The sequence below is a fragment of the Nelumbo nucifera genome, chromosome 1 (genome assembly GCF_055504915.1).
Source record: "Nelumbo nucifera cultivar China Antique chromosome 1, China Antique-T2T, whole genome shotgun sequence".
In the NCBI taxonomy this organism is placed as follows: domain Eukaryota; kingdom Viridiplantae; phylum Streptophyta; class Magnoliopsida; order Proteales; family Nelumbonaceae; genus Nelumbo; species Nelumbo nucifera.
In genome coordinates this window covers 149,280,921-149,350,892 of record NC_142649.1, presented here as the reverse complement: position 1 = coordinate 149,350,892, position 69,972 = coordinate 149,280,921, and the positions used below count along the sequence as shown (strand labels likewise).

Sequence of the window (69,972 nt, the reverse complement as noted above, 5' to 3'; positions counted from 1 at the left end):
GGTCGGGTGTATACCCTACAATGTCCACCCACCTCGGCGTATAATAATGCGAAGTTACCCCTACTCAAAGTCCAACTCGTTACCTCGACAGATCGGGGTAACCAACACTTAGAAAAAAGTTTCTCCTATTTGGTCGAGTTCGCTAATTCGGGAGTTATTTACACTTGGAAAATTTCTTGCACAGAGAGCCAAAATATTTGTATTTCATTGATGTAAATATTTGAGTACAAAAAAAAGAAGAAAAAAGTGAAACTTCCACTATGAACCAAGCTTGGAGGCTTGGGATATACATCATTAAAGGGCAAAGAAGAGGCAACTAATCACTTTGGGGCCCCTCACCCTTGTCGGAGGCTTCGGCAAGAGGACCCGTCTCCATGTGGCTATCGCCAACACCAGTCTCCTCAACATCATCGAACAGGTCGCTGTCGCTTTCTGCTTTGGAGTCCGGATCTTAAGCAACTTCGGCGACCATTTCCTTTGTGATCCTCGAGGTAGTAATGACACTGAGGTCGAGCTAGGGGAACTCGCATTGGGTCATCCACCTGTTAAGTTTAAAACCCTTGCGGTACAAGCGTCAGTATATAAAAAGTGAAGTACAAGACAGATCGAAGAAGACAAGCCCAAAAACTTACCACCATGCAGTGAGTAGCCACTTAGGCTTCGAGTTGAGCAATCGGCAGTTCGACCCAGCTAGAAACCTTCTCAGCATACATTGCGCCTTTTCTCTTGAGGAGGCCATATTTCAGAATCAGGATGCTCTGATTTGCATCGTCGCTGCCTGAAGAAGCGGTAGCTGCCAGGGCGGGTTCCGAAGACATAGCCTCCTTGGGCGCACAGAGCAGGGAGAGCTTTCCTGATTCCTCCTCGACCAGGTCTATCACAGGAGGTTGCTCGACAGTTGATGGCTGCTCGGGCACTGGGACGGCAGCCAGTGGGGACTTAACGCGAGCTCTTTTTGAAGCTCGCTTGTTCTTCCCCTTCTTCATACTCCCGAAAAGTTTGGTCGCGGGGATGTCCATGATAGCTATAGCGAAAACGAATTGTCAAAAATAGTACCGAAATAAAACAAAGGAAATACAATAAACAGCGACCTACTAGGACTCAGACCGGCCTGCACGAGCTTCTCCTCGGTCACAAAGTCTACGAACTTCAAGCTGAGCTCCACCCAAGATCGGAGCGCCTCCCTTGTCTTCAGGTCCAACTGGACACCGGGGTCCTGGATGGCTGCCCTCCAATGGGTCGGGAAAGGCCACCCCTCAGTGTTGCGGACCATAAAATAATGCCTTTTCCAGGCTGGGACCTTGTTCGGGAGCTCGTGCAAGAGTTTGAAGCCGGGACGAGATGACAGGTAATAAGTTCACCTATGCTCGGGCAGAAAACAAGACGAGTTCTTTTTAATTGAAAGAATGGAGGAAAAGATGTCGAGGTCAAGAGGAAGGTTGTAGTCGTGGAAAAGGGAAATGGTTCCTACTACATTACGAATGGAGTTCGGGTGCAACTAGTCTATGGTGATGTTGAACAACTTTATGACTTCGACTATCAAAGGGTGAAGTGGAAGACGAAGACCAACTACGAGTTGTTCCTCGAAGATCACGATCTCGTCGTGATCGTGCTCCCAAGGGAAATTACCTAAGGGGATACTATACACGAGGTCATTAGGAAGTCTATACCAGGCTACTAGGGATAGGAGCTTGTCCGCCGTCATTGTCGATGGGCCAAAGTTATCTGGCTGCCGACCTCGATACGAAATGGAAGTCAGGTCACCAGAGGCATCTCGCCCCCCGGGGTGAGTTCACCTTGGGAGGATCGCAGACCACATCCTAACTCGAAGTAACCTCCTTAGTAGGACGAAGATCTACGGCCTGAGTCAAGGTACCCACCTCGGCTCCAGCGGATTCACCGCTCCCCTCTAAAAGGCTATCGAAACTAAAGCCAGACACAGTGGAAAGACACGGAATCGAAAAGGAGAGCTAGGGAAGACTCACCAAAAGAAAGATCAAAGAAAGGAAGACGACCTCGAAACAACACCGAATTGGAGGACTCGAGCGCGACCTCATATTGAAGATTAGCAGACTTGTGGCGAAGAAAATGAATCCCTTACCCCTATTTATAACTGGTGTGTCCGAGAATCAACAGTTGGGATCGTCATGATCCAACGGCTCCTAGGAAAACTGATTGCACGACCCCCAAGGTTGAAATCGATTCAGCGCATGTTTTGACATCCACAGAGTTTATAAAATGACTTGACGTTCGCGCGTACACTTGATGTGACCTGGGTTATTCCTGGTTGAGCCAAGCGGCCGAACTGGTCCAACCAATGATTCACCCATCAAACCGCCCAGACCTCATGCCAAATCCACCTGGACTCGTCATGATCTCCCCACACCGGGTTGAGACCCCTGGCTCGGGGAGTGGGGGCAATTGATGAAGGGTGATTTGGCCCGACCTAGCGAAAAGGGGACACGTGGACACGACCTGACCAAGAGATGACAGCTCAGCCTGGCAAGATTAGTTCGCAACAATTGAGATCAGGTATTCAGTCACCTCGACACAATGGCCACCTCAGCACAAGGCTCACCTCGGCAAAGGGTCACCTCGGTGCAGGATCACCTCGGCGTATAGTCACCTCAGCACTCAATCTAGTTCGGAACTAAAAAGACTGAAATAGCAACTCGAGACTACCAACTTGGACCATCACGTAACAATCCCAAAAGTCTCTCCAACAAACTCCGAACCTCACGAGATCACGCCGTGTAACGGCAAGCTTATCTTCTCCCCGCCCGGATCGGGCGAAATTGATAATCTTTATTAGTTGATAATGTTACTCCCCAATTAAAGAGGAAACGAATCCCAACAAGATCCCGTAATCGATCCGCAAAACCCGCGAGGGCTCAACTATATAAAGGCACCAACCCCAATGACACAAGGTACGCGTGATTTTTCTACTCTCTAGCTCTCTAGCTCTCTATCTCTCTAAGCTCTCAAAGCTTTTCAGCTCGCACCAGTTTACTGACTTAAGCATCGGAGCGACCTCGCCGGGTTAGCCACCTCGGGTTCTTTGATCCTTTCTTGTAGATTCACCTAGCTCGCTGCTCGACTGAAAGCCAAATCATCCTCCAGTAGGGAGTAGCCAGATCGCACTACATCAGGTACCATCATGAACAAAGATGGAGAGAGAAGGACTAGTAGTTGAATTTCGAAAACCCATGCTAAGAAGAATAGAGTAAAACCGAGAATACCAAGCTTGAGAGGCTTGGTACAGATCATAGAGAGCTTTTCGAAGTCGACAGACATAATCCTGATGAGAAGGATCTTCAAATCCCTTAGGTTGTCGTATGTAGATATTTTCATCAAGAAAACCATGGAGAAATGTGTTTTGATATCCAATGGTCGAATTGGACAAGAATGTTATAGACTACCAGAGCGACAATAGCTTGCATAGTAGCTAGTTTGACAACCTGACAAAAAGTATCAAAGAAGTCTAACCCAAGTATTTGATGAAAGCCTTGTGCATTTAACTTGGCTTTGTAACAGCCAAAAGAACCACCAAACTATATTATGTACACCCATTTCATTCTTACTGTATTCATAGTAGAACCAACTTCTAAGCTCCATTAGTAATTAATGTGTTGTACTCCTATTGCATAATCTCATGCTAATGTTTAGATTTTGTTGCTTCAATAAAGGAACATGGTTCATGCTCGTTACTAGGAAGAAGAGAAAAAGAGCAAACAGGAGAGGGTACCTTGTAGAATTGTGTGATCTATGTGTAAGTGTACCGTCCATTGATCTAGTTCTCATGGTATGACTGAGTTGCCAAAGGGAAACAATAGGAGTATTATCAAGGAGCTCTTGAATATTGCGATACCACATTAGTGGGTGAAAAGAAGCGTCAAGAGATGAAGGCAATGATACAGGTAGTAGATGATATTTATGGCTTCAAGAGGAGAAGCTGGTGTAGTATCAGTGAGAAAGGATTGATCCTATGTTGGAGAGATACCTTAGAAGGGCGCTGAAACATATATACCAATCAAAGGAGGCATAGTGCTAGATGAAGAAGGTGATGGAAGTCTAAGAAACAATTCTTCATCAAAAACCACATGTCTAGTAATAAATATTTTTTTGATAGGAACATGAAGGCACTTATAGCCTTTATGAGGGCTACTATAGCTAATGAACAAGCATCGAGATGATCAAAACATAAATTTATTCCTATTGTAAGGTCTCAACAAGGGATAACATGCACAACCGAATTAGTGTAGCACCGAGTAGTCTGGAGCTCTACTAAACAACTTCTCATAAGGGGACATATTATTCAATGAAGGAGTCGGAGGTCAATTAATCAAATAAACTACAATCTTAGGGGCATCCGAGGTGGCTAGTAGAGACAGAGTTGATTTAATGACATGTTTTTGCTTTTGTTCAATAGATCCATCTTGCTCATGGATATGTGGACAAGCCAATTGATTGATAATTCCATGTGAATCCAAATAACAAGAAAGGTTCCAATACTTCCCTCCCCAATCAGATTGAAAAAAATCAAATTTTAACATTAAAAATAAACTCCAACATGATGTTTAAATTTGAGAAAGATAGCAAACACTTCATATTTGCGATCCATAGGATAGATCTATGAAAATTTAGAAAATCATCCAAAAATAAAACATAATAAAAATGGTCATTGTTTGACTTAATTGGGGATGGATCCCAAACATCTGAGTAAATTAAATAAAAAAGACCCTTGGATTGATAATTAGAAGACTGTAAGGCCTCGTTCACTTTTCAATAAGTTATTTACCTGGGTAAAAGTAATTACTTGGGTAAGTTTTTCCTAGGAAACACTTACCCGGTAAGTGCATTTACCCATGTTCTTTTATTTCTCAGGTAAATAAGGTAATGACCATTTTATCCATAAAAATATATTGTTAAAAGGGGCATTTTTGTCTGATTCAAGTGTTGGCAACTTTCCACCCAAGTGGGAAACTTATTTACCCACATATGAGATGGGTATCACTTATATACCTAGGAAAATAAACTTTTCCTAGTCCCCACGTAAATCTGAAAAAAAAAAGAACATGGAATTCTTGGTCAATGGGAACCAAAGTCCCATTGACCAACTTTCCCCCCTTTTAAAATCCAAAAAAAGAACGCCCCCTTAAGATAATTTATGGCTCTTACCTATTTGACATGACTCACAAATTAACTAACTCAACTTATCATGACTATAAGGAAGACTATATTGTAAAATAACCTGTCATTCAATTCAAAGTGCTACATGACCAAGATGCAAGTGCCACCCATTGATTGAGGTTTATTCTCCAACAAGATCTTCTAGTGTCTGAGAGATTGTGGCTGATGATGGGGAAGCAATACAAGCCATCTCTACTAAATTTTCGTAGAGATATTTTTCCTAAATAATCCTTTACAAAACAATAATAATGATGAAATTCAAAGAATAAATCATGTCTCGAGTAAAATGACTAACTGGCAGCAAGTTCTTATAGATAAAAAGAACATGACAAATATTGTTCAAAGTAAAGGCATGCTGATTAAACAAGAGAGATGATGAACCAATATGATGTATACACAAACCTTGGCCATTCCCAACTTTCACCTAGTCTGTGCCCACATACTTAGATTGATTCTGTATGTTGTCCAACTTCGGGGTCATATGATAAGTAGCACCCCAAGTCAGGGTACCAAGTAGGATCAAACGAAGAACTCCCATTGCATGGAGTCTAAATTTAGGGCTGCTAATACCTCCATGGAAATTTATTGGCTCATTATAAGATTTATCATTTTGAAAACCAAAAACATGTTTTGCTCGGTAACATTGGAGACCACCATGACCGATCTTACTACTTGCATTAGGAGATCTAGAGAATTGTGCTTACTCTTCAAGCCAATTCTCATGATTGAGTAGAGATCCCAAAATATCCGAAATAGCAAGATCTATTGCATCGGGTCGATTGGTAATGGATGTCGCCACTAACTCATATTCACTTCCAAGGCTGATAAGGATATAAAATACTAGACCTGACTTTATTTTTTGCTCTAAAATAGTAGAGAGACTATATCTAATATTGATTTAGTATGTTGGGCATAGGCCAAAATTGATAATGAACCCTTCTTGAGGCTCTACAATTGCCTCCTTAGTTGGAGAATTCTGGAGCGTGAGTAGGTAAAGCGACTTTGAACTAAAGTTCCCCAAACTTCTGTTGCAATGGATGAACCCAATACATGGGTTATCACTCCTTGAATTAGTGAAGATCCATCCACTTATCATTTTCTAGATTATGAATATTTCTTGTATCCCTATGGGATTTGGGATTTCTCATGGTGGTGGCTTTTTCTTGCCTTCAACAAGTTCCATTAGATGATGGTTACAAAAGATGGGCAAGAACTGGGCATGCCATAGATGGGATGGAAAACTTACTTGCTTTCTCTTTTATTTCAACATTGTTTCTGCACGGATCATATTGGAATGGTTTTTTTGTTGGGAGGAGATCCAAACTTGAGGAGAGGTAAAGAGAGATGTAACAAGGAAATTGTTGTGAACTTGTTCATTGCCCTCCCCTCTCCCCCACTCCCCCTCTCATCCAAAACCTTAAATTTAACAATTCTTTTTTGTTAGTATGAATCACTCGTGGAATAAAGTATAAAACAAATAGACTAAACAATCTAAAAATAGTATAAAACAAATAGGCTCCAAACAATCTTTTCCTCCTCACAGAGTAGCACCTCACACCATCCTCACAGTGTATCGCAGTCGTATGTTGAGAACATCTTCTCATGAATGTTAACATCATGTACGGGAGATATTCTCAACGCATGAGAAGTTGAAGAATTGGGATCCTCCTCATGGAGCACGCCTCACACATATCTCACAACCACATCCTATCATGTATTGGGAACATCTCCCTACGAATAATAAATATAAATATGGGAGATGTTACCGGTGTACAATCAAGACATGCTGTGAGGTTGGTATGAGACGCGCTCTATGAGGAGCAGATCTGAGCATACAAAAGGTGACGCACAACACCATAATGTACCAAACACTCACAGGATTTTTTTTTTTTTTTTGTGAAAAACACCCACTGGATCGAACATTTAACTTTTATCCCTAAGCTGTGGGGAGGGGAACATGCTACAGCTACTTTGTACATAAACAAGAATTGGGCCCTATATCTCACATGCACATCTTACCATGCATTGAAAACATCTCCTATACTTATAAGTTATTATTCACGGAATCTGTTCCAATGCAGAGTGGATGTGCCTGTGAGGCGCCCCTGTGTGAGGAGCAGATCTCGTTCCACCTACTATTTTAAGCTACCACATCGTGGTAAGCGAGTCTTCATAAATAGTCCTTTACTTCTCTAGCTTATTTCTATCCATTGTGGGACTTCCTCATTATACACTGACGCGTACATCCCATACCAGTACCTTCACAATACAAACTTCCTTTCTTTGAGACTGTCAGGACCAAACCCACTCATGTTTACAGATTGAAAGACTTTTAAACCATATGAAATCTGACACTGCCACCTGTGGAAAGGATGAAAGGATTAAAGTCTGAGTAATTGACAGGAGACCCACCTGGTTTTGTTTACTCCTTGTCGTTAGGTCGTTTTCACGGTAGTTGAAACTCATCTCTAAGTAATTGACAGAAGACCCACCCACAAGAGCCCATAATGCTTTGGTAATCCAAGGATGAAGACCATTGAAACTCATCTGTGAGAGGGATCGATGTGAAAGTATGTATTTAGTTCTGTTTAGCTTTTTCATCGAAAGTTTGTATGTTTATTTGTTTACAAAATCGAGAAAAGTGATAATTACAATTATTTATGATATAACAAACAGGTGTCATTAGGCGCCACATCATTGTAACAGTAAAAAAATGTCTAATCGTACAAAAATCAAGTCCACTTTTGTCATTTTTTATAGGTATAAAAGAGTAAGAGAGGGGAACTGTTGAAATTACACCTGTGAGATAGCGTTTATTAAATAAATGACCACATAATCAAACACCCTGAAAACTACTTAAAAGAGTACGCGCGTACATGTACATTCTTTCTTCTTCTTCTTCCCTTGACAAGTGTAATCTTACTGTCTAAGAGGATTGCACTCAATTACCACTAAATTAATTAAGGTCCCTTTAATTGCATCAGAAATTTGGAGCATTTTCTCAATTTATTCATGCCATTCTTGCACACGGAAGAATGGATTCGAACATTTTTTATTATGCTAATCTTCTCTGTATTATACAGACTCCGTGTTGATGGACTAATATCAACCCTCCAAATTCAAAATTTTCATGATTCATTTGAAGTGGAAAGTACTTCAGGCCTAAAATAATGCCCAAATCCAGACGGAACTTGCATATATACGCGCATACTGTAGTCATTGAACTTACTGGACTTGGCCGTGGTTGTAGATGAGAGCTTAGAGGAAAGAATAGTCTCAGGGATGCAAAATACGGTTATCCTGGAAATGGGTATCCCAGGCCATGGCTAGGGGTGTAAATCGGGTAGATTGGACCAGGTTTAATTTTAATTCGAACTCAACCTAAGAATTAGGTCTTAGTAGGGGTGACAATGAGTCGAGCTTTTCATGAGTTGCTCGAGTTTGATTTGGTTCGGATTCAAACGAGCTCGAGCCCAATTCACTGGCTCAATTATTAAATGAGCCGAGATCGAGTATATATAATATAAACTTATAGAAAATAATATATATTAAAAATATTATAATTCTTAATTTTTTAAATATCAAATAAAAAATATTTTTATATATAATTTTTTATTTTTATAAAATATTTTTTCTCAAAATCAAGCTTATGAATTTTTTACTCAAACCGAGCTCGAGCTCAAGATTCTGGCTCGAGCCGAACTCGAGCCTCGTACTATTTGGCTCGGCTCGGTTCGAATCCACCCCTAGGTCTAAGGTCTGAATTTGAGGTCAAGCCCGAATTGTCCAGTCCAAGCCTAGCCTGTATTGAAATATGACACACTCGGGTTGGGCTCAGGCCCAGATCGGATTTAGATTAGTTAATCAGCCCACACCAACTTTAGGCCTACCAAAGTTGCACCCTTAGCAGTGGCGGATACCCAGGACATGGCGGATATCCAAAGAAAAGCTGCAGATATGCTTGTTGCCAGGGTTATGTACATGGAGATGGATAAAGAAGGTGCTTTGCCTATGCTGGGGAGGTTCCTGATGTAGAAACTGATTAGTAGGAGTGTCAATTGTACTGGATTTGATCCAATCCAATCCAGTCCAATGTGAGTCCATTACAAATGGACCAGGTCCAATCCAATCCAATGAATATTTTGGACCGGTCCAGTCTGTACAAATATGCCACATATTGGCTCAATCCAACCCAATCCAATATAAATACATTATAGATGGACTAAGTCCATCCAATCCAATAAATATGTTGGATCATAAAATCTGAACTAGTTTAATTCAATATATCTTATTGGTCTGTCCAATCCATCCAAATTGATTTTAATTTAAACAGGATCCAATCTAAAATGGATCCATTGACACCCTACTGACTAGTGCACTGGACACCCATGTATTTGTGCAGACTAGCAGCACTCTGTCTGGATTGCATACCCATATGAAATCCATAGAGTTGGTGTGGCCAGCAGAAGTGAGAATCGAAGAATACTTAAAAGGTGCATTTCCTGTTCGTGCTCAGAGCTGTTGATTGCTTTAATTTGCTATCATCCTTAGTAATTTCTATGGTTCTCTCTACTTGTTTCATCGTAGTTGGTCGCTGGTTTATTTGATCAAATTAAACAATTTGAATAATTTATGTATACCAATTCTTCTAAGGCCAACTGATCCATTTATCTACTTAAGAAATCAATCACCATGAAGACAGCAGATGATCATGGACTAACCAAGACTAGGGTTTTGACGATTTAACTGGGAGATCCGCTATAGCGATGTTGACTGATTAATTCGTTGTGGGTTTGTGATTTTCGAGTTGGATTTGATCGCTGGCAATGGCATGGTGGAATTTTCTATCTAGCTTGTTGGAGATGGCAACAAAGTGGTGCAGTGCAGGAGTTCTGTTATTGAGAGAAGAATAACGGATAGGTATTCCAGAGCCAGAGGGAGAGGGTCCCTCCGGGCTCCAGTCCTAGATATGCTCTGGAGCTCCAGGGTGAGACTCAGACCAGACCTCATTCGACCACAGCAGAGATCCTCCGGTGTCGTCAGAAACGGTAGGGTTGGGTGGGCTAAGGTGTTCTTATTTGTCTCGAACTAGATCTTATGGGGCCCAAACTAAGCCCCTTGGATTTGTTGGCTTGTAATTTCGATTTTGTTGCTATTTTGTTTAACAATTTGAATAAGCCATGGTTAAATTAGTTGAGTCTTTCTAGCTATTTTAATGGGATATTTTCATATAAATAGGAGTTTAGGTGGGTTTAGCCTATTATAAATAGGCCATTAGTTTACAGTTTTTTTTTTCTTTTGAGTCACTTGCAATCTGAAATAAAAGTTCTCCTCATATCCTCTCCTACTTTGCTCCTGTTATTCTTTGTTCCTACGTTTGATGCTATATCAGGATTGAGTAGTGTCCACTTATATACGTTATCCATGTTAGCTATTTTGGGCTGGGCTGGGTTACCTATCACGAATAAGGTAGCCCAAACCGGTGTACAAGTAAAGCAAAACTTGTATGTATACAAAGAATTGGTACAGTACTAGGTTAGAAAGCCCATAAACAATTTAAGGAGAAGAAAAAAACTTCTGTAATTGACAAATGGTGAGTTAAGAATCACCAACAGAAGAAATAGCAATCCTATCAACAATGGAACATGTTGGTGAACTATAACTGCCACCAAGAAACGCCAACCGCCACCAAAAACTGCAACCGGCGGTGAAAATAATTGGGAAACAACCATGGATGGCAAACCAAGGCAGCGATCGTGACCACCGCCCAAAAGCAAAAGAATGAAGAGTTCGCCCCTTGTACCAAAATCCCTGTACAACAGAAGCAAAGAAAAAAAAAAAAAAAAAAAAAAACAAAAAGAACAAAGAAGAATAACAAGTGAGAGGGAAAAACGACGAGGGATGGGAAAAGGGTGAAGAACTGAAACAATGGAACAGGAGGGAGAGAGAGGAGTGAGGAGAGGGGAGAAGGGAGAAGAAAAACTAAGAGACGAACTAAAGAGAATAAGAAGAAAGAAAAGGGGGGACTCCCCAAGGGGAGCCACCCCAATGAACCAATGGCAAAAGAGGAAACGATGAAAGGCAAATAAAGAGAAGAACCTCGAGGAAGCCTCGAGAGAAAGGCTCTCTCTAAACGGGCAGAGAAGAAACCTCTGGAAATCCCAAAGAAGAAACCTCCGGAAACCCCGAGAAGAAAAAGAAAGGCAGAGGGGGACTCCCATATGGGAGCCACCCCATTCCGGGTTCTCTTTGAAATGATGATAAATCCAAGCTTTTAATAATCCAGATCAACCCAACAGTAAAGTATTTGGATATAATCCTCAGAGAATTGGTCCTTGGACCGTCCTCACAATATTTCATCCGTACATGGGAAACATATGAATGAAAATATAAATATGGAGATATTTACTGCAATTGTAGTGAGGATGGTGTGAGGATGAATTTTGTGAGGACAAATTTCAATTCCCAACCTAAACCCAAGTAAAATGGAATTGGTTGAATGAGTGTTCGGTGTTTTTTTTCTTATAACGAAGGCAATGTCTGAGGCTGTTTGGTTGGTAAAATTGCACTTCTGGGGAATATTCGTTAGTACGTCCAGATGCATATAATGTATATGACGCATTTATATAAATTGTAGTCTCAATTTGAAACAGATGCAAATTTATAGAGTGCAAAATCTTATATTTTGAATTATTTTGCATGTATTTATATTGTATATATTTGCATTTGTACTCTTTCTAAACTGAGTCTAGGGCTCTGTTTGTTTGCGATACAAATGCCGAATCGGGGTATTTGAAACATAAAAAAGTAATGATTATTAGAGTAAAAATGTACTTTCTAATACTTTTGCACTCTGAAAAAGAGCATTACTGTACCTATTTTTTGGATACAATTTTGTGTTATAGTGATAATTAATTTTTTGACCAAAGTTAGCATAAGATAGTTGGAGCATTTAATGATAGGCCCATACTTTTGCACTGATTTCAACTAAATAAGATGAATGCAAAAACGGTTTAAAATGTGAACCATGTTTATTCATGAACCGAAAAATGGGTAAATATGTAGCGTACATATTTACATTTGCATTGCAACCAAACGCAGATTAGGGGAAAAGTGTTCGGTGTTTACTATTTACAGTGCGTACTCAGATTTTAAACTGCCCCTAGTACACTTCAATGCTAAACTTGGTCTGGAATGGATTTTTGAGCAAAAGATTGTAATGTTTTAAAAAACAACCCGGAATCGGAACCGTTTTGACCACTGGTTTTTGGGTTGATGGTTCGACCGTCCAATCTGAATGGATGGCTCATTCTGACAAAAAATTAAAAGAAAAAAATAGCCAAACCATTGAACGAGTTGAATGGGTCAAAGATTCGACCACTTGAGTCAATGAGTCATTGACTGATTCAACGGTTTTTAATCAGGGACCGAATTTAGAGTAAACAGAACTGGTTGCCTACATGATTCTCAAGTTGATAGGTTTGACTGTCCAGGTCAACGGAGACTCGAAAACATTGAATCATGAGGTATTGAGGTGTTTAAATCCAAACTAAGGAGGAACTATATCTCAATTTGTCACTAATGTAGGGTGATTTGGCCTGACCTAGTAATAGGTGGACACGTGGACACGACCTAACTACCAGGATGACAGCTCAGTCCGATGCACCAAGTCTGCAACGAATCGAGCTCGGATAACAAAACCACCTCGGGACAAGTTCACCTCGGGGCACGATCGCATCAGGACCACCTCGGTCCTAAGGCACTTCGACATTCATACCAGGTCGGATCCAAAGGGCACTAGCTCGGGTAATACTGACCGGCCACTACTTGGTGATGCGTATTTGCTTACACTAGCAAGTGCACTAGTCGCACAAGTAATAGAGTGATGAATTGAGTATCGTTCCCACGAGGACTTATGTAGCAACTACTAGTAGTACAGCAGCCAACTCTTATCTGATTAGCCGAAATTTAAATTTAATTCAAATCTAAAATCCTAACTACAAAACTAGCTCTAACAAATTTGATCAAACACCTTGCAAGCAAATTGAGAAGACAATCTAACTATGCGCAGAATTGATTCAACAATTAGATCTCTAGGTCATTCGATTAGATTAGGATTTAGCCTTGGTTTGGTGAAACCCCAAGGCAATGAACAACCTCTCTCAAGCGCATGTTCATTCTATGCATGAGTGATGATTCTTCTATCTCTAGCAAAAATCTAATCCCCATACATGCATTAAGATGTAGAAATTCTAGGGCATCATTTCAGATTTGAATGATCACCAACCGAATTGTGCAAGTTATCTCTAACCTTGCACTCAATTCGGTTCTTGATTAGTAGATTTCAAATCTTAGAGTCTTTCTCAAACACTCTAGGATTTCCAATGAACAAATCGGCCAAACTGAGTTAAAGTTACCTAAATTCTCTCTCAAGCAATTCAGATATTACAATTTCAAGATCTGTAATTACAAATCTGAAATTACAAAATAGCAATTCAGACCTTACAAGTTCATGATCTAAAATTACAGATCTGAGATTACAGAATAGTGGTTTGGATATCACAATTGCATGATCTGAAATTTCATATCTAAGATTACAAGATAGCAGCTTGGCTAACAGTTCTACAATTTAATTTCTAATCAAGAAACACCAAAATTGAATCTAATTCATTCGAATAACCCTAGAGAACTAATTATAGATCTAAATTTACATGAAACACCATTCAATTACAGCAAGAAAGAAATTACAAAATAGCAATTCAGACCTTACAAGTTCCTGATTTGAAATTACAGATCTGAGATTACAGAATAGTAGTTCGGATATCACAATTGCATGATCTGAAATTTCATATCTGAGATTACAACATAGCAGCTCGGCTAACAGTTCTACAATTGAATTTCTAATCAAGAAACATCAAAATTGAATCTAATTCATTCGAATAACCCTAAAGAACTAATTACATATCTGAATTTACATGAAACATCATTCAATTACAGCAAGAAAGATTGAATTAATGGAGAAAATAAACAAGAAAGCCCTAGCTGAATTCGATTACCACTTGTGCAGAAATCAAGGAAGAAGACAACCTAGATTGATCTTCTCCAATGGCTTCTTCTACAAATTCGAAATCAGCTTCTTCTTCTCTTGAATATTCTTGAATCTTCTCCTCTCTTGCACCTATTTTTCTCTTCTCCCCCAAAAGGAATTTCGCCCAAAAGGTTTTTGACCCCTTTTCCTTTAGCTCTCTTCTCCTTTTATAGCATTCTCTTTAGCCCCTTTCTCTCATCTAGAAAGTTCTCCCATCTAGAAAGTTTGGCGCCTTTAGCCTCTCTTAAACCTTTTAGAAATTGTTGCCCTTAGCTCTCTTGAACTTTCTAGAAGTTGCCGCCCCTAGCCTCTCTTGAAACTTCTAGAAGTTGTTGGTGTTAGCCTCTTTTGAATCCTCTAGAAGCTGTCGCCCTTAGCCTCCTTTGGTTGCACTTTGGGCTGCTCTTGAGCTGCAATTTGGGCTGCTCTTGAACTGCAAATGGGCCTCCTCCTTGCTGGGCCAAATAGGCTCCCTTGGAACCCTTGGAAGGTTGCGGCTGGGCTCTCTCTTTGGGTTCTCCCAAAGAGTGTTGCATGGGCTTTAAGGGCCGAATGGCCCTCCTTTGACCTTTCGGCTGGGCCTTGCTCCCAGCTGGGCTGTATTGCCTCCAATTTGTCATCTTTTAGCATGGTTTTATGTTCTTTTTCCCCTAGACTTGTCCCCTTTGATAATTTCCTGAAATCAAGCTAAATTGGGGTAATAATTCACACAAACTAGCATAAAAACCATGCATAAAGCCTCATAAAATATGTGTAATTTGTGCACTCATCACTTGGAAACCCCGAAGATCTCGCCACCAGATTCCACGCCTTACGGGATCACGGCTAGCAAACAACTAGCATTATCTCCTCCGTCCGATTCGGGTGGAAGTGATGAATCTTATTAGTTGGCAGCGTTATCCCCAATTAATGCGGAAACGGACCTCATTGTAACGAGGATCCCGGAACCGCTCCGTGAAACCCGCGAGGACTCCACTATATAAAGGCTTCACCCCCCGAGGGTGCAAGGTACGCGTAATCTCTACTCTCTAGCTCTCTTGCATTCTAAGCTATTATCAGCTCGCAACCAAATATTGACTTAAGCATCGGAGCAACCTCACCGGGTAAGCAACCCCGGGTTCTCTGATTCGCTTTTTGCAGATCAACTGAGTATGTTGTCTACTGGAAGCCAGATCACCTCCAGCTGGGAGCAGCCGGATTGCGCTACATCATTTGGCGTCGTCTGTGGGAAACGGTACAAGAAGCTTATTTCCTCAAAAAGCATCCATGGCATCCTTCAGTAACACCAGACAGAATGCTAAAATGAACATCTCCGGGGGGTAACCTCAGGTCCCAGCCATGTGTATCGGACAGTTCACTATGCCTCCCTCTGCAGATGGGGTTCCAACACTGAACGTGCCTCGAGTCATAGCACCAGGGAACGCCCCACTTCCTTCTATAGTGGGTGCGATGTTTGCTGAACCAATTGTGGTTCCCCCTAGAGTTGGACAAAATTAGCTCGACGACCTGGTACATTACGTGTGGACTATTCAGGCCCAAATGCAATAGGTCCAGCAATTCCAGCAGTACCAGCACCAGGTCCTGCATCACTTCTACCAATAGTAATACCAGTAGCAGTTCCCACCGCTGCAACAAAATCAACATCCAATTCCACATCGGCATCCGGTGACACACTAGAACAAATCTCACCTTTAGAACAATCGCCCTCCTCGCCGGGAGAGACTTCCCAGATCCAAAATCCTCTCGGAAGCCAGGTCTCGTCCCGCGGCAGGAGGGAAAGGCAAGTCACTCCTCCTGCCTCGCAACAAATGAATAGGTTAGGAGGCACTCAACCCACCTGAGCTGCTTCACCTCGGCCTTCATAGCTTGAAGGTTCGCTCACAGGGAACCGGTTCGGGGTTCTGGCCATGGACTCTAGACAAGGTCCCTTTGTCCACAGCAGCCAGCATCGGCAGCCCGAGCAGCTCCATGCCAGAACAGTGCCCGACAACACTGAAGTTAGCAGCACAAATGTTGAACCAGTCAAGAAGCAGCAGAAGCGGCGTCATAAGGCACGTCGAGCTACAGTCCCAAGCCAGCTCGTTGGACCAAGTCAGCCCGAACATAAAGAAGAGGCGAGCTCGGGAACTAGAAAGACCGCTCCCCTCCTCTCTGTGCCATCTCCTTTGTCCTCCGAGCTATTGGCCACCCCAATGCCGAAGGACTTCAAAGTACCTCCGCTAGACAAGTACGATGAGTCATTTGACCCGAATAATCATGTAGACTCTTTCTAGTCCCAGATGCACTTAGATGGGGCTGATGAATCTTGCATGTGTGTTGCCTTCTCCACAACTTTCAAAGGAGTAGCTCGCATGTGGTATAGGAACCTCGTGCCCGGGACGATTAAGAGTTGGGCGCAATTCGTGCAAATGTTCACCACGCACTTCATCACCAGCAAGAAGTGTCAAAGGTCACAGGAAAGCCTCCTCAGCATATTCCAAAAGGAAGGAAAGTCGATTCGAAGCTACATCAAACGCTTCAATGACACTTGTCTACAGATTCTTGACCTGGATCCCGCTGTAAGACTCACGGCAGCGAAGAGAGACATCACTCACAGAGAATTCAAGTGGCACGTGGTCGCCAACAAGCCCAATGATATCGCTGAGTTTCTCAAGCTCGTCGATTAGTTCATCGAGACAGAAGAAGAGATGAACCAGAAAAGTGAGAACCCAACGGAGAAAATAAAATGAGAAGGCGACACCTCGACCAACGAGGACAACAAGCGAAGAAAGGACGAACCAACTAGGGGAGGGAACAAGTCAGATCAATGTAGTTTGAAAGGACAAACTACACGCCCCTCAACGCGAAGCGGGGAGAGATTCTCATGGCGATCAAGGGCGCCTCTTATGTTAAGTGGCCACCCCGATTGAGAGGAGATCCTAACGCAAGAAACAAGAATGTATATTGTCATTTTCATAGAGATCATGCTCATAGTACCGAAAATTGTAGAAACCTCCGCAACGAGATTGAAGAACTCATCTATTATGGATACTTGAAAAACTTTGTACAGAAAGATAATAAAAATCAAACAGATCGGCAGGGGGAGCAAAGTAGAGATGTTCCTGAGTCCAGTAGCAGACAGAGTGAGCAGCCGCAGAGACAGCTGCCCGAAGAGAGACCCATCCACGGGGTAATCCATATCATTACTGGCGGGTCTATTATCGTGGGCTACACCCCGGTAGCAATGAAGACCTCGGTTCGCGAACTAGAAAGAGAATAACAGAATCCTTCGAAGTGGCCAAGGCTCGAAGATCCCATATTCTTTACGGAAGATGACACGGACGGGATTCAATACCCCCATGATGACGCGCTAGTCATAAAGATGAGGATCAATGACTTCGAGGTGAAGCGCGTCCTGGTCGATTCAGGCAGTTCGGCTGATATCTTATTCAAGGACGCCTTCGACAAGCTCCAGCTCCAAGAAAGCGACACCAAGCCCACGAATGCTCCTCTGGTATGCTTCAGCGGAGAAGAAGCCAGGCCCCTAGGGCGAATTTCAGTACCTGTGGAAGTTGGCATGTGGCCTAATATCACAAGATTCGAGCATACTTTCCTAGTGGTCGCGACTCCTTCCCTGTACTACGTCATTATAGGTTGGCCCGTCATCCACACACTTCGTGCAGTGGTGTCCACCTACTATTTGGCTATGAAGTTCCCCATGGACTTCGGAGTAGGGGTAGCGCGAGGCGACCAGCTTGAGTCTCGCAAATGCTATGTCGCCGCCCTCAAAGGGAAAGCCAAGGTAGTAGACGACCTCGAGCTAGAGCGACCTACGGAGTACACCGAGGAGCGAGCTACACCGACAGAAGAGACAGTCCATGTACCTGTTTCAACAGAAGATCCAGCTAGGACTCTCCAGATCGGTGCATTAGTCGAGGAACCTCTTCGTTCTCAGCCGGTAAGTTTTTTAATTAAAAATTTAGATATATTCGCATTGTCCGTGGCAGAGATGCCCGGTGTAGATGCAAAAATAATAACTCATAAGTTAAATACCGATCCTGTAGTCAGGCCTGTTAGACAGAAGAAACACAACCTCGCCCCAGAGCGTTAAAGGATAGTCGACGAGGAAGTCGGGAAGCTCCTCGCAGCCGATTTCATCAGGGAGGCCCATTACCCGAGCTGGGTAGCTAACTCTGTTCTGGTAAAAAAGGCCAATGGTAAATGGCGCATGTGCATCGATTATACCGACCTGATCGGGCTTGCCCGTAGGACTACTTCTCCTTCCCTAAGATCGACCGTCTAGTGAACGCAACCTCAGGGCACAAGTTGCTGAGTTTCTTGGACGCGTACTCGGGATATAATCATATCAAGATGGACACTACCGACGAGCAAAAAAATAGCTTTCATAACCGAACTTGGCTTGTACTGCTACAAGGTCATGCCCTTCGGACTAAAAAATGCCGGGTGACCTTCCAAAGACTTGTAAATAGAATCTTTGAGCCGTTGATCGGCAACAAGGTTGAATGTTATGTTGAAGACATGGTCATCAAAACCCAATTTTCAAATTGTTCAATAAAAGATTTGTATTGTGCTTTTGAAATTTTGCGCAAATATAACATGAAGTTAAACCCTAACAAGTGTGTCTTCGGTGTCACCTCAGGTAAATTCCTAGGTTACATAGTTAACCAACGTGGCATCGAAGCCAACCCTAAAAAAATAAAGGCCATCCTAGATATGAGGCCACCTCGTAAATTGAAGGAGGTTCAGAGGCTAAACGGTCGTATATCTGCTCTGAGCCACTTCATGTCCAAGTCGGCAAATCGTTGCCTACCTTTTTTCAAGGCAATTAAAAAAAGTAAGGACTTTGAGTGGACTGAAGAGTGTCAGCTCACCTTCGACGAGCTCAAAAAATACTTAACTAGTATCCCAGTTCTGACCCGACTCGAGGAGGGAGATGTTTTGAAGTCGTACCTCTCCGCGAGTGATGAGGTGGTCAGCTCGGTACTGATAAAGAAAGTAGATCGGGTTTAATGACCCATCTACTATGTCAGCAAAGTTTTGCAGGACGCAGAAACAAGGTACCCAAAGATTAAGAAACTGGCATACGCACTAGTCATAGCAGCTCGGAACCTTCGTCCGTACTTCCAAGCCCACACTATCATCTTCCTTACCAACAAACCTCTGAGGCAAATCTTACTCAAGCCTGAGGTATCCGACAGACTGACGAAGTGGGCCATCGAACTCAGCGAGTATGACATCCAGTACAAGCCTCGGACGATGATTAAGGCCCAAGCCTTGGCTGACTCCGTTGCAGAATGCACCTTCAGCACCGCAGTCCCCGAATTGAACGAGCTTGAGCATAGAAAGGAAGCTTCAACTAGTGCAGCACCAGTCTCGGTTAGAGGAAGGCCAACCTGGGACGAGGAGCCCTGGATCCTCCATGTAGACGACTCATCTAATCAGCAAGGAAGCGGAGCTGGAATCATTCTGTACAGGCCAAGCGAGGTGAAGTTGGATTATGCACCTCGGTTCGAGTTCGTAGCCTCCAATAACGAAGCGGAGTACAAAGCACTAATAGCCATGCTCGCTCTAGCGAATGAAGTACAAGCCAAACCTGTCGTCATCTGCAGCGACTCCTAACTCGTGGTCAACCAGGTCACCGGCGATTACGAATCTCACGACCCCACCATGGTTTCTTATCTAGCCTAGGTCAGGGAAGTTCTACGCAGCTTCCAATCATACTTCATCAGGCAAATTCCAAGGTCCGAGAACACTGAGGCCGATGCCTTGTCCTGGTTAGCCAGCACGAGCAACAACACCATGAGGACCGTGTATATAGAGAACCTGCATCGGCCCAGCATTCTCGAGGGGGCAGAAGAGGTCGCTCCTGTTGCACAAGTGGAGTTGAGTTGGATTGACCCACTTGTGAGCTACCTGCTTCACGGGACCCTCCTTGCAGATCGCAACGCGGCCAGAAGCGTAGAGCGACAGGCAGCCAAGTATGTCATAATAGATGGACGGTTATACCGGAGATCCTACATGCTCCCCTACTTGCGCTGCTTGCGACCCTCAAAGGTCGAGCTCATTCTCCGCGACACTCATGAAGGCCTGTGTGGCGGACACTTGGGGGTAAGGCCCTCGCTCAGAAAGCGCTACGACAGGGGTACTACAGGCCCACGATGAAGGCAGACGCACTCGAGCTTGTCAAGAAGTGCGATAAATGCCAAAGGCATGCCAACATACATCACCAACCTGCTGCCGACCTGAAGTACCTCACTAGCCCATGGCCCTTCACATAGTGGGGAATCGACATTCTTGGACCATTCCCGCCAACGACAGGACAGAGGAGATTCGTGGTGGTAGTAGTGGATTACTTAACAATGTGGGTGGAGGCAGAACCCCTAGCGACAATCACAGCACGAAGTGTACAAAACTTCTTTTGGAGGAGTATAGTATGCCGCTTTGGGCTACCTCGGGTGCTTATCTCTAACAACGGTAAGCAGTTCAAAGATATCAAGTTTCAGAACTGGTGTGCTGAGATGGGGATAAAGCAAAATTTCACTTCGGTTGCACACCCTCAAGCAAACGGGCAGGCGGAAGTCATGAACAGAGCAATAGTCTGTGGACTAAAAGCCCGCTTAGCCTGAGCTAAGGGACTATGGGTAGACGAGCTACCTAGTGTATTATGGGCTTACCGAACTACCGTGAAAACCGCTATGGGTGAAACTCCCTTCGATCTCACCTATGGCACGGAAGTGTTAGACAGCTTTGTATGCCCTTAGCTTCAATCTGATTTGATGTACTTTTGTTATTTAGTGGAAAAAAATAAAGTGCATGTTTGATTCATGTTGTTTGGTTTAATTCTATGTAAGACCCTAAAATTGGACATTTATAGAGACTCGTGTTAGTTTTAAATGTTCACAGCCATTGGATAAGTCTGGAGAGATTTATCCTGCCAAGGCTGATACTGGTGTGCCACCAAGTGTTGGGATGGCCTGTCTCGGCCACTAGAGTAAGACCCAAGGCACATGCAGTATGGGATTACTCGAATCCTTGAACCGGACCAGATTTCCAGTATTGCCCTGGACCTTGGAGATAGATGGGCAAAACTGGAAAGTTACACCTGACCCCTAGACTCGATTATGACACTTCACTAGGTGTCGGATCGGGCTGTCTTTGATATTCCAATCAGTGAGATCCTTAGATGGGGATCAAAACCTGGGTATGTTGGGACAATCTGAGAATTCATCTGAGTGGGTGATCATAGTGACAGGATCAGCCCCTTTGTCGGACAAGGGTAATGATCGGGAATGCACTCTCTCTGATGGAAACCAAACTGCCGGTAGTTGATTTCAATCATTGGAATTTTGTTTTGCAAAATTAATATATTTATATATATATATATATGTACGGTTTCAAAATGTTTGCAAATGGTTTTAATTCCCGGGATCCATGTGAGTGGAGAGTGCGACACTATTCCTTGCAGCCGAGGGAGAGGTCCTCTCTTGTCGGGCAGTGCTTGATCATTAAGGGCTGAGAGGTTAAGTGTAAGACCATTTTGGATAATACCTGATGGGCTAATCTTGCACCTGCCCACAGTCCCTGGGTTTTTATAAGATGGCTTGGCCCAGGGACCGCTTAATGTAAGTGTTGGGCCCATAGGGTCCATGTGATGGACTCAGGGGTTCACTGAGTTTTTCAATGAATTCGGCTGGGCCTTGTATTAAAGGCTAGGCCGAACCCATGTGGCTGGTGTGTAGATCAATGCTTGGGTCCCACGCCATACAAAGAAGCCCAACTGGGTAGCAGATTGGAAACTAGTTAAACACTGAACACTTAATGGGCCAAAAGCCCATTTCGAACTGGGTTGATATGATCACCCATCTATGGGGCGAATCTGAGATTAATGTTAGTGAAAGGATAGGGCCTTTAACCTTATCCACTCTGGGAGACCAAATTCAAAACAGATTTGAATCTGGTAACCTCCTGATAAGATTAGGAGTAAGCTAACTTAATCTGTAGATAGGATTAAGATAATCCCCTATCCAAATATAGATTTGGATTGGGATAACTCCTAATTAAGAGGTTTTTTAATCAAGAAGAAAGGAGGAGAAACCCAAGAGAAATATATCAGATTCGAACAAGGGGTTTTTGAGATAGCAAGAAAGCTTTCTACGAATTGAGATAAGATCTCATACAAAACTCTAGAGAGAAGAGAAGTAGTTCAGCCATCTTTGTCCTAGGAGTTCTCCTCTAGCCGCCACCTTTTCCCTCTTGCAAGATTTGATCTTTGCAGCAATAGGGAGTCAAGAAATCAGTTCTTGACATTAGTCTTGCGAAAATGACTAAGAAAGATTCAGTGTTCAGAGTTTCCAGAGGATTCTTACGAAGGATCCAGTGTGTAGGACGCACCCTACTGGTTCCGTTCCATCCATAGCTGTGTCATCTTCAGCAGGAGCGGATCTTGGTTTCTTCTTTGGGCGTGAGCACCAACTTTGGGAGATACTGCTTCTCCGGATCAGGTATATTCCTCCCTTTTACTTTTTGGTTTAGATCTAGTTCGATCATGGTTCAAGTAAGATCCTTGAATATAGTATTCTAAATTCAGGGAATATGATTCCCAGTTGGGAGAAGGTAGGAGAATTTTTGAAATTCGCCCACCCATTCTGCAACCTTTTAGCCTCCATTAGATGGATCCTACCTTTCTTTCAGGAAGCAGTAATCCCAGCCGAGATCGAGGTGCCTACATTATGCTTGGAGGCATATGACGAAGAAACCAACGATGACGAGCTTCGTACCAACCTCGACCTAGTGGAAGAAGTACGAGACCTTGCATATATCCGGACCGCAGCTTACCAGCAAAGAGTGGCTCGGTACTATAACGCCAGGGTCAAGAAGCAGCACTTCCGGCGTCGGTAAGCTCGGACCAAACTGGGAAGCTCCCTACCGAGTAAAGCGGGTACTCGGGGAAGGTACATACGAGCTCGAAACCTTAGAAGGAAGATAGGTACCTCGAGCGTTGAACGTCAGCAATTTAAGGCGATACTACCTGTGATCGTCGAACTGGAGAGCGGACTGCGAGTCACTCCCAAAAGTCCAAGGACTAGAAGTGCCGAGTAGATAAAAGACCTCGGCATCATATAAGTCTCAGTCGCCTCTTCGACTTGGGTGAACTAGTCTTACTTGCCTCTTCGGCATGGGCATATAAGTCCCAGTCGCCTCTTCAGCATGGGCATATAAGTCCCAGTCGCCTCCTCGGCATGGGCATATAAGTCCTAATCGCCTCTTCAGCATAGGCAAAGTACTTCTAATACCCAAAGTGTAAACAGCTCAAGTTTGAGCCCTATGATGTCTAACCCACTTCGACATTTAAATGAGTAGCCCGTGCGCGGATAGGTCGGGTATATACCCTACAATGTCGCCCACCTCGGCGTTCATTATGTAAAGTTGCCCCTACTAATAGTCCAAGTAGACAATTCGGGGTAACAAACACTTAGATAAATTTTCACTTTAGTTATCCTTGCTTGTTGTCCAGCTCGGTAGCTCGACAATTCGGGAACCTATACAGTTGTTACCTAGATCGGGAGTCATTTACACTTAGAATATTTTTTGCACAAGGATTGCTCAGAAAAGTTTGTATTTCATTAATAAAAAGAGTGAAGGTACAAAGATGTCAGTGTAACCCAAGATCGGTGGCCTCGGGGCATACATCCAAAACACAGAAAGAAGAAAAAGCCAGAATCACTCATGAGGACTGTCAGCCAGGTCGGTCTCCATATGCTCTTCCACGTCCTCTTGACCCGAGGAGCCCGCCTCTTCGACTTCGTCGCTGCTTTCCTCCTCTAATGAGCTGGGCTCTTCGTTCGCTGCCTTCGCCACCTTGGGGGTAAGGCCCGACATAGTGATGACTCCGAGATCAAGGTCGGGGAACTTCTACCGCACCAAGTACCTACACAGCTTGAAACCGGAACGATAGGAGCTCGACCCATATTCGACCTAGAGATCGTGGAACTCTGAGGATTCCTTGAAGCGTTCCGATGGTGTGGTTTCTTTCTTCTCGCGCCTCTTGGAGGGCGATCTCAAAGATCTTAGTCCCCTCTTGGAGGGTGGTCTCGAAGATCTTAGTCCGCTCTTGGATTGTCACTTCGAGATTCTCGATCTCTCGTTGAAGCTTCACCTTCTCCTTGGTCAGCGTTGAGATTTGCTCCTGTTGCTTCATTTTTTCCTCAGTCAGTGCGTAGATTAGTTTCTGTTGCTTTTCCTTCTCTTCAGTCATGGCCAAGATCAGCTTCTGTTGGCTACAAGCTCCATTCTTGGCCCGAGATATCTCGCCCCGAGATATCTCACCCCGAGCTAGGTCCAGTTCGTGATGAAGCTGTTGTGCCTTTTCCTCGGCATCCCGAGCCGGCTTTAGGCGGATCTCGGACTGACACATCAACGAACGAATGACAGAGTTCACCTAGCAAATAAAACCGAGGCAAGTACATTTGAAATTGACAAAGAAATAAAATGTAAAGTAAGGTACTTACCACCATGTAATAACCGGCAGCTCAGCTTCCGAGCATGGCTATAGAAATGTCAGCCCACTCCACGACCGTGTCAGGAAAGACGACATCCCTGCTCTTGCGCATTCTGAGCCGAAGAGTCATTATGCTCTCCTTTGAGGACTTGGGCCTCGGTGCAGAAGCGCTCTCTGGCCTGTGAGGTTGAACGCTTTCCTTCTCGGGTACAGAAGTGCTCCCCGGTTCATGAGGCTGAGCATCCTCCTCCTAGTCATCATCCAGGTCCACTATAGGGGGTCGAGGACGAACCTCCTCCTTGGGGAGCTCGGTAGAGATCGGCTCCATGGCCAGGACTTTGGATGAGGCAGGGGCTGAAGGACCGGCCTCCCAGTGAAGCTTCTTCGAAGCCTTCCTCTTCTTCCCTCTCTGAGAGCTCTTGAGAAGGTTCTCGGCATCGACCTCCGGTATGTTAACTGCAAGAGCAAAAGGTTAGCCGCAAACTAAAAAGAACCTTAAAGTAAAAAACCAAGGTGGAAACCTACCAGGAGGGCTCAGACCAGCTCGCACAAGCTTCTCCTCGGCCAAGAAATCTTTCATCTCGAGGCCAAGGTCCCTCCATGAGTTAATAACTGCCCTAGTTTTTGCATGTAAGCTCACCCCGGAATCCTTGATAGCCACCCACCAGTGAGTTGGAAGAGACCACCCTTCAGGATTTTAGACAATGAAATACCTCCTCTTCCAGGATGGAACCTTGTTCGGGCAACCGAATAGGATTTTGAACCCAGGCCGAGGTGAGATATAATAGCTTTGTCTGACGTCCCCATGCAGACAAGCAGAATTTCGCTTGATCGCACAGATCAAGCTAAAGGTATCTAGGGACAGAGGTCGATTATATGTGTGGAACAAGGAGATAGTACCAACTATATTTCGGATAGAGTTCGAGTGTAGTTGGTCGATGGTGATGTTGAAAAACTTGACTACCTCTATAATGAAAGGGTGGAGCAGGAAGCGCAGCCCGGCCGCGAGCTGCTCCTCAAAGACCGTGAGATCATGGTGATCATGAGCCCAAGGATATTGACTTAAAGGAAGACTAAAGACCAAGTTATCGGGAAGATGATAGCGAGCTACTAGGTACATTAGCCTATCCGAGGTCAGAGTAGAAGGACCGAAGTCATTTGGATCCCGACCACGGGAAGAAGACGGAGCCTCCGTTCTAGAGGACAGACCCTCTTCTTGAACCTCGGTCTCCCCAAGCTGAGATGGCTCAACTTCGAGCATGAAAGTTTCCTTTAAAGACTAAAGAGGGGAGTCACCCAGGGGTGAGCTGACCTCCCGAGCAAGGGCCATGGATTGCACCATGGCACCCTCAACCTCACTAGAGCTACCTAAAAGCTTGTCTACGCTAGAGCTAGACATGATTAAAAAACAAAGGAGAAACAAACGAAGGGAAACACAAACTCACCAAAAAGAAGGATGACCTCGGAACACAAAGAGAAAGCGAGCTAAAAGACTCTGATGCGACCTCAGGAGAGCTCAATCACAGAATTTGTGGCGAGAAAAATGAGTTATGAACCCCCTATTTATAGCCGCTATGTCCGAAGACTAACGGTCGAGATTGAAGCAATCCAACGGCTCCTAGGACAACCAGTTGCACGACCCCCGAGGATAAAATCGGTTTAGCGTTTTTTGACGTCCGCGGAATTTATAGATTGTGTGACGTCCGCGCGTAGGCCAGATGCGACCTGGGTTTTTCTGGTTGAGCCGGCTGGCCGAACAAGTCCGATCCGTGATTCATTTGACTAGCTACCCGAACCTCAGACCAAATCCACTTGGCTCGTCATTAACTCCCTGCATCGGGTCAGGACCCCTGGCTCGGGGAGTGGGGGGCAATTGATGTAGGGTGATTTGGCCCGACCTAGTAATAGGGGGACACGTGGACACGACCTAACTACTAGGATGACAGCTCAGTCGACGCACCAAGTCTGCAATGAATCCAGCTCAGATAACAAAACCACCTCGGGACAAGTTCACCTCAGAGCACGATCGCATCAGGACCACCTCGGTCCCAAGGCAATTCGACATTCATACCAGATCGGATCCAAAGGGCACTAGCTCGGGTAATACTGACCGACCACTGCTTGGCAACCCCAAAGATCTCGCCACCAGATTCCACGCCTTACGGGATCACAGCTAGCAAACAGCTAGCATTATCTCCTCCGTCCAATTCGGGCGGAAGTGATGAATCTTATCAGTTGGCAGTGTTATCCCCAATTAATACGAAAATGGACCTCATCATAACGAGGATCCCGGAACTGCTCTGTGAAATCATTGAGGACTCCACTATATAAAGGCTTCACCCCCCGGGGGTGCAAGGTACGCGTAATCTCTGCTCTCTAGCTCTCTTGCATTCTAAGCTATTATCAACTCGCAACTAAGTACTGACTTAAGCATCGGAGCGACCTCGCTGGGTATGCAACCCCGGGTACTCTGATTCGCTTTTTGCAGATCAACTAAGTCCGTTGTCTACTAGAAACTAGATCACCTCCAGCTGGAAGCAGCCGGATTGCACTACATCAGTCACTTTTTCCAAAACTGAGTTTTGATGAAAAGTATATGCTGGAATTGCAACCTTAACTTAAAACAGTACAATTTGCAAAAATAGCAGCATGGCTTTTAGAGCAGCTAATCTTAATCGTCAGAATTAATCTATTCGTGGGCTGGGTTCAGGTTCGATTTTATATTATTTTGGGCTCGGCTTGGGTCAGGTTCATTCAAATTTTGACAAAACTCAAACCCAAACCCAGCCCATGATCAGATCAAGTCAAAACTTTTGTTTAACCGTCTCCTATATGCATGCATGTTTATAAATGTTATGGTTGTGCTTTGAATTCTTTGACTCACTACATGAATATGCAATTTCATAGTGGAAGTTAATTAAGCGTAGGACTTTGGTGTATTTTGGAGGTCTAAACCTAATACGGAGAATATATATTTCAGGGTTTTTTCTCTTGTACACTTGGTCTTTGTCTTGTGAGAGAAGAATGAAATTTTAGATGTACTTGGGGTTTAGGGTTTTCTATAAATGAGATTGTGATTATTGTGCAGCTCTATATTCATTTTGGATTTCTGTTCCTTCACCTGTGGATATAAGCTATAAGTCGAACCACACAAATTTGTGTTACTTCACAGTATTTCCCTTTAATTACTATCATTGCCAATTATAAATAATTACTGTTATTATAAATAACAGTAATTACTGATTATTACAATAATTAATTACTGTAATTTAATAAATATATAATTAGTGATTGTAATTAATAATTACTGTTATTATAAATATTGTTAATAATTAGATATTTACTTTATTTTTATTTTAAATTAAAATTATAAAGACTATTAATAAATTTAGTAACCCGGTTTTAATAGTTAATGATTATTACAGTAATTTAATAAATATATAAATAGTGATTATAATTAATAATTACTGTTATTATAAATATTGTTAATAAATAGATATTTACTTTAATTTTACTTTAAATTAAAATTATAAATACTATTAATAAATTTACTAATTATTATATTAAAAATAATTAAAAATGTTACTAAAAGTATTGTTATTGATTATTTAATAAAATATTATAATTACTAATTAATACTGATAAATATTGTTAATTTGATTTAATTTTGGTAATTATTAATTTAATGAATATTGTTAATAAATCCTATTCATAAATTTAATAATTATTGTTATATTAAAAATAACTAAATAATATTATTAAAACTACCATTAATGATTATTTAATAAAACATTATAATTACCTACTATTATTGATAAATGCCGTTAATAATGTTCTGACAACCGATGATTCGAACGGATGGTTTGTTCTAACAACAAAAATTACAAGAAAAAAATACGGAACCGTTCTGGTCACTGGTTTCCGAGTCGACGGTCCGATCATCCGGTTTGAACGGACGGTCCGTTCTGACAACAAAAATTATAGGCAAAAAATTGAGTGTGTGAGGTCCATTAAGTACTATCATACATGTTATGTCATTTGACTGTGTGACTAATACGACCCGAAAACGAAACCGTTCTAGCCATCGGTTTATCCGTTCGGTTCGAATGGATGACCCGTTCTAACAACAAAAAGTTACAAGTGAAAAATTATGGAACCGTTCTGGCCACCGGTTTTCAAGTTGATGGTTTGACCGTCCGGTTCGAATAGACGACCCATTCTGACAATAAAAATTACAGGCAAAAAATTGAGTGTGAGAGGTCCACTAAACAGTATCATACGTGTTATATCATTCGAGCGTGTGACTCATATGACCCGAAAATGGAACCATTCTGGCCACTGGTTTTTGGGTCAACGGTTCGACTGCCCGGTTCAAACAGACGACCCGTTCTGACAACAAAAAATTTAAAAATAAAAAAAACGGCCAAAACCATTGAATGGGTCAACGGGTTGACGGTTCGACCACTTGGGTCAATGGTTCATTGACCGATTCAACATTTTTTTACCAGAGACTAGGATTGGGGTAAAACAAAATTGGTTGCATAGACGATTCCCACTTAAAAATAAAAAAAATGGATAACCTGTTTTGACAACAAAAATTACAAGAAAAAAATTGTGTGAGGTCTATTAAGTAGTACCATACATGTTATGTCATTCGAGTGTGTGACTCATACGACCTGAAAACGGAATCGTTCTGGCCACCGATTTTCGGGTCAACGGTTTGACTATTCGGTTCAAACGGATGGCCCGTTCTGACAACAAAAAATAAAAAAATGACCAAAAACCATTGAATGGGTCGACGGTTCGACCGCCCGGGTCAATGGGTCGTTGACCGATTCAACAATTTTTGGCCAGGGACCGAGATTAAGATAAAACAGAACCGATTGCTTGGATGGTTCCCAATTAAAAATATAAAAAAATGGCCAAAAACCATTGAACGAGTCAACGGGTCGACGGTTCAACCTCTCGAGTCAATGGGTTATTGACTAATTCAACGATTTTTTGCTAGGGACCAAGATTGGGGTAAAACGGAACCAGTTTCCTGGATGGTTCCTAAGCCGAAATGTCCATCCATCTAAGTCAACGACGGTTCGAAATCAATGGTTTTTATGCTTTTTGATTTTCACTATTCAAAGATTTCTTCTACTGTGGGCTTTATTTGAGTGTGTGTGGTATATTCCTTTTTTTTCATCTTCCTTTTTTTGTTTTTTGGTCTTCTTCTTCAAGATCCTCCAAAACGGTCTAGGATTTACCACCATTTGATTTCTTCCCTTTTGTTTTTTTTTTTGAATTTTCTTGTGCAATTTTTGCTTTATTTTCTTACAAGACAATCTACTTTTTCTCTTTTTTTTATTGCATGTATGTTTAGATCCGTCTCAAAGCGGAACTTTGGACTCGATTTCCTGGTTTTTTTCCTTGATTTTTTCAATTTGGTGGATTTACCGCTAATTTTTTTATGTGTTTAAGGTCACTTTGGATTTATCTTTCAAGGTTTTGGAATCCCTTGCAATGTCCACCCTTCCCATGACTACGACTACAAAGTTATTTTGTCTAACTATTGACACCTAGGAAAAACGACCCCAAAATAGAACCGTTCTAGCCATTGATTTCCAGGTCAATGGTTCAACAATCTAGTTTGAACAGATGGCCCGTTCTGACAACAAAAATTAAAAATAAAAAATGGCCAAAACCGTTGAGTGGGTCGACGGTTAAATTGTCTAGTTTAATGGGTCATTGATTGCTTCAACGAAATAGAACTCAGAACTATCATTGTATGGTCGTATTCTTTTATATGAGATGCTTTGCCAAAAGAATATTTAAAAAACAATCACATGATAATTTCTTCTAAATCTTTATATGAGTTTCAAGACTTAATACTTATAATTTAAAATTTGTTATTAAGAAATCATTATCTTTTTCTAATATAGCAAGTAGCAATATTACAATTACATTCCAGCCCGCTGGCCCTCCACTAGTACAATTTTTAAGTAAACGAGACAGAAAAGAAGGGAATTCAATTCTCAATTCACTCCAAAGCGATCCAAACACAATCGAATGGGTTGTTTATTGTTTTTTCTTTTTAATATTAATATGAAGTGGAAGGATGAATTGAATCGAACTTGAACAATTCGGGTTCAGGTTCAGCCTTGTCAGGCTTCAGGTTGTTGGTTGAACCTCGAAAATGGAAAAGCGCTTGAAGTGCTAATAAGTGGCAATCGAGTATGATACAAGTGGGACAGAATAGGGGAGCCAAGTGTTCACCTGATTGATACGTGTGATTGTTATCGAATGACGAGGGTCGAAGGTACAGGTACTACAACCCCTTATAAAAGTCTCTAATTAAGTAAGCACATACATGCAGTTGAACTTGAAGCTGTTGGGGTTGAGATTTGGCTGTACATATCGAGAAATGCCGAATTACGAAGAGAAGACCAACCAAACTCCACATAAATGAAAGTTAATGCTATCATTTAATAGAGAGCTGATGAGCCCTGTTGTGTATGTGAATTGTGACCGATGCCATTGCCATGGGGTGAGGTGAGCTCTATAAATAAATGAACCACCGGCCCAAATTAACAAGAGAAAGGTGAGTAAGTTGATTTTCTTAATTTGCATGTACACCTGTATGTGAGAAGTAATGGAAGGGCGGAAGCGAATAAGAATTCCGGTGGGTGTGGCGACGATGATGGTGTTGGTGTGGAGCTTGGCCTTCATTCCTTGCTTGCTGGCGTGCCCCTCCTCTAAGAATGGTAAAGAGAACTGTAGAGATTGTATTGTTGGGCGGATGAAGTACGAGTGCCCAGCGTGTGAACCCATTCTCCGTTGCATGGCTATGTGCTTGTGGGATGGCACTTCTCGCTCCCTCTGCGTAAAAAGGTGCGACTGCCGTGGTGGCAAACCCAGCCCCTCCGACTGTAAGAGATGCATGGCTCCCTGCAAATGTAGCTGTGCTCTTTACTCTTAATTAACCTTAAATTTTACATGTACAACAACTACTTCCTATCTTTCGTCACTCCTCAGACTATAATATATGGGCTTTCTTCCTTTTAATCCTTTCTGTTTGTTTGAGAGAGAGAGAGAGAGGGGTTAATCAGTGGTTGTTCCATTTCTCACTTTTTATTTTTCTTTTTTTCTTTTGAAAGTTAAAGGAGTTGTGGCTGGAATCCTTGAGGACATTTCTTTGTTAAAGCTGCGTTTGGTTTCATGAAAAATAAGTAAGAAAGGGAAATTAAAGTTGGGATTTCATAAATGTTTACAGTGTTATTGTTTGACTAATTAAGGAAAATGTAAGCCGTATAAATATAATCTTTCACCAACTGCAATTTAGTTCAATACAAAAGGGAAAAAGAAAACCTGCTTCCCCATGGATTTTTTTCATTTTATCAACGGGATATGACTTAAAAAAGCTCGAATTAATTATAAATGGCGAAGGAATATTTTGTTTGAGAGGCACAAAGGGAGATTCGCGGATCGAATATAATATTATACTGTTGATGCATTGCTACCACCACTGAAAGAAGCCGCCAAGTGGCCTTGGCCTAAATCACGATCTCTTCTCTTCTGTATGGGTTTACACTTTTTACTTTTGTCCTGCTACTGCACTTGCACTCCGTCGCTTTAGGGTGGGCAACGGGGCGGGTTCGGGGAGGATTTTTTGAATTTGCAAAATTCTCCCCTCGCGGGTTGGGTTTAGAACCCGTATCTTATAGTTAATAACATTTAAATTTGCAAAAATTAATAAACTTAATAAAAGTTTCTTATTGTATGCAAAAATATTAATAAAAGTTTCTTGTTATATTTACATCAATAAACAATCAAACTAACATAAACATCAAAATTAACTCTTCCTGTTCAATGACTCGACCGATTATGTTCGGATGGGTTTCGTATTTTAGTAAATATAAACATTAGGAACATTTTAATAATTTTAATGCAGGGTCAGGTAGGGGTACCTTACCCGTTCCCATACGGATTATAAAATCTCAAAACTTATTCCTGACCCAAAACCCGTTTTCAACCAAAAAACCCACCCTAACAGGGCGGTAGGGGCGATTAGGTGAAAATTGTCAGTAACGGGATTTTTTTTAAATTATACTTTAGTCGGACAAAACTGGGTTCAGGACCGTCATACCCAATCTTAAGGCTGCGTTTGAAAACGATGCAAATATATGAATACGCAAATATGTGCAAATATGTAGAGTATAAAAAGGTTCATATAAATTATAAAACTGGATTAGTTTTGTACTAGTAAATTTATTTTCTTACTAGATTTTTAGTTGTAATAGATGTAAATATGAATTCCAATAAAGCATATGTTTTTTTTTTTATTAAAAGCCCACTTGAACGCAAATATATTTCTTTTTTATTGATGTACTTTTATATCTTATTATCAATGTAAATATGCATTGGTCTGTCATTTGTCAATACATAAATATAGGGGCCATTTGGCATGTCTTTTCTAAAAGATCTTCTAGAAGCTCTGATAGTCAAAGGACGATATGAGCTTTTGCATCAAGATCTTAATAGCTTAAAGACCATTTGGTTAAGGTACGTCTGTCCACACATCTTTACGCACGAAGATGAATTAAAAAAAAAGGCAAAAAGCTCCATTTGGAGCTTCACTAAAATATCCCAAAATGGGCTTCTTGCATCTTTTTGGGGCTGTAGCTTTCAACAACTAGATTTTTTCCCAACCAAATGGGAAAAGACCAAAACATGGACTGTCGGGCTTCTAAAAAGCTGACAGCCCGTGTGAAATGACACACCAAATGGGGTTTAATGTTGCCAAACAAGCAAAAGTGAACCAGAGTGCAAATTTATTTTCTTGAGTATAGGTGGGTAAATAACTTTTTCACCTAGGCAGAAAGTTGTCGATACTTGAATGGAACAAAAATGCCACTTTTAATATTAGATTTTTATGACTAAAATGGTAATTACCTTATTTACATGTGAAATAAAACAATATAAATGCACTTACCTGGATAAATCTTTCCTGGGAAACACTTACTTGGATAAGTGCATTTACCCAGGTAAGTAATTTACCGAAAAGCGAACGAAGACTTAATGATAAATTCCGTACGGGGTGAAAGGTTCAAGATAAATTTAAGGGCAATTTTCTTAAATTACCCCAAGGTTTAGGAAATTGATTAACTATACCCCTACTATTTCGGTATTGTCTTAAAGTACCTCTACGGTTTTTGACAATCAACTAAATCTTACCATTAGTGTCCATTGACAAAAGGAATAAAAAGACTATTTTGCCCATCATGGGGGGACTTCATTGCCTAGACATTTTTCGGCAAAGTCTCTTGCATATTGGACCCAACCTTCACCCTTGATGTGGATCAAGCGCTGGTCATCACATTACCAAGTCTCTCCGGGAGGGAGACGATAAAGCCTATTTTCCCCATTTTCCCTACATAGTCCTCCTAGGAACAAGTGATCTCTCCACCATATCCTTTAAGTGTACAAATCAAGATGTGAAGCTTAACCTCGAATCCATTGAGAGGTTGATGGGTATTTCATGCTTGATGGGTGGAACAGGGGAGAATGGAGGTTGTGGGAGAGAGAGAGAGAGACCAAAGGGGGAGGGGGAGATCTGAGAACGGAGAAAGGAGAGAAAGACCAGAGGCGGAGGGAGAGATCTGAGAATGGAAAAAGGAGAGGGAGATACCATAGGTGAACAGTGGAACAGGGGAGAGCAGAGGTCGTAGGGGAGAGAGAAAGAGAGAGAGAGAGACCAGAGGCGTAAGGGGAGGTCTGAGAATAGAGAAAGAAGAAGGGGAGAGAGAGAGGCCAGAGGCAGAAGGGGGAGGTCTGAGAACGGAGAACGGAAAAGGAGGAAGGGGAGAGAGAGCAGAGCAGAGGCGGAGGGGGAGGGGGAGGTCTGAGACCAGAGGGCCAGAGGCACGTGTGACGTCTTCCTTCATCCGATCCTTCATGACTTTGCAGAAAAAGCTCACCGCCTCATAAGATAAAGTGAAACGATGTAGGTTAGACCTCCACAATTGCAGCTTAATTCGACCTGCAAAAAAAGGAGAAAAGCATGTATGTAAGATTGATTACATTATCAATTTGGGTGTAGAATGAAGACGAAATGACCCATCTACAGCTTTAGTTATCCATTATGCAGAAACTACAAGGAATGGACACTGTTGAGGTGGTACATGGGAAAGATAGTGGTAGAATTAGTACCTAGAGAGCATCGATAGAGTTGACATCTTTCACAATCCATTGCAACATACAAACCGGCGACCCTTTTGAAGTCGACTCAGAAACATCGTTCAAGATCAAACCAATCCCACCTTTCATGGAATCAGTCACCCCAGTGAGGGTATAGAGAACCTCTTCGAACCCGTTGTCCTTTTAGTAGACTTTTGCGCTTTCCTTTATGATTTCCTTCAAATTCTCATTATTCGAATTTTTAGTTTTAGAAATAAGAAGTAATGAATCAATTTTTTGTGCTAAGTACCTTGTCATTTGATATGCTTTCAAGTGACCGATGACTCAGAGGCTAAAGTGAAATTTTGCTGGATGAGGACCTGGATGTTGAGTTGTCCAGGCCAAGCTGGGGACAGATTAGGTGCCGAGTTAACTGGGTCGAGCTGGGCAGGTTAGGTGCCAAACTGATTGGGTCGAGCTAGGCAGATTAGATGATGAGTTGACTGGACCGAGCTAGGCAGGTTAGGTATGAGCTGACCAGAGTGTCGAACTGCCTATTCGGTGTCAAGCTGACCAGAGGGCCAAGCTGCCTATTAGTTGTCGAGCTGCCTATTAGTGTCGAGTTGCCTATTAGTGTCGAGCTGCCTATTGGGTGCCGAGCTGACCAGAGTGTCGAGCTGGATTGATTGTTGAGCTTCATAGTTCTTTAGAGACCTGCGAGGAACCAATGTCAAAGGACCCGAGGTGGCTAACCCGGCGAGGTTGCTCCGATGCTTAAGTCAGTACTCTCATAGTAGACTGCGAGCTTAAAATCACAAAGTATGAGAGCTAGAATATGCTTACTTGCCCCCCCCCCCCCTATGCCATTGGGGTTGGTGCCTTTATATAGGCATAGTTTAGTGTGGGCTTCACGCACCGCATCCAAGATTTCCGAGAAGTCGTCTAAGTGGTCTGAGATTCCCTGAGGTAACCGCCATGCACGTGGATCACCCTCCGGATCATTCGACACGTGGGCCAACTTCCAAGGATTGTGGGAGTGTTAGGATATGCATGCCGAATTTGTCGGTGAGCACGTCTCATAGGTCGCCAATTCGGCTCCCGTGCCAGGTCGTCAAGTCACACCTGGGCTAGGCCGCCAGTTTGTGTCTGGGCCAAGCCGCCAGGGCCAGGGTGCTAGGTCGCGCCTGGGTCAGGCCGCCTGGTGGGACACCATCAACTTGGTTAAGGCAAATTATTGCCTAAATAGTTCCGAGTGTCACCTATTTGTTCTGATGTTCCATGTATCACCATGTCAGTGGAGGGCCAAATCCGCCCTCATCAAGAAGGTTTAGGAGGTGGCATTGTTGTTGGTAGAGGAGGGGGATCTGAGAATAGAGAATAAGGAGAGAGACTAGAGGCGGACGGTGGAACAGGGGAGAGTGGAGGTTGTGGGAGAAAGAGAGACCAGATAAGGGTAGAATTAATCAATTATAAAAAATAACAATACTGAAACAAAGATATAATTAATTAATTTCCGAAACTCAAAGGAGAAGTGAAATGTTAAAGCTGAGAATTTGACTTTCCCGTGTTTCTTCGAAGCCGTTCAGTCAAAGAAACTCAATCAGCGGTAAAGCCCTCCCAAACGGGCTGCGGATAGAATCATGGAAGTCTGTGGGTTTTGTTGTTTTAGAGCTTGCGCAGGGACTTGACGTGTTTTAGACTTTTTCTCTTCAATATATTGGTAATTAAAACCAACCCAAGAGAAGCAACGAGCAACAATTCTCATAAATACGCCACTTTTAGTAGTGCGTTCTTCTGTTTGCCCACACCTATAAATAAACTCAAACCCAGCTCACCTTTTACTAAAGAACAAGAATCTTCTACTTGGTCTTCGGTTTAAGGCTTAGAGCTAGTAAGCAGCTTTTGTAACAGAAATTTAGAAGAGAAAATGAGTGTAGAATTGTTGGATGGTGCCACTATTCTCAACTTTGTAGAGGATGAAAAGGCCTTTGAGGGTTCAGTTCACGATCGTTTTGCTTATCTTGACACAGACCACGATGGGTTGCTGTCCTACGCAGAGATAGTGAAGGAGATTCAGAGCCTCAGGGTCTTTGAGACCCACTTTGGCATCGATGTCAAGACAGACCCAGATGAGCTTGCTGCTGTCCACCATTCTCTCTTTGTCCAGTTTGATCATGATTCCAATGGGGCAGTTGATTTGGAGGAATTCAAAGCAGAGACTAAGAGGATGATGCTCGCCATGGCAAATGGGCTCGGATTTTTGCCTGTGCAAATGGTCCTGGAAGAGGACAGCTTACTAAGGAAAGCTGTGGAACGGAAGTTGGCCCAAGCTGCTGCTTAAGTTAAATCTTTCTTTAATTTATATATTTTTTTTCCTCTGTCTCTTGTCCAAAGACGACTGGCGTCTTTCTTTTTTCCTTCTTTTCTAGATTTGCTCAAGGGAACGAATTAAAGCCATGTATGAGTCCTTCGGGAGAAATAAAGCAACTGCTTCTTTTTAAATTATGAAGGAAGTTTCGGTTCAGATTAGTAAGAATAATACCTCTGTTCTTCACTGTTGATGTTCTCCAATCTTCACTGTTCATCCAGGGGAAACAATGTGGGAAATGCACATAATATAGTTGTTGCTTCCTCCAAACACAGCCTGAATTCGAATGCGACTATGTAACATCTTTTATGGATGTGTTTTCAGATCCCACAGTACCAAATGGACGTGCTCCGTGTAACAAACAAATAACATATATGAGTGAACTATGAATTCTCTACCCAAAAAAGAAAAAAAAAAACTAGGGAAAAGTACCTAGGCCAACTTTTCACATTTAATTCCAATTTGGGACTGCATGGCATAAGAATTAAAAAATATACAATGTTAAAATATAAAATGCTTTATTTTGAAATGTGTTTTACAAAGTTAAATATAATTATATTTTCATATTGATAAGCTATGTTTAATTTATATGTATATGTCTGTATATTGCTCTAAACCATTTACAATTTGTAATACATCTCTGTTTAACAGAAGTTTTTTTGTCACAATATATACCAAACTATGCACAAACTTTTTTTCCTTCTTGTATATATGTTACATATTTCTTGTATAATATGATATTTATGTTGTGTATTTTTTTAGTATGATCCATATATACATTTAGACTGTTTAAAATTTGAAAATTAAAATTTAAGTGATGATGTTTTCTTACATATTTTAAAGGCAAAATTTGTGCATGCTTATTTGAAAAATAAGTGCTTATTCTAATAAATACTCGTGAGCGTTTGATAAAAAATCACTTATTTAAAATAGAGGTAGCATAGGTATTTTTAAAATGATGTAACAGGTCAAGACAGGCCAGAAAAGGAAATAAGGAGTAAGTACTTATTTGGGCTTACTTTTGAAATGCAAATAAGTGATTATCATGGTGCTGATAAAAAAAATGATTATTGGACTAAGCATTTATTTTTAAGTACTCCAAAACTTAGCATAAGTATCCTAAAGTGGATTAGAGTTTAAAAATTGGTCCAAGAAAAAAAAAGAAAACTAAGAATTTTCTTGGCGATACCCTGTTTAATAGCAGAACCCATTTCCTTGCAAAGTTGCAATGAATGAGAGGAAAATGAAGTTTTTGTAAATATGGAAGCTACGGATCCGGTTTTCTTCGGCAAAGGGTTTTTTTTTTCGACAGAGCGTTTGTTGACTACGCGTTTGGAAGAGGAAGCTAGCTTAGTCATGGATTTCAACGTTTTTTTTTCCGGAGTGCATTTACTCGCAACTCAGAAAAAGTCGTTAGTCATCACTACGCGTACAGAGAATCAAATTCTACAAGTTGGAAATGAAGAAACGAGAGATATCCCGTACCCATGCTGGAAAACACAAAACAGAGGGAGATAAACAGCCTAACTGCAACTACCTATTTATAAATCAAACACCAAACTGAATCTCCTTGTATTCAAAGCAAAAACATTAATTCTTCTACTTGATTCTCGTATTTTCCATCTTTCAGAAATTAAAGCTTGTGTTGGACAACTTAGAGAGAAGATGAGTGTAGAGGTTCTGGACAGCGCCACCATCGTCAACTTCATCGAGGATGAGAAGGCCTTCGAAGGTGTGGTTCATGACCGATTTGCTCGTTTGGACACAAACCACGACGGTTTACTGTCCTATACAGAGATGACGAAGGAGCTTCAGAGCCTCCGGGTGTTGGAAACCCATTTTGGAATCGATGACAAGACAGACCCAGATGAGCTTGCTGCAGTCTATAGGTCCATTTTTGTCCAGTTCGATCATGACTCCAACGGGGCTGTCGATGTGGAGGAATTCAAGGCGGAGACTAAGCGGATGATGCTTGCCATGGCAAATGGCCTCGGATTTTTGCCTGTCCAAATGGTCCTTGAGGAGGACAGCTTCCTAAAAAAAGCTGTTGAATGGGAGTCTTCCAAAGTTGCTGCTGCTTGAATTCTTCCTCATATAATCTTATGTTCAATATATATTAATTCTCTGTGCCTTCGTCCCAAGCAGTTTTTTACTTTTTTTCTTTTCTTTTCTTTTTATTTTTCTGGTTCAAGTTCTTTCTTCCTAACGAAGAAATTAAATGGACGTATGTAGTAATGTTTTTGAAATGAGAAAATCAAAAGGAAAACTTCCTTTGATGATAAGATCGATAGCTAGAGATGTCGGATTATCCCTCCTTTCCAATTTCCATCAAGCAAATTAAATGATCAATAATTCATTCGCAATGTCCATGTACAGACACTGGCAGTCTGACATTATCTAGAGCAGAGTAATGTTTGTTGAAGTTCTTCTAATTTTCAAAGTTTAATAGGAGGAGCTTTTGTACAAATGTCCACGAGACTATGAATGGCTACTGTATTATCCAGACCCAAACAAAGGTGAAAAGTCCCAAGAATAATGCTTTTATATCAAATTATGTCAAATCTTCTCAACCTGGTCGATTTGGTGAATTAGGCAGCTAAACATCTTCCAACCATAGAGAAGAAAAATGAGCGTATAATTATTGGATGGTGCAACCATTTTTGGCTTCGTGGAGGACGCCGAGGCCTTCGAACTCTGGGTTCATGACCGCTTCTCTCGTCTCGACACAGACCGGCCATGATGGTCTACACTCCTACCCGGAGATGGTGAAGGAGCTCCAGAGAGCCTCAGGGTTTTCGAGACCCACTTCAGAATCGACGTACGTCAAGACGGACCCCGACGATCTAGCTATTGCCTACCGTGCCCTGTTTGGCATATTCGATCACCACTCCAGTGGGACGGTGGACTTGGAGGAATTCAAAGCAGAAACCAAACAGACGATGCTCGCCATGCATGGAAAATGGATTGGGATTCTTACCTGTCGAATGGGAATCGGCTAAAATCGCTGTTTGAATTGATTGTTCTCTTTCTTTCTTCAGTTGTTATATATATTATTCCATTTTACCAGTTTTCTTCAAGTATTTTACATTCAACAAATTTATTGGCGATGCATGAATGTTTTTATAGTAAAACAATTACCGCCCATCATTGGGGTCGTCCTAGGCTCTTCACTGGGGTTTTTGATTTTCTGTTGCTATCATTTTAAGGATTGCTTGTTGTTGTTTGATGCTGAATTAGAGCAGTATTGATTCTCTTACCGCCAGGCCAACTTCTGAAAAAGATAAAAAGAAGGATGATTTCTCAGTATCTATTAAGGATAGGATAGCTATGAACAAAGCCAATTAATTTCAACCAATCCCGAATTTTGAAATATGTATTCTATACTTTGTCATACTTCCCTGAGCGTTAAAAATGAATCGATATTTCATTTTCAAGCAAAGTCAGAAATTCGTTTCGGAATTTCACAAGACTTCGCAACTTAATCAAGTCATAGAAGAGCTTTCACAGTTTAATTTATAGCTTCTCTAGTAGAAAACCAACTATTTATTTGAATGAAAAACAGAGACCCAGTGTGGAATAATTCTCATTAAGGGTGCCTGCTCTTACATGTTTCCTTGGAGACTTCATGGTCTGCAACGGCATCCGGACTCTCGTATTCCTCTTTACTTTGTGGAAAAATGAAACAGCAAATCACATATGGAAGGGGGAGGCAATAGTTTTTTGGGGTGTTTATGGTTCAGTCCACTCCTAGGGTGGAGCTAAGATTTCTAGAGGTGGATTGAATCCTGCCCATGGATTGATGTCAAATTAATTGGTAGGATGCAATTTATAGGGAGAGGCTATTAGTGGACTAGGAGGGGGTTATAATTCAGATTTTTGAGGAGGATTGTAGTTCACTTATCTCTAGTTTTTTTTTTTCGGAAAAGTATAGACAGACCCAATTCAGATTTCTGAATTCCACTGCAGAGCTATAAACATTCAAAATGTCAAAAACCCCACTCTATGACATCAATTCCGGGCTGGCACCTACCTCAACTGTACTTTGGGCCTAAAAATTTTGCTTATACACTGAGTTTTTTCTTTTTTTGATAATTAAACTTAATTACGAACTAACAAAAGATGGCATGACAATCCCAAGTGGATTAACAACAAGGAAATAAAACTCATAGATTTGATTATCCCATCCAATCTAAGTCCAACAGTAGTGGTCAATATAGGTTAGAGTTGAAAATCATAAAAAGGTCTTAGCCTCTTAGTTTAATCATAATCATGAACATTATTTTCAAGGGAGAATGACTGTTCAGCCTAGGTTTAGAATTTATTAGCCCAAAGTACAGTTGGAGTAGGTGCCAGCTGGAAATTGATGCCAATTTACAGGCAAATATAAATGCATAAAGTGTGGATTTTTGACTTTTTGAATGTTTATAGATTTGTAAGAGAATTCAGAAATCTGCATTAGGTCAGTCTGTATTTCAAATGACCGGGGGTGGGGTGTTGAGTCCCGATCTGATCCCAACAACATCTCAATAAGACATTGCAGTCATAAATCAGGTACATCTTGCCATAAAAAGGACAAGGAAAATGTTTTCAAAGCATCGCTGCAATTTCTTATTGTAGATCCAAACACGTTGGTGTCATGTTATTCGCCATTGTCCTTCCTTCAAAAAAATTGTTCATTCATACCAGATGTGGAGAATCAAATTCGTGACAAAGATGTTGTTCATTCTACAAGAAAAAGTTCAGAACCAGAGATTTCAGTTATGAAAAAGGAAGAGCATAATCAAGGTTGGATAACGATGGAGAACAAGAAATATTGCATGCAAGTCCAATGTGGAAGAAGTTACTTTGACTCCTACAACACAAACAGAAGTTGGTAGGTGTTTAAGACCAAACAAAGGTTTTAAGCCTTTTATAGTATTTTCGGCCATTGTTTTTTTGTTTTAAGCCTTTTATTGTAGTGTATCCTTTAGGCTATGTTTGGTTTGAAGGAAAAGTAGAGAAAAGAAGGGAAAGACAATATTAAGGGTCAGGTCATTTTCCCCTCTAGTGATCATTAATAAGATTTTTTTTTTTTTTTTTTGTTTCCAAAATTAAAAAAGAATGCCTGATCAACTCTTCTCTCCAAACACATTTATCACATAATCAATACAAATTGCTAAGAGATAAGTGGTGTCACATCATATATGAGAGTCACTTGACTTAGAATGATTAGCGCTAAGGGTGTCAATGGACTTGTTTTGGATTGGATCCATCCAAATCAAAATCAATTTGTATAGATTGGATGGGCCAATGAGACACATTGAATTGGACCAATCTAGACTTAATGGTCCGAAGTATTTATTGGATTGGATTTGGACCTAGTTCATGTGTAACGGATTTATATATTAGATTGGGTCAGATTGAATCAAAATCCGGTTCATTAATAAAAGATAAGAATATTGGTGTCAATGGACCAGGTTTGGGTTGGAACCGATTTAAATTAAAACCAATTTGAACAAATTACATGGTCCATACATTGAATTGGACCGATCCAAAATAGTCCAAAGTATTCATTGAATTGGATTGGACCTAATCCATCTATAATAGACTCATAGTGGACTAAATTGGATTAGACCAAATCCAGTCCAATAGACAAATCCAGTCCAATAGACACCCCTAAATTTAGTAATATTGATGTTTCTACCTGAAGCGCCAATTTGACATTTCCACAAATAGCTTCCCACCCATGCTTTTTTAAAGTTGTTGCATGTTTCAACTATAAACAACTTTAAATAATAGTTGTATGCCAAAATGTTTCAGTAAAAACATCAATAGTACCAAACACAACCAAAATGTGTGACACAATCCTCAATTAGAAATAAACATGTTAGCAATTCATATTAGGGTTAACTCTAAAAATCCCCTCAACTATTGGGGGTGTCATTCTTTTTTATCAGTAACTATAATTGATTAGATTAAAAGAATTTAGTTACAACGCTCCAGAGAAAGATAAATATGCTTAGGCCATGTTTTGTTCACTACCATGGACCTCATTCTCTTAATTCTTGCTCATTCTAGGCAAAAATGGGGAAAAATGAATAACATTAGAGTGTTTGGTTAAAAAATTCTTGCCCAAGGCCACATTCCTTTTAGAATGAAAAATCACCCCCATGGCACAAAAATTGACTAGCCTTCAGCATGAAAAATAATCATACCCCATCTTGTTCATTTCATTATTTGAGGATACTCTACCTATAAAACTGTTGTCGTAGATGTTTACTTTTGCAAAAACACTTTTACAAAAATACTTTTATGAAAGCACTTTTAAAAAAGTACTTTTACATGAAAACACTTTTATGGAAGCACTCTTATGAAAACACTTTTACAGTGCTTTTATAAAATCACTTTTATGGAAGTACTTTTACGAAAGCACTTTTATGAAAGTATTTTTATAAAAGCACTTTTATGAAAGTAATTTTATGAAAACACTTTTACGAAAGCACTTTTACGAAGTACTTTTATAAAAACACTTTTATGGAAGTACTTTTATAAAAGAACTTTTGTGGAAGTACTTTTACAAAAGCACTTTTATGAAACTTTTATAGTACTTTTATGAAAGCATTTTTACAAAAGTACTTTTATGGAAGTACTTTTGCAAAAGTACTTTTATGAAAGCATTTTTATGAAAGTATAAAAGCACTTTTAGAAAAAGTACTTTTATAAAAGTATTTTTGCAAACGTACTTTTACAAAACTACTTTTGCAAAAGTACTTTTATAAAACATCTATGCCAATTGGTAAACATTGACTATTGGAGACCTAGGTTGGTGGTTTGTGAATATTGGCACAATTTTTATTTTTTTTTGAAGAATGAAAATGAGCAACATAGGACACTTATCAATTTGAAATGAATTCATCTATAGGAAAAAAGTGTTTGGTTCATAACAATATTTTCTCATTTTACCTATTTTTACTCATTCTTTTCCATTTTAAAATTTCATCTTGTGTAAGAATGAAAAATAATGAGAATTGAACCAAACATGGCCTAACTACTGGGGATTATCATTTTACTACCTAAACTATGAAAAGTTTCAAATATCCCCTAAACTTTTACATGGTAAGCATCCATAATGGCATGAGAAAAATGATTTTATTACCCCATTGGTTTGGCACATGTTGTAGGGTTTTGTTCTCCTTCATTTATATACTTTCATTAAAATTAAGTTCCTTTTTCTTGATTTTCAGGTCTATGAGGGCATATAGGCCATACTAAAGATGCAATTCATATATGATAAGTGAAAATGTCCATGCTGATGACTTACTTAAAAGAAAAAAAAATCTCCTAAGAAGATAAGGGAAAAGATATTTAAAAGGATAATTTGGGTATTTTGACAAACTTAAAAGGTTACATACTGCACACATTATTATTTTCCACCCATTATACTCACAAAGGGATTGAAGAGGTAGTTATACACTTGAAAGCTTGGGGTGCATTTGAAACTTTTTGTAGTTTATGGTCAGTTTGGAAAGAGTATAAATATAAATATGTAGAATGCAAAACTGCAAATACATACAAAATATAAGGTTTTGGGCTCTACAAATTTATTTTCATACTCCTTCCAAATTGAACCTACACTCAGTTTGGAAGGAGTACAAATACAAATATGTACAATGCAAACCTTATATTTTGTATTATTTTGTATGTGCTTGTATTGTATATATTTATATTTATATTTTTTCAAATTAATCTTTAGGCTCAGTTTGAAAGCAAATACAAATACAAATATGTATAATATAAATACATACAAAATACAAAGTTTTATACTCTACATATTTATGTTTGTACCCCTTCCAAACTGAGCCTTGTGAGAATACAAATATATAAAATACAAAACCTTATATTTTATATTATGTTATATGTATTTACACTGTATATATTTGTATTTGTATTATTTCCAAATTGAGCCTTGAAAGGAGTATAAATACAAATTTGTATAGTGTAAAACATTATATTTTGTATTATTTTGTACATATTTGTATTTGTACTCTTTCCAAACTGCTGAATTTGATAAAAGTATAAATACAAATATGTAGAATGTAAACCTATGTATTTTATATTATTTCCAAACTGGGCCTTAGGCTCTAAAGATTGAAAAGACTGCTGATATAATTATGTCCAATGTAAATACAAAGTTTAAAAACACTGTATACAAGGCTTAGAAGAAATACTATACATATTTCAATATTTTTGTATTTGCACTCATCACAAACTGAGCTAAAATAACACAGCTCGCATTAGTTCAGTCTTTCAGAGGGGTTTCTGGAGTTTACCCTTCGTTCTGTTGCAAGCAAGATCTATATAGCAAATGACTATTTACTTCCTGATGTAATGAAACGAGGTGTCTACTTCTGAGTGGGTTACTGGCCTACTGAGTGTTACGCCTGTGTGGCGTTCTGGTTTCACGCAATCCAGACTCAGGTCACAGGACTCACTGACTGTAGGAGAGTGTTAGTGCCGAATGTTGTTTGCAATAAAACTCTTGTCAATATCTGCGGCCCAAATGCTCAGGCCAGCGGTTCAGATCTGTGACGTAACCACCCATTTGGCCACATCGGACCAAGCGTCTTGCTCTCATTTTCCGGTCCTAAAGCCCAAAGAAAACCAAACCTCAAAGTTCACTGCTCCAGTCTCAACTCTCACTCGGTCTAGGAGAGTAAAAAACACGAAAAAAGGAAAAGAAGGAAAGGTGTTTGGCCTTAAGCTCATGGCTACGCTGCACCTCACAAGCCCTACTCAGTTGGCTTCATCTTCTTCGATTTCTGTTGGGTTCCTTCAGAAGAAGCTCTTCAACAATGGTTTTCACATTGGATTCTCTCCAAGAGCTCGTCGAAGGAGGTCATGGAGCCCAAGCGATTTTGGCGTCTGCTGCTCTTCTGCATTTTCTTCCATGGATTCGGCCAAGATTAAGGTAGTGGGTGTTGGTGGAGGGGGAAACAATGCTGTTAATCGGATGATTGGAAGCGGATTACAGGTAGGTTTCTCGCATTTTGTGTTGCTTTGGTTTTCTTGTTGGGTTTGAGTAATTCTCTCAATTTTGCATTTTCTTTTTCAAATTTCCCCATTCTTTGTTGTTTTGTTTTTGTTCTTTCCATGTCCATAGAAATGTAAGATACCCGTTCCTGTTTTCCCGTGATTGTGTTGTTGTTTGCGCTCGCGTCTTTTTTTCTAGAATTTAACAAGTTATTTATTTTAATGCCACATGCTTTTGGTACTAGGGTGTTGAATTTTATGCCATAAACACCGATGCTCAGGCATTATTGCAGTCTGCTGCCAAGAATCCACTTCAAATTGGGGAGCTTTTGACTCGTGGACTAGGTCAGTTACTGTCAATTTTTTACCTAAGAAGTTCTCAAATATCTTATTTTTAAGAATATTTTAGACAGTTTATATATTCTGTAAATATTCTGGTAAATCAACAGTATAAAAAAGGCCTCTTTCTTTCTAGATCTCCATGGTCATTGCTTTGTATTCCCTTGATCTGAAGCGGTTAATAGAGATGCAGGTACTGGTGGGAATCCACTTCTTGGGGAGCAGGCTGCAGAGGAATCAAAAGAGACCATTGCTAGTGCTCTCAAGGGATCAGATCTTGTTTTTATCACAGCAGGGATGGGTGGGGGAACAGGTTCTGGTGCTGCTCCAGTTGTTGCTCAGATATCAAAGGAAGCAGGTTATCTAACTGTTGGTGTAGTTACCTACCCTTTCAGCTTTGAAGGGCGTAAACGATCTCTTCAGGCAAGTTTAGTCTTCTTTTAAATTCATGGTATGTTTATCAACTAATTTATTAAATATGTTACATATTTGTATCCATTTAAGTTTAAGAAAACTTGTATACATACTCAGTCGCACAAATTGGGTGGAAAATAAGGTCAAATATACGTACCTATGCATATGCCAGTATGCTTATTCATGTTGTGCCATTCCATTCAATGGGGCCTTCTTCCTGCTGTAGGCTGTCTGTTCAAAAGATATTTATTGTGGTTCACTTGATCTCAAGGAAGTAGGCAATACCTGATGTATCTGTAGAATGGACTTAGAATCTATAGGCCACTTATTCCTCATTGCGTTTCATATTTGGTCATTCTTTTTTTAGAGGAAAGATAACAAATTTCATTAAACAAAATAAGGGTACATGAGAATATGTACAAAAGGAAGCTCACACACGGATTACAAAGGCATAACTCTCTCACTGTGTAAAAATTCCCTGTGAGCTCCTGATTTAGCCAAACAATCTGCTACAGAATTTACTGTATAGGGATCCAGAACAGATTTGCATTCAAAGAGTCTAGAAGATCTTGAGCTTCATCCAGATAATGGGCTGTATTTATTTGGTCATTCTTCTTCAACTAATTTGGCAGAAGTTGGGTTCTTAATATTAGTATGCTGGAAGTGAAACTCATATTAGTCTGCATTTCCTATTTGATGCCTTTACTGTGACAACATTTCATGTAGATTACTCCTGTCTATATTTTATGGGGTGTTTGGACTGAACTGAATGAAAGGTATTTTTGACATAAATATAAGATCAACAAAAAGTTTTAAGCAGCTATAGAAGTCTTATGTTTGACTGGAGTTGTGTCTAAAGAAATTTGATAGCATTAGATTTAATGCATTTTTTCCATATGGAAAGCGAATGAACTCCCAGCCTTAGCCTATTGCACGTAATTACATGCTTGTACAATCATTGCATGCTCAAATTTCATATGCAGCATAATAATATGGCTGCCAGAAATGTTGTCCTGCACGTGTATGCACATGCATGTGGGTGTTGTCTTTGTATGATAGAAGTTTTCCCCCTTCTTTCTTTTTTGATCAGTTGTATGTTAAAAGGTAATCTAGGTCAGTCTGGTATCTCTTTTGTATGTGGCTAGCAACTCTTGTTTAAGGTAGGTGAAGGACTAATATGACCATATTTGGTTCCCTATGGAGGAATCTCCTATAGGAAGTTTTGGGTTGTAAAGAATACCTGTTTTGACTCAAGTGAAATAGTAATCCCCTTTAGATATTCTTGACCACAAATTATTTAGTTTCATCATTAAGACTCTTTTGCATGGGATTTGGGTAGACATAAATTTATTCTGGAATCCACAATACTTCTTTAAGTTTTCCATTGTTGCTTTATACCATTTTTTTGAGCTTGATGTTAAGTAGAACAGAGCATCTTCATTGGGACATTATCATTTTTCTTGTTCTTATGAGAAATTATCAAAATATGTCCCCCCTTTTATGATGTTTTTGATGATATTCTCTGATTTACATCTAAAAAAAATCTAATTTTAACATGATATATTGAAAAATTTAAATTGCATGTTGTGGATGCTTTTATTGGGAAGAAATACAGCCACAAAAAGCAACAGTAATAGGCGCAAGATTCAGTGTTCCTATCTTATCTGTTAGCTAGATCCAGTGTCCCTATTTTATCTCTGTTCCTATCTTATCTGTTAACTAGATTCAGTGTCCCTATCTTATCTCTTAGCTAGATTTAGTGTTCCTATCTTATCTGTAGCTAGATTCAATGTTCTTATCTTATCTGTTTCTATCTTATCTCTTAGCTAAATTCAGTGTTCCTATTAATTAGGCAGTAGCATTTAAAGATAAATGTTGTTAGGAAGTCTTCCTAAAGAAGGACTCTTATCTTCTTGTAATCTCCTATTTAAAGGAGCAGATGATATTCATTGAAATTATCGAAATTTTCAGTCAAGAAAGAGTAGAGGAGAGTTGGTGATCTCTTTAACAAATCACCATTAAGGCGCTAAAGATAGGTTCCTCGAGAAAAGGGAGAAACAAGGGAAAACAAGAGGTTTTCCCCGGTAACCGACCTGTGACGAGATCCTATTCGTGGGCCCTTAACAATTTGGTATCAGAGCAGGGCGTCATAGGTGACTTTGAGCAATTGAAGACTAGGGTTCATGATCTAGAGCACAAACTCGTGGAAAACAACAAGGAGGTGCGCGAGATCAAGGACGACGTCCGAGAATTGAGGCGCTTGATGGAATTATATTTTTCCAGCAAGGAAAAGAGTTTAGAAGGGGCTGCAACCACAAACGGCTGCCGACCAGACATGGCAGAATCGTCCGGCGAGCAGCAGGTTGTTACCCAGGGAACCGTGATTGTTCCCAAATACAGCAGGCTGGAATTCTCTTCCTATAATGGAGCTGGAGATCCTTTGGGATGGCTGTACAGATGTGAGTAGTTCTTCCGCAACCAACGGACAGAGGACAGGGATAAGGTAGGCTTAGCCGCATTCCACATGACAGAGGAGGCACAACTCTGGTTTTATAAATTGGAGCAGGAGGAACCTGGGCTCAGTTGAACCCAATTCAAATCCTACTGCCTTCTCAGATTTGGACCCCCATTAACAAGCAATCCATTAGGCGAACTAATCAACCTCAAACAGATTGGAACTGTGGCTGAGTATTAGTGTCAGTTTCAGACCCTCCTTGCAAGAGCATCTTCGGTACGTCCAGACCAATAGGTTGACATGTTCACCGCGAGGTTAGTGGAAACTTTGAGGGTGGATGTGGAGATGCAAAATCCCCCCAATCTGGTTACTGCTATGAATTTGGCTCGCGCTTTTGAACGCAAATTGCAACTCAACTGCGGAAGTATCAGTATAGGGCAACCTCAAATAGCATGGGCAGCCCCAAAATCACTCTGAATGGCTCCATCTTCAGCAGCCAGCCGAGAACAGAAACCACAGACGAGCAACAATTCCAGATCGGCATCCAGTGTGGGAAGCAGCGTTGTTGCACCCCCTATTAAGCACTTGTCCAGGGCTGAGATGGCAGAACCTAGGGCGAGGGGATAGTGTTTTAATTGTGATGAACTTTACTCAGCAGGGCACAAGTGCAAGAGACTCTTCTGCCTCCTGGAGGATGAACAAGAGGAAGATGAGGATGAACCCTCTTCATTGGAACCCGGGATTTCTCTCCACGCAATCACTGAAATAAAAACCTCTCAAACTATGCAATTGCAAGCGCGGGTAGCAGGGAAACCAATACTGATCCTGATTGATCACTCTGGGCCCAATCCTATGGGATTTCAGCGCCCTAACAATGACCTTCCACTTGAATGGCAAGCAAGTCACTTGGCAGGGTAACATGGTGAAGGATAAATACCCACAGGTTCATGTGATCCAAGATGAAATGACACACGCAACGGCCATGGAAAGGCTCCTCGCTGATTTTTCATATGTGTTCCAAGAACCCAAAGGACTTCCTCCTTCCCGAGCTTGCGATCACCAGATCACTCTGGTGACGGGTTCAGAACCAATAGTAGTAAGGCCATATCGCTACCCACACCTGCAGAAAGATGAGATAGAAAAGCAATGTGATGAAATGATGGAACAGGGGATCATCCTCCTTAGCCGTTCTCCTTTTTCTTCGTCGGTCCTGTTGGTGGCAAAGCGGGATGGTACTTGGAGATTTTGTGTTGACTACAGAGAGCTTAATAACCGAACCGTCAAGGATAAATTCCCTATCTCCATTGTGGACGAGTTGTTGGATGAACTTCATGGTGCCCAATATTTCACAAAACTGGATCTAAGATCGGGGTACTTTCAGGTTCGAATGGCTTCCAAAGGCGTTGAGAAGACTGCCTTCTGAACTCACCATGGCCACTTTGAGTTTTTAGTTATGTCGTTCAGTCTCACAAACGCCTCATCCACATTTCAGTCCTTAATGAATGAGGTATTTCATTACCACCTTCGCAAATTTGTTTTAGTATTCTTTGATGACATTTTGGTTTACAGTAAAACATGGATAGAACATGTGCATCATCTGAGGATTGTTTTTGAGCTACTGCGCCAACACAAGCTCTTCCTTAAACGATCCAAGTGCTCCTTTGGGGAGCGCCAGGTCCTTTAATTGGGTCATGTCATTAACGACAAAGGTGTAACAGTGGACAATTCCAAAATTCAAGTGATCAAAGAATGGCCCAAGCCCAATTCTGCCAAGGCTCTACGCGGGTTTCTCGGTTTGATAGGATATTACCACAAATTTGTATAGAATTATGGCGTGATGGCTGCCCCATTAACCAACCTACTGAGGAAGAATGCCTTTCATTGGGACAATGCAGCTGGCACGACTTTTGCAAATTTAAAGAATGCCCTCTCCACCACTCCAGTTTTGCAATTACCGAACTTTGATCTTGAGTTTACAGTTGAGTGTGATGCATCCCGAATAGGGATTGGCGCCATATTACAACAACAAGGGCACCCGATTGCTTTCTTCAGCCATAAACTAGCTGTGTCATTTGAAATTGCCAGCCTATGAACGCGAATTGATTGGGTTAGCTAGAGCAGTCCAACATTGGAGGCCATACTTGTGGGGAAGATCATTTGTTGTCAAAACTGATCACTATAGCCTCAAGTACTTGTTGGAGCAGCGACTTGTCACTTCTCCCCAACAACATTGGGTTAACAAGCTGCTTGGGTTTGATTTCCGGGTGGATTACAAGGCGGGATCTTTAAATTGCGCCGCAGATGCATTGTCTAGGGCGAAGAGGACACTATGCTCCTTTGTGGGATTTCACGTCCTCGAGTCACCTTATTGGATGACATCAAGAAAGAGATGCCACAATCAACAGAGTGGATCACTCTTGTTCAGAAAATTCAGTCTGGAGCTGCAGACTCCAATTGGACCCTTACAGACGGGCTTGTGATGTATAAAGGTTGGATATATCTCCCGGCTGATTCCTCTTTGATTCCCTCCATCATCTCCATTATTCATAACTCCACCCATGAAGGTATTCAGAAGACACTGTATCGCGTCCAAGCTGATTTCCATTGGCAAGGTATGAAGGCTTCTATTAGGGACTTTATACAAAACTGCTCTACTTGTCAACAACACAAATGGGAAAATCTGCATCCAGCTGGTCTTCTTCAGCCCCTTTCAATCCCAACGCAGATATGGGTTGATATTTCCATGGATTTCATAGAGGGATTGCCCAAGGTTGGGGGAAAATCATTTCTTTATGTAGTGGTGGATCACTTCTCTAAGTACGCCCATTTCATCCCTCTTTCTCATCTGTACAACACTACTTCTGTTGCCCATGTCTTTTTCACTCACATTTTTCGTTTACACAGGCTATCGGAATCTATTGTCAGTGACAGGGACCCGGTTTTTACTAGTACCTTCTGGAGGGAATTGTTTCGGTTAAATGGTGCCACCTTAGCCTTTTCTTCCGCTTATCATCCTCAATCAGATGGTCAAACTAAGGTGGTGAATCGAACGATTGAAATGTATCTCCGTTGCTTTGTTGGGGATCAACTGAGACGGTGGGTTGATTGGCTTCCTTGGGCCGAGTATTGTTATAACACTGCCTATCATTCTTCTTTAGGAATGACACCCTTCCGAGTTGTCTATGGCTGTAAACCTCCTCGTTTGTTGTCCTATGAACCTGGTTCTACTCGTTTGGAGGAGATTGATCGTTCCCTACAAGAGCGAGGTGCTCTCTTGGCTGACATTTCTCTTCCTTTACAATAGGCACAACTCCGCATGAAGCATGCCTATGACCAACATCATTGGGAATTGTCGTTTGAACCTGGGCAGTTTGTTTGGTTGAAACTTCAGCCTTATCGCCAGCGCTCCTTGAGTCACAGGGCTATTCCTAAATTAGCTCCTAAGTTCTATGGGCCTTTCAAGGTTTTGTAGCGAATTGGTGCGGTTGCATATAAGCTGGAACTTCCAAAACACAATAGGATTCATGATGTTTTCCACATTTCCTTGCTCAAGCCGTTCAAGGGTGTTCCTTCTATCAGTGTTCCCTCCTTACCACCTTTGAAGGAGGGCAAAATCATTCCCCAACCTCAGTCTATTGTTCGTTCCAGAATTAATCGAGGTGTTGTTGAAGTTCAGGTGGAATGGGCCAGCTTACCATTGGCTGAAGCTACCTAGATTCCTTTGATTGAGTTTCAAGACACCTATCCTGAATTCGAGCTTGAGGACAAGCTCTTAGTTCAGGAGGGGAGTAATGTTGTGGATGCTTTTATTGGGAAGAAATACAACCGAAAATAGCAGTAGTAATAGGCGCAAGATTCAATGTTCCAGCAACAGTAATGGGTGCAAGATTCAGTGTTCCTATCTTATTTGTTAGCTAGATTCAGTGTCCCTATCTTATCTCTGTTCCTATCTTATCTAATAGCTAGATTCAGTGTCCTTATCTTATCTCTGTTCCTATCTTATCTGTTAACTAGATTTAGTGTCCTATCTTATCTCTTAGCTAGATTCAGTGTTCCTATCTTATTTGTAGCTAGATTCACTGTTCTTATCTTATCTGTTTCTATCTTATCTCTTAGCTAAATCCAGTGTTCCTATTAATTAGGCAATAGCATTTAAAGATAAATGTTGTTAGGAAGTCTTCCTAAAGAAGGACTCTTATCTTCTTGTAATCTCCTATTTAAAGGAGTAGATGATATTCAATGAAATTATCGAAATTTTCAGTCAAGAAAGAGCAGAGGAGAGTTGGTGATCTCTTTTAAAAATCACCATTAAGGTGCTAAAGATAGGCTCCTCGAGAAAAGGGAGAAACAAGGGAAAACAAGAGGTTTTCCCCAGTAACCGACCTGTGACGAGATCCTATTCGTGGGCCCTTAACATTGCATCACTAATTTTTCTTAAAAGTTGCTGATCAAAAAAGAATTCTGAAAGGTGCAGTGGTTGTTTAATTAAACACACAAGCCCAGGGAGGAGGGGAGATAAGAGTATTATGGAAAAAGAGTACGAAATCATAAATTCGGTTCAACACTCATTAACTCCTTCCTGTTCATCTTAGGTGGCGTTTGATAACACTTTTCAGACGTCTGAATTTGAAATGTCTACTTTTCAGATGCAATGCTTATTTGGTGTTGCATCTGAAATATGATCTGAAAAGTTTTTTTTTTTAGATCTGAAATTTTAAAACTCAGGCCCGTCTCTCTCTCTCTCTCATCTTCCCACCACCACTGCTACAACTCTTAGCAGTGGCGGTTCTCTCTCTCTTGCTGCAACTTGCAGCAACGTCTCTCTCTCTCTCTCTCTCTTCTGTCTTCCTGCCACCGCTGCTTTAACTTGCAACGACGGTGGTTCTCTCTCTCAAGAGGGTGAGTAATAATAATAATTAATTTTACTTGTGTTATTTATTAATTATTAATTGTTTTTATTAACTAGTAATTTTTAATTATTTCATTAACTTCTAAAAATTATTTAATTTTTATTGGTGTAAATTGTTAATTATTTTAATATTTTTATAGTCATTAATTATTTTTTTTTAATTTGTTATTTATTATTTCTATTGTTTCAATATTATTTTGAAGTTGAAAATTATTTTTTATGAGATAATGCGAATTGCACTCAACATTTCCAAATAGTATGTTTTAGGGGTAAAATAGTAAAATCAATGAACTTCAGATGGTAAAGGGTTGATCCAGCACAAATTATGGATTCAGAGCCTCTAAAAAGTAGAAAAGCACCTGCTTCTTTTCAGATTTTAGACACATAATACATTTTTAGCTTTTCAGATTTCAGATTTATCAAACGCCACCTTACTTGGACAGTTTGCACTGGATAATGATTATTATTATTTCTCTCTAATAGTAGAGACAGATGAAATAGAGTTTGGAAAGAAAAAAGTTTATTAAATCATAAACTCAGATTAATGCTCATAAAGTCCCTCTTGTTCATCTTGCTTTCACTAACTGCATTAGTTAATGACCGACTATTTTATCACCAACACTCATTAACTCCCTCTTAGTCACCATAAACTAAAAGGCTTTAAGTGGAGGCATTATGGCTCCATTTTCCGGGCTAATTGGCTTTGGTGATTTTACTACTGCAGAACTTTTTGCTGTAAAGGAGATTGTCATATGATAGTAAGGTGGCTAAAAATTAACAGCACTAGTTCACAGGGTTACTAAAATCAGATCCTAACCTTCTGCCACTTTCATTTTGTGAGTTAATTAACAGAATTTAGAGAATCAAGTCACTTATCAAAAAAAATTAGAGAATCAAGCCTTTTGCTTGAACGATCTCACTCATCTTCATTTATCATTTTTTCGCCTGAGAGATGTCCTTGTTTGTCCAATTGATTGGGTGCATCTTTTGCAGTTATAATACTGAGAATTGGACAGTTCAATATTGCAGTAGTATTCGTTTAATCTAGTTTCTTTCAATGTGCTAACAATGTCTTTTATTTGCATTTCACTCAGGCACTGGAGGCTATTGAGAAATTACAAAGAAATGTCGATACTCTTATTGTGATCCCAAATGACCGTTTGTTGGATATTGCTGATGAACAGACACCTCTCCAGGATGCTTTTCTCCTAGCAGATGATGTTTTGCGCCAAGGAGTCCAAGGAATTTCCGACATCATCACTGTGAGTGGTTTATGAAAACCATGCCATCTTATGAAGACTTCCTTGTGTACATTCTGTAAGTTGGAATCTTACTTCCTTATTCTGCAGATACCTGGACTGGTAAATGTGGATTTTGCAGATGTGAAGGCAGTCATGAAAGACTCTGGAACTGCAATGCTTGGAGTAGGCGTTTCCTCCAGCAAGAACCGTGCAGAAGAAGCAGCTGAACAAGCAACTTTGGCTCCTCTAATTGGATCATCAATCCAATCTGCTACTGGAGTTGTGTATAATATTACTGGAGGGAAGGACATAACCTTGCAGGAAGTAAATAGAGTGTCTCAGGTGCTCAGCAAACATATGCTCTTGTTTTCCTCTTATATCTTCTTTCACTCGTATTGGTTTGATTGAGAATTTTAGCTATTTTTTTCCCATTAAATACACTCCACCAATGTGAGCTTGTCTTACACTGCTGGTCCCAAGCCCAGATAAAGGAGGGTTACATCATGTTGGCAGCAAGAACTAAACTAGTGAAACTCTCATGACACGGATCCTGATCGAAAGTTTGAAACAGAATTCATGGTGATGATGATGATGATGATGTGTAGTGTTTTACAAAATAACACGAAATTGCACATAACCCATTTATTTGCAAAACATTCCCAATTTGGTTTTATCTGTTTTTTTTTTTTTTTTCTGTGATTTAAGGAATTAAGGCCCATGACACTCCTTGCCAATAACACTAGCATTTTCTTATCAGAAAGTCATTACTGTTCGGTTAGTTGCCTGCAGTGGAAAGGAGAAGAAAAAAAAGATTAGCGTTTGTAGAAATTTAAATACATAGATTTTTGGAAAGTGTGAATCCAGTTGTTGTGAAAACAATGCCATCTTATAAAGACTATTATTCCTTGTGTACATTGTGTAAGTTGGAATCAATCTTATTCTGCAGATACCTGGACTGGTAAATGTGGATTTTGTCTCTACGTTGAGTAGTTTTTTAGGATTTGTCTCTACGTTGGTTTTCTAATAATCTGTTCATTCCTTTTGTGCAAATTCATCTCAATTTATTGGAATGGGATTTGCAGGTTGTTACTAGCTTGGCCGATCCTTCTGCTAACATAATATTTGGGGCTGTTGTTGATGATCGTTACAATGGTGAGATTCATGTGACAATTATTGCAACGGGATTCTCACAGTCATTTCAGAAAACACTGTTGACAGACCCAAAGGCAGCTAAGTTGGTAGAGAAAGCAGCATCAAGCCAAGAAAGTAAAGGACTTCCTCTCCCTCTCAAGATGCCTGCATCATCATCAACAGTTGCATCACGCCCTCCACGAAAGCTATTCTTTTAAGCTTCGCCATCTTTTCTATTTTTTGTAAGTATAGGAATTTTCTACGTGGCTGTTTGGGTGGGATGGATTAGGTAGGTGTCCTTTGTTTCATATAATGTTTAGGACTTAAGAGAGAATGTCAAATTGTCAATACAGGGCTGATGAGGACAATGGGTTGAATTCATTCTGAGTTTTGCTTCCATGCCATGTCAACAGAACCCATTTGCTAACATCTCTGTTTTTTCACTTCAAAAACTTGTTATAAGTTTCTGTTTTTTGAGGAGCTGAGAAATATAGAGTTTGAAAAAGTTAAAATGCTGATGTGGTGTTTGATCATCGTTTAAATCAAGCAAAACTGATGTATTAAAAATATCAGGTGGGTCTATTCCGAATGAAATTTCAGAGATTCAGCGTCTTATTTGTCCAAGTCAGTGAGCACGACCGCTTTTGTAGAGTCTTCCAGCCCGGTTTGATTTGGGGATGACAACGGACTGGGTTCGGGGAGGGACCCTCCCCAAACCTCCCAATTTGTACCCTGTCAAACAAAACCTCTAATTGGTTAGATTTTCAAAATATAAACCCTCTCCAAGGTTCAAAAAATCAACATGTATCGGTTGATACGTATCGTATCTGGAGCACCCCGATATGCTCTTATAGAAGGTTTATTGGGGTTCTGACTGGTTCAGGGGGTGGAGCAACCTTAAACCGCCCCTTTGAACTGGTTTTGAAAGTACCGATGCTGCCTGATATGCCCTCTCCGCATAAGTCAGTTTCAAAAGTCGCATCTAATTTTCTATCATATATAACATAAATAAATATCAAAATTTTCAATTATTTGATTGAAATATGTAAAAATAAATGTATACATTATGCATGAAGAGTGAGGGTTATTGGGTAGGGATGCAAATAGATCATATCAGATTCGAATTGGGGTATATCCAAATCTGATCCGATAACATATGCTAGATTCAATCTGATCTGAAGATTCAATTGAATCTCACAGATGATTCAAATCTGAATTTGTTAAGGAAGTCAGATATTCGAATATGATCCAATCCAATTTAATTTATGAAATTTTAGAACTTTAATAAATTATTAAAAGAAAAATATAATAATTTATATAAAGAAAAACAAAAAAATATAAGTATTTTTCAATTTCAAAAAAATGCAATACAAGTGAACACTCACATATAGGTTGGACTGGATTGGATAGGGGTGATCTAAATTTGATCCTATTTTATCCAATTTGAAAATCCAATACGGGGTTATCTAATTTGACACAAACAGGATCAGATTCAGATCAGAACTGATCATGATCCAATTCATTTGCACCCCTATTATTGGGTGAGGAAGGTTTAGGGATTCCAGTTTAAAATGTATCCTTTGTTATATTGTTAATTTAATTATAACTATAGAAATTTTAGTAGGGAGGATTGGATCCAGCCTAGTATATTAGCATCGGTTGTAAAATCCCAAAACCTATCCCCACTTCAAAATCCATTTTTCAAACAGAAGGAAAAAGAAAAAATTGCCCTTGTCAAGACGAGTATGGGTGGATAGCCACCGGGTAAGGTGGAAACTGCCATACTCAACACTTTATATACTTGTCTCATTGTTTATGACAATTATGATAGGAACTTTTGCGTCATCCCCACCCAATAAGACTTTAAGACCAATTAGTAATGGAGTCGATTTTGGGTCTATTAGAATTGGGGTCTCATCCCAACATGCTTCCAACATGATCTATGCCTGCACATCTCACTAAAAGTTTGAGATCCACCATGTATAAGATGTGCAAATACAGAAATAAGGGTGGACAAGATCAAGCTTTTTATAAGTCATATGAACTCGCCTTGTAAAAAGCTCAGCTCAACTTGATCCAAATTGAGTTTCAAGCTCAAGCCTAATGAAACTCAATTCATGAAGCTTATAAGATTAATCAAGCTTGTATTATATATAATATTTTTAATTTTTATATGTATAATAAGAAATGATTATATATATAATTTTTATTTTTATATAAAGCTTGGCTCACTATCAAGCTCAAGCCTTAATGTTTTTCTATTGAGCCAACTAATATTCAACTTGGCTCAGCTCATATCCAGTCCTGATTAGGTAGGCACACTGAATCAGGACTGGATCCGGACTAGATCCGGACTCCTCATATCCACTCTTAGATTTTTTAAAGAGATCCTACTCAACTTATTTGTTTGCAGTTTTTTTTTTTCTTTTTTTTTTTTAAACATGGTACCCCCATTTTGTGTAGCCTCTTCTTATTTATTCAAAAGAAAAAGATACAAGATTAAACATACCTTGAATTTTCATAAATTGATTTAAATGTACATATCCTAGTTTTTTAAAAAGACTTAAATATACCTTGTGAGCTGACCCACTGTCCTTCATCAATGAAACATCACATGACTCATTTAAAATTCTTGAAATCCTACTTTCCCCAAACCCTTTTGGGCAAGAAGAAGAAGAAGAAGAACATGGGGAGGAGAGAAGAGGTAAAAGGAAATTGAATACTAGTGAGAAAAAAAAAAGAGAAAGAGATTGAAAAGCAAATTTGTTCCATTTGATATTCTATATTTGATCGGTTGAAAGAAAGTGGAGATTGTTTCAACTTCCAAGTTATGAAACTTCTTGCCCAAGATAAAAATGCCTAGAGTGCTAGATATTAACACTAGCACATTCTCTCTCTCTCTCTCTCTCCAATGCTGGCCCAAACCTTCCTATGTCATGCCAGGCTTGGGTTTTGAGACTCACACATCAGCACAATATGGCACAAAAAAGTGTGTCATGCCCTAATGCCTGCATGGGTTGTATTCAATTGTATATATCAAAATTCATATTGAATAAAATTATATATTTTTTTAATTTCATATATAAACAACTGCATACATTAAAATTCATATGAAATAAAATTTTAAGATTTTTTTAATTTCTTGTTTATTTATTTATTTTAATTTTTTATTAATTTTCCAATTTTGCACAGGTCCACTTGGACTGAGGCTAAGGACCATGTCAGGCTTTCATTTTGGAGATCACATCTCCGCCCAAAAACGCCCCACAACACATCCCCGCCGTGTATTAGGAACATCTCTCAATGATAGTACCAGTCCTAATGATGCCATCATCAGGAGATGTTCCCAATACATGGTGAGGATGTGCTGTGGGGCAGAGATGTAAACTCTCCATTTTGAGAGATTCCAAGCAAGTAAGCATGACCCACCAAGGCTCACATTCCAACATGCCACAACCTAGATCACATCTCTGCCCCACAAGGAACTGTGCCACAGGACATCCCTATCATTTATTGGGAACATCTCCCGATGATAGTACTAGTCTCTATAATGTTATCATCGGGGGATGTTCTCAATACACGACGGAGATGTGCTGTGGGGCATTGTGGGGCAGAGATGTGAACTCGCCACAACCCATGTTCCAATGGGCTGTGGGGATTCATGGGGCACTATGCGTGGGGTGCCAATGTATTGACCACCCACCTCATAAAATATTTTAAAATTTTGAAAGAAAAAAGTATAAGAGTCACAATATATTATATATATTTGAAAGAAATTAGGCTACTTTAGGCTGTATTTGGTTTGAAGGAAAAAATAGAAAAATGAAGAGAAAAATAAAGAAATTTATAAAAGATCAGTAAGCGTTTTCCTACCATTACCTTCCTTTCCCTATATTTTCCTTCAAACCAAACACAGCGTAGTTTTGAAACTATATCTGCTCCTCACCTAAGGCGCCTCATAAATACATCCTACCATGCATTAGTAACATCTCCCGTGATTTTAAGTTATTATTCACGGAAGATGTTTCCAATGCACCGTGGATGTGCATGTGAGGCGCCCGAGTGCGAGGAACAGATCCCGTCTCAACAGTTTTTACCAAAAACTAGGTTGGTCCATGCCGGCAACATTCAAGTCCTACGTGTCTCAAGATCCTCTTTCAAATCTTTTGGCGTAAACCGTGCAGGCATTGCCGTTATTGGCCCTAAAATTTAGGCATTTAATTCCTCTATACCTTCTCCCTGTTACACATAATCAACACAATTATCTATTATTCCAACTGCTAATTACCAATAAAATTCTAACTGCTCTCACCAGTGGCGCAGCGTGGCTCAACGCACAAATCCCGCCGCTGCCTGGTGGCGTGGCGCTGGCGCTGGGCGCGTGGGATAGATAGACGAATCTCTATCAGTATCTGGTGCGCTCCCCACCGTCACCTTCACGAACGTGTCGCCGGGGTAGCACACTTGGAAGTTGGAACCAGCCGATCATCTTTCCTCCTCAACAAAATGGAAGTAAAGCTCCGTAGTCTGTAGTCAATCACGAAATCCTATCTCGAGCCTGCCAGCGTTAATGGCGGGAACAGCAGGTGATTGCGCTGTTTACCCTCGAGATAGGGTGAGAGCTTCGACAGTGTTTTCTCTGTTCTCTCCAACATCACGACCGTAAAGTGAAGAGATCCAGCGGCCCAAGCATACTCCGCTTAAGGCTTAAACACTTCATCCGTATCAGTCTTGTCAGCCATCTAATCGACCATTCTATGTCTCTTCTCTCTCTGAGTCATGGTACGTATTACGTCCCTTCACACGGTCTTCTCTGTTTCTAGGGTTTACATCCTCACCGCAGTCACAGTGATCGTTTTTTCCTATATTTTCAGTAAGCGTCATTGTGATTTTCATGTTCCCTTTTCTGTGTTTGCCATTTTTGGTCGCGTTAGGGTTTCATGATGCATACGAATATAGAGGTTTTGCTTCGATGCTGCAACTAACGTTTGACGTTAGTCGTTAGCGATTTGTATAATGATATTAGAACCACGTTAGGTTTAGGGTTGATGACATCTCTCTCTGGTAGGAGGGTTGATGATCTCTGTCTTTTCGACATGAAGCTAAGAAAGCATTTTGGGAGATGAAAGGATTTTCAGTGCTGTCTGCTGTGTTTGTATTGATTTTGGGGGATTTGTTCACGTCATGAAAAGAAGATGGATCAAGTCATATTTTTCCACAGCTTTCTTGAACTTAGCATGGGCGAAGTCATCATTTGCATGAGAAAAGCTTGCACTAGGCTCAAGAAAGCTGTGGGAAAACATGGGTTGATGCAAAAACAATAACTGTTGGAATTCAATCTCTCTCTCTCACTCTCTCTCTAAATGGTAAGATGATTCTATATTTTCCCCTCAAACGTAATTAAATTTTACTCTATGGCTTGAGATGGTGGCTTCTTGTTTAGTAAGAAAATAATTTATGCTTCCCTTTTTAGTGCATATGACTGACGTTTTATTGGCTTTCAAGCATGAATGGATCATGACTGGTATTTATTTGATTTTCCCAACTAAAGCTCCAACAGCCATGGAAGTCGTTGCTTATGTAACTAGTTGAGCAAATTAAGTTTTTCAGTTCTGATTTGCAGAAGACTTCATGTACATTAATATTGTTGGTGCAGGTGAAGAAGTGATAAAATAAAATTAAGTATGGAGATCCGATAAACAACTTTGCCTTATAACTGAGGGATTCACTTCCGCACATGGCAGGTAGGGAGCTTAGTGATTGGATCCTCCCAAATTGAGTGTCCCTCCTGCACGGCTGCACCAAATCCACAATCTGTAGGTCGGGTGCTGATCCTTTATGAAATGTCGCTTTGGAAAAGTTGATTGGACCCTCTTAAAGTCTTAATCTAGGCACTGTACCAATCCAAGTTTTCCTTCTCAATGATCTTGGTTTCCGAGGTCGCTAACGGATGGAAACCCATCTCCTTCTCTCTCTCCAAACACCCTGAATGTATGATGAAGCTTTTTTAAGGTGAAGGTAAAGAAAAAAAAAATGAAGGATGGAAACTGGAAAGAATAGTGAGGCCGAATCCTCGAACAACATGCAAATGAATCTCGAGATCATTGCAGACCTCCGGAATCAGGCTGAATCAAAACGAATATTGATGGAGGTTTCCTAAAGGAAAATGGCTCTTTCTTTGAAGTAGTAATTCGTAACTGTTCTGATAGTAATTTCGTTACTTTGAAATTAAATGTAGCAGGTGTTCAGCTAGTTCAACTTTCCAAGCGGAGGCAGTTGCTGCTTTTGAAGGTCTTTCTTTTGTGAAACTGGTTAGGTTTTAGAAGAGTTATTAGAATCGAATCGCCTTGAGCTGGTTTTAAGCCTTTCAAGGAAATAAAATGAGTGGCCCAAGGATTTTAACTTTTCCTTATAAGAGATATCCTTCATCTCAGTCAAGAGTTAGAGGTGAAGTTTTCCTTAGTTTTACGTTCGGGTAATGGAGCTGCTCATTTGACTGCTGTGTATAGTTCCTCTAGGCTCTAGCTGTGAAGAATTATTCTCAACTCCGGCCCCCTGCTTCATTGTTAAATCAATTGCCTGATGTCTGGGTAGGTTTTAAGTGCTGCTTTTGCTTCGTGGTTGTTGGTGTCTGTTGTGTTGCAGGTTGCTTTTCTTAGAAATTGCCTAATAACGTAGGTTATTTAGAAAATGTTTCAAGTTTTTCTTTTCCTTTTTTTTCTTGGTGCAAAACTAAAGTGTTTCCAGTTAATATACATATATTAGCTCGTGTTAGATGCAAATAGACAAATTTATAGAGTTAATTCAATATACCATTTCCATATGTTTTGCATCTGTCATCTCAGTGTTAATACTGATGATATACAATGTCATTTGCACTTGTGTATTCATTGTTTGCTAAACAAAATTAATTATTGCCTTGTTTTTCTCTGGTTTCTTCTGAATATACAAGATCGAAGGAAGCACTCTTTTCTGGGTTTGACAAAGTGACATTGTGTATGGGCAACTCAGAACAGTTGGTGGTCTCTCCAAGGAATTCCAAACCCCCAACCCCACCTAGGCACCTATAACAATGCTCTCTCCAAGAAAACTTTAAGCTGTTTTTTTATATTCCCGGGGAGCAAAAAAGTAGTTTCCTTCTATTCCCAGTAACAGAAAAAAGTAATATGGAATAACATTCCAAACGCCCAACTGATTGATTGATTGGAATTAGGATGGTTATTTTACATCTATCTCTCACATACAAATTGACATTGATGACATTTGTAACAGATGTGGTGAGATGGAGGATGTAAAGTTGTAAACCACATCTTCAAAATTTGTGTTTATGCAAACACAAGTTTGGTTTGGTTGACATTAATCTCGGTTTTAGAAGGGCCGAAAGATGAAGATAATTAATAACCTAGTGATAGGTGGAATAGGATCTATCCTAAAAATAGTAATCTTGGCGGCGAGGTGATGGAGAAAATGCCTTTTATCTCCTGGTACCTTTGAATAATAGAAATATGAAAGTTTTGAGAAATCAATTTACCAAAATAACTCTAAGGCTTAATTTAGAAAGAGTACAGTGCAAATACATAGAAGAAAATACAAAATACAAGGTTTTGTGGCAGCTATTGCAAGAAGAGTAATGGGGAAGTTATTGACGTGAGCCGCTTGGAAGGCCCATAATATGACATTGAATTTTAAGGATTTTCCTATTTTATTGAGAGACTCATATGGGTGATTTATTGTCTTAGGAAGCAGTGGATCCTCTTTGGAGAATGAAGAGCATCATTGCTTGTTGTGTTGACTTCAAGGACCTAAGGTTTTTAAAACTGAACTGGACAATGAATCGGTCTGATTATTGGGTCAAACGGTTCGACCATTCGAATGGAACGAATGGCTTATTCTGACAAAAAAATAAAAAATTTTAAAAAAATATAAACCACAAAAAACTGTTGGAAAGTTCGAACAGTCCGATCGCCTGAGTTAGTGGTTTGTTGACCAAACCAATGGTTTTTGGTCAAACAATAGCACGTCCCCAAAAATCACTCTTACAAATATAAAATATAATATAAAGAATTCGACAAGTATTGTAGAGACAAAGAAGAAGAAGAAAAGGATTCTTCGAGAATTTCGTAGGCGACCCAATCTATTGCTTGATTTGCCTCTTGGTACATGTGCTTATAGACTAAACCACAGACGAAGAGGTCCTTCCATTGTTTTCTTGTTCCACCGTTGACCTAGATGGTCGGACTGTTCAGTATGGGACCGTCTAGGCAACCGGTTCTGTTTTATCCCAATCTCAATCCTTGTTCAAAAACCATTAAATCGGTCAACGATACATTGACCCGGGCGATCGAACTGTCAATCCACACACCTGCACATGTTTAGACATGAAAGATTATTAATTGCTTGCTAAAAACACACACATACAGACAGAAAGAGAGACAGAGAGAGAGAGAGGAGTTAATATGCAATCGAATTGATCATGCATCATGTACCTGAGCAAATACAACTTTGAGCTGCGATGTCCAGTCACCTAATGTGTGAATATGCTCAAATAATCATCTCCGGAGGCTATGTAATAGAGAAAGGATGCCTGAAGAAAGAACATAGCAGAAACAAAGCATGATCATCAGTAACTTCAACCAGCTGCAGATAGAAGCCAAACAAAATTTTGCTCAATTATGTGTGTACCATTGCAAAGAAGAAACAACGAAACAGTTGACAAAGATATATTGCCCACTTCTGTACTCAAATCCTTGGGGTTTAGACATATGGAGTGCCAACACATATCTTGGATGGACGATAACCTGAGGAATTGAAAATGAAGAGAAGTATGCACAAGGAATTAATGAATCTCCATTGTAATATCTTGCAATTGATAATATAATATTGGGTTTTATGAGATTTGATCTTACCTTCAAAATCTTCACTGTCTTATAGCCAGACCTGAAGGCGCGAATCAAGCGCTCGCATCAAACAGGTAGTGGGAGTACTAGAAGGCATTGAAACCAATAAGCTTATTGAGGGGTTTTGGAAGCCTAAGTCTGCTCCTTCTGAACCAAGGCTGGGCTAATATGTACGCAATGTGTTAGATAGTGTATGCCCTTAGCTCCATTCAGAATGGTGTACCTTATGACATTTAATGTAAATGAATAAAATACATATTTGATTCATGTTATTGTGGTGTGTTTCTGTGTAATACCCTTAAACTAGACACATATGAGACTCGTGTTAGTTTAGAATCTTTACAGCCGTTGGATAAATCTGAGGAGATTTATCTTGTCAAGGTTGACACTGATGTGCTGCCAAGTTGGATGGGGTGGCTTGTCTCAGCTGCTAGGGTGAGACCTAAGGTACATGCAGTGTGGGTTTTCTTGAAACCCTGAATCGGACCAGAGTTTCAGTATTGCCCTGACCTTGGAGATTGATGGGCAAAACTGGAATGTTACACCTAACCCTTAGACTCGATTATGATACTTCACTAGGTGTCGGATTGGACTGTCTTTGATATGCCAATCAGTGAGATCCTTAGAGGGGGTCAAAACCTGGGTATGTTGGGACAGTCTAAGAATTCATCTGAGTGGGTGATCATAGTGATAGGATCAACCCCTTTGTTGGACAAAGGTAATGATCAGGAATGCACTCTTTGATGGAAACCAAAGTTGTCGACAACCGATTTCAATCGTTGAAATTCGTTTTGCAAAATATATTTATATAAAGATATACATATATATTACGGTTTCAAAATGTTTGCAAAAATGTTTTAATTTCCGGGATCCATGTGAGTAGAGAGTGCAGCATTGTTCCTTGTAGCCGAGGGATATGTTCTCTCTTGTCGGGCAGTGTTTGATCATTATGGGCTAAGAGGTTAAGTGTAAGATATACATATATATTACGGTTTCAAAATGTTTGCAAAAATGTTTTAATTTCCGGGATCCATGTGAGTAGAGAGTGCAGCATTGTTCCTTGCAGCCGAGGGATATGTCCTCTCTTGTCGGGCAGTGTTTGATCATTATGGGCTAAGAGGTTAAGTGTAAGACCATTAAGGGTAATACCTGATGGGCTAATCTTGCACCTGCCCACAGTCCTTGGGTTTTTATAAAGTGGCTTGACCCAAGGACCACTTAGTGTAAGTGTTGAGCCCATTAAGAGCTCATGGTGATGAGCTCAGGGGTTCACTGTGTCCTACAATGAATTCGGCCAGGCCTTGTAACAGAGGCTAGGCTGAACCCATGTGGTTGATGTGTAGATCAATGTTTAGGTCTCACGCCATACAAGGAAATCCAACTGGGCACCAGTTTGGAAGGTTAGTGAGCACATGGACTTAATGGGCCTAAAGCCCAAATCGAACTTGTTTGATTTGATTAATTAAAGAGGGGCGATTCTGGGATTTAAATCAGCAGATAAGATAGGGAGTTATCCCTATCCACTCAGAGAGTCCAAATCCAAATAATGATTTGGATTAGGAAACTCCTAATAAGATTAGGAGGGTTGATCTTAACCTGCAGATAAGATAAAGGTTTATCCTTATCTCTTAAAGAGAGTCCAGATTCAAATAAGGATTTGAATTAGGAAACTCTGAGATTAGGAGTTGCTCCCTTTAAGGCTATAAAAGGAGGAGGAGGGCGAGCCTCCATACACTCAATCTGATCTCAAGAGAGAAAGAAAGTTACAGTAAAACTGCGCCATCTTCTGCTCTTGCCTTCTCCTCTTGCTGCCACCATTGTCAGTTCGTTTTCCACTAATAGGAGCGATCAAGAAGTGTTATTGATATCAGTTTTTTGAGAAAAACTGATATAAAATCGTACTCACATACCCTCATTGAATTCTTGCTAAAAGATTCGGTTCTTGTGAAAAACCACCTGTTGATTCTGCTCCACCCTACACTGTGTCATCTTCAGTGAAAGTAGTATTTGGAGATTTCCTTGGACGTGAATATCTTCATTGGGAGTTATTATTTCTCCATATCAAGTATCTCCCTCTCCTAACTTTTGGTTTCAGATTTGGTTTAATTCTTGATTCAAGATTAACCCTTGAAAAATACAATTTTTCTAAAACAGGGAATATAATTCCCATATAAGAGAGATAAATTTTTAAAATTTCACCATACTTTCTATTGGATTCGACTATCCATACGATGGATCTTTCGATCATGAACACCAACAACGTGACCCCAAAATCACCAAAATTACTAGCATCCAACTTTTTCCGGCCTCCATATTATCTCCACGACGAAAGTTCTATGGATCAAGAGATGTAGGCAACGTCATCCTGGTCCACTTGTTGTCAAAGTAATGTCCCACCGCTCGTCAAATCATCAATCCATTCAACAATGAAATGATGTTCTTTGAGCACGTCCATACGTAATAAACCATCCAACCTGTTTTCGGTTTTCCAAACCACTGCAACTGGTTGCTGAATACAGTAATGGATGGTGCAAACTGTAATCCTGGTTCACATTTATATCGCACTCTTCTCCTTCTTCAAACCTAAAAAAAGATTACAGAGATTCCAACAATGCAAATGTCCTCCTTACACACACATCATCATCATTGTAAGATTTACCAAAATCTCAGCTTCTGTACGCATCATGATCCCTTCCATCTCTACTTTGTCTCTTCCATTCGCACTTGACAGAGAAAAGCCAAAAATTAAAACTACCGAAATGCCCCCAGTTTCCTCGTTTAACTATCAAGTTCACCAATGAACAGAATGATGAAGAAACGCCGGTACTGGATGAACTTCTATGTGAAGAGGCCAACGCAGATGGAAACCCAGAGCGCTAGGACCCAAACTCGCTTCCAGTTGTCCTCTAGGAAGTAGGCCGCCTTCCGGTAGTATTGCTTGCTGGGGTTGGGCTCTTTGGTCAGAACCAGCTTCTGGCTCAGTAATTGGCTGAGGTTGCGATTCTGGGTCATCCCCAGATTCGTCAATTGGCTGGGTGCTTGCAGAAGCAGCATCTCCAAATTGTAGACCTGTTAGACAGTCCTATACAAACATCGTTAACACAATCCAGAAGCTATGAACAGACTCTACAGATTTATGTAGATTTTAGATCTACTTGCTTGCTCGAAGAAACCATTAACCGACCTCAATGTAACCCAGGTTATCAAGGTCCGACACTTTCTGCGAATGGTTTGTTTACCGCTAAAGCCAGACAGGAGTAGAAACCTTGAAGAAGAAGCCATGGAAGTCCCGGTTTTCAGAGGAAGTGATGAGAAAGAGAGAGTGGAGAGATATTGACACTTGCCAGTAGAGAGATATAGAATATTAACACTTGTTTCCCATGCAATATATATATATATATATATATATATATATATATATTTATTTATTAAAATTATTTCATACGTGTGTGATAAAAGATTTTATTTACTCAAACAATAGAGTGCCACGAATACACCAATCGTATATATTATTCATAATAGCATTTGGCAGACAGTTCTCGAACTGTTACATGCAGGCAACATGGTATGACCTGGTTTGTCAGTCATTTTGCTTTTACCCTCTACAAATATTTAACTATATATTTTTTGAACAAATATGTAACTATATATAGGACAATTAATAGGTCGACCAAAACATAGATAAGCTTTATTAGATGTTTTAACCATCGAAAAATGGATCTCTTTCAAGACTATAGTTTGAAAACATCCGATATTTTAATCCAAAGTTTTGAAATTGAATTGATCGAAAAATCGGTTAATTGAACTGGTCAGTTTAATTTCAGTTTGGTGTTTTTAAAAATTCAAAAGGTATTGGTTTGATTTCGGTTAATCAATTTAAAAAATCGGTGATTAATTGAACCAAACAGTATACATATTTTTCTATATATTTATGTATATTATATATTATAAATTAATAAATACGTGTTATATATATTTATAATATATTATTTATTATTTAAAATATAATATTTTATAGAGTCAAAAAAATAAAAAAACTGACAAACCGAACCGTTAGTTAACCAAACCGGTCAACCGACTGATTTCAATTTGGTTCTGATTACCTGTTTTCCAAAAACCACTACTATCGGTTCGTTTTACAAAAAAAATCCACCCAAACCATAAGCACCCCTAGGTCAGTCTAATTGAATTAGAATTTCCTAGTTATGACTCCGAGTTTTATTTTAGACCCAAAACCGTCTGATTGGGATTCGGATCGGATAGTTCGACTAT

At 40.3% G+C, this 69,972-nt stretch overlaps 4 protein-coding genes and 1 long non-coding RNA gene across 5 annotated transcripts; 4 read left to right on the top strand and 1 right to left on the bottom strand.

The window, feature by feature from the left end:
* The first annotated feature begins 17,639 nt into the window (after window positions 1–17,639).
* LOC148803975 (uncharacterized) lies at window positions 17,640–19,897 on the top strand. Its single transcript, XM_088898821.1, has 2 exons — window positions 17,640–17,771; window positions 19,322–19,897. The coding sequence occupies exons 1-2, from the start codon at window positions 17,640–17,642 to the stop codon at window positions 19,895–19,897; spliced, it is 708 nt and encodes a 235-aa protein (XP_088754947.1).
* Window positions 19,898–36,864: 16,967 nt separating this feature from the next.
* Window positions 36,865–37,278, top strand: LOC104606544 (uncharacterized). Its single transcript, XM_010271812.3, has one exon. The coding sequence runs from the start codon at window positions 36,865–36,867 to the stop codon at window positions 37,276–37,278; it is 414 nt and encodes a 137-aa protein (XP_010270114.1).
* A 1,517-nt stretch (window positions 37,279–38,795) lies between these two features.
* LOC104606543 (uncharacterized) lies at window positions 38,796–39,587 on the top strand. The gene has a single exon (XM_010271811.3). It carries the CDS (start codon window positions 38,971–38,973, stop codon window positions 39,385–39,387), a length of 417 nt encoding a protein of 138 aa, XP_010270113.1. The 5' UTR covers window positions 38,796–38,970; the 3' UTR covers window positions 39,388–39,587.
* A 6,200-nt stretch (window positions 39,588–45,787) lies between these two features.
* Window positions 45,788–57,397, top strand: FTSZ1-1 (homolog of bacterial cytokinesis Z-ring protein FTSZ 1-1). The gene is made up of 6 exons (XM_010271810.3): window positions 45,788–46,315; window positions 46,560–46,659; window positions 46,847–47,076; window positions 55,526–55,693; window positions 55,781–56,014; window positions 56,755–57,397. The coding sequence occupies exons 1-6, from the start codon at window positions 45,803–45,805 to the stop codon at window positions 57,019–57,021; spliced, it is 1,512 nt and encodes a 503-aa protein (XP_010270112.1). The 5' UTR covers window positions 45,788–45,802; the 3' UTR covers window positions 57,022–57,397.
* Window positions 57,398–64,919: 7,522 nt separating this feature from the next.
* Window positions 64,920–69,032, bottom strand: LOC148803974 (uncharacterized). The gene is made up of 2 exons (XR_016080373.1): window positions 65,486–69,032; window positions 64,920–65,387 (listed from the first exon to the last, which is right to left on the bottom strand). It is a non-coding gene; the product is annotated as an uncharacterized LOC148803974 (long non-coding RNA).
* Window positions 69,033–69,972: the final 940 nt, after the last annotated feature.

Coding starts and splice junctions, on each gene's coding strand:
- LOC148803975 (XM_088898821.1), top strand. CDS start 17,640: ATGAGGATCAATGACTTCGAGGTGAAGCGCGTCCTGGTCGATTCAGGC. Junction 17,772..19,321: donor AGCCCACGAATGCTCCTCTG/GTATGCTTCAGC, acceptor AAAGTTTTGCAG/GACGCAGAAACAAGGTACCC.
- LOC104606544 (XM_010271812.3), top strand. CDS start 36,865: ATGAGTGTAGAATTGTTGGATGGTGCCACTATTCTCAACTTTGTAGAG.
- LOC104606543 (XM_010271811.3), top strand. CDS start 38,971: ATGAGTGTAGAGGTTCTGGACAGCGCCACCATCGTCAACTTCATCGAG.
- FTSZ1-1 (XM_010271810.3), top strand. CDS start 45,803: ATGTTGTTTGCAATAAAACTCTTGTCAATATCTGCGGCCCAAATGCTC. Junction 47,077..55,525: donor GGCGTAAACGATCTCTTCAG/GCAAGTTTAGTC, acceptor CATTTCACTCAG/GCACTGGAGGCTATTGAGAA. Junction 56,015..56,754: donor AAGTAAATAGAGTGTCTCAG/GTGCTCAGCAAA, acceptor TGGGATTTGCAG/GTTGTTACTAGCTTGGCCGA.